Source organism: Lates calcarifer, linkage group LG16_LG22 (genome assembly GCF_001640805.2).
Source record: "Lates calcarifer isolate ASB-BC8 linkage group LG16_LG22, TLL_Latcal_v3, whole genome shotgun sequence".
Classification (NCBI taxonomy): Eukaryota; Metazoa; Chordata; class Actinopteri; family Centropomidae; genus Lates; species Lates calcarifer.
In genome coordinates, this window is record NC_066848.1 from 1153320 (window position 1) to 1214267 (window position 60948).

Sequence of the window (60948 nt, forward strand, 5' to 3'; positions counted from 1 at the left end):
TAGACGATAAACGTACAGATCTCTGATACAATGGAATATTTCCATTAACTGAACTATATCAGTCTGTGAGTAGCTCTGGAACTGGCCTACATGTCTGTCACAGTGAACCGTCCTGTATTCAGCGGCGGATGTGGCTGTGAATCACTTTATGCAGAGGTCTCTCAGGCTGAGATGCCAGGTAACTGATACTCAGACTTGGTGGCGCCGGAGAATCTCAGCCAGCCATGAACGTGAGAAAAACCACAAGCCTGCCTCTATTAACCTCAATTACAACCACCATCAAGTTTCTATCGTTCCGCTGACAAGCCTTTGCATATGCAAATAAAGAAGTGTGCCCCTATAAAGCGGCCCAGAGTCAGCCAAAGGGACAGCGACCCCGACCTGCACACACCTGGAGATCACTGCTCGGCTGCAACATGGCAAACTTCTCTGTAGAGTGGCTTTCCAGAAGTTATTATGAGGAGCCGCCTCTGCAGGTTCATTCAGAAGTCCATAGAGAAACTGAGGAATTTACAAAGGAACCAAGAAGGGAATTCTCTCCGACTTCACCAAACAGTAAGTTCACTGCTGAGCTTTGTCTCAGGAGCTGAGGTCGACAGGATCTTTGTGTGTGTGTGTGTGTGTGTGTGAGGATTTTTGACCAAATGAATGAAACGCTCTGCTCTTCCTCCCAGACAGCTGCGGCTACACCTCAGGGTCTGAGAGCGAGGTGGGCGATGACAGCGAGGGAGAAGCCACCCAGCAAAGAAGGATGAGAACCAAGTTCACCTCGGAGCAGATCAGCACACTGGAGAACACCTTCAGCAGGCACAAATACCTGGGTGCCACACAGAGGAAGAAGTTCGCCGAGAAGCTGAACCTCTCTGAAACTCAGGTAGGTGTTTGCCACTGGTTTGAAAAGTCAGTAAAACCATTTAATTCTTAACTCTGCATGAGAGCATGAGCTGATGTCTGTTTCCGTCTTTCCCAGGTGAAAACGTGGTTCCAGAACAGGAGGATGAAGTTGAAACGGGAGGTTCAGGACCTGCGCCCTGCCTTCCTGTCTGTCCCCGCGGCTCTGCTCCCGCCTCAGCTGTTTCAGCACCCCGGCCTGAGCGGACAGCTCCCCGCCCGCAGCGGCTTCTACCCGCAGCTGCAGCCGCTCCACAGGCCGGGCCTCCCCGCTGCCCTGCACCCCGCCATCCTGCCTCCACACTTCTACTGATCCTGACCCACAGCCACCCACCGAAGTCCTGTCTAGAATCTAGATACTTTATCATTGCTCTCTGTCAAAGAGGGGTTGTGAATATAACAGATTTTAATATGTCTGAAGCACTACAGTATATATGGATGTATGTATTATTAAAGAATGTAAATGTATTTGCTGTTTTATGTCACAAATAAAACAGAGTGAAAGACGATAAACTGCCTCTCTGCTCCTTTGTCCTTCAGTCAGAACTGATTTCACTGAGATCTTCCACTGGTAGCCTGTTAAACAACCACAACATCTGTAAAATAACTCATGCACACTTTAAATCATTTCATATCCTTCCACAATAATCTGAAAATACACGAGTAACAGTGAACACTGGGGAATAACGAGGCCACAGAATCAAACCAGTGTCGCCATCTGTTGCAGTACTGATGTTAACTGTAACAAAAGGAACAAATGGTCCAGTCTATGTCCTGTTATCACCATATTGTGAGCATGTTTTATCCTCTGCCCCTCCCTTCCTCTCTGTCTTCATGGGTTCCACAGAGACCCACAGACAGGGATGAGACCGGCTCTCATCTCTCGGTTCTGACCACTTCCTCTCTCGGTTAAAGAGATGCTGTCTCCGGCTGCTGCAGCCAAATATTTTCATTTGGCGTCCGGTGCCATGGCTCCGAGCTGTGATGGTGCTCCGCTCGGTGTAGTTCTCCATCTTCAAAGGGACATCAAAGCGGAGCTAACTGTCAGATCATTGAGATCCATTGAGCTCTATTGTCTCCTGATTGAACAATTCGCACTTGGTTGAAAGCCGCGGAGGGACGGCGCCCTGCAGTCTGCCTGAGGTGTATATTGCCTCACGTCGGAGTCATTAGGTGGCACCGGCTAAATAGGTGACTGATTGAGTCACTCTGTCATAAAGTGGCTACGCCTTGTTCACTTATGATTTGTAATTGGGATTCAGAATAGGAAGTAGCTGCTGGAGGAGTGATTACATTCACTGCAGGCTATCAGACACTGACAGACGCTCTGAGAGTCTCTCAGATCTGGATCTTTCAGCTGGTTCCATGTAGACCTGATCCACACAGCCTGCATGTACCGGGACATTTAGAAGGAAAATAAATACTGACACCTCCCACCAGGAGGCACAATTATCAAAGGAGATGATTAGAATCCCACGCATCAGTAACTGCTATAATGAGAGGAACATTATTCATTTAAAGGTTTACTGGACCATATATCCATTTCTACAGCTCGTCTATACAAAGCAGCAGATAGAGCGAGGCCTCAGTCTGCAGCATTAACCAGGATGGTTCCTGCCACTAATGGCAACATGAGCATCAATAAATGATCCATTGTGAGAGGGCAAAGAGTCGGTGAGATGAATGACAATGAGGGTTTCACTGATCCTTTAGAATCAGGTGAGTGGGAAGGTGAAGAGGTGCTAACAGCAGCTGGACTGGCAGCAGACAGAGCGGAGCCGAGGCTGGATGACGGGGAGAGGCCAAAGGTCGCTGACATGTTCAGTGAGAGAGCTACTAATGAGATCGACAACATCATCTGATGATTATAGTGATGGAATCAAAGCTACAGTATGTGGCTGTCAGAGGAATGACTTCCACACTTTTAAATGTACAATTAACCTTTAAAAAACCCACAGCTCATATATTTCAGTCTAATAAGTTGCCTTTTGTCAGGGTTGGAAAGTACGTTTATTCAAATACTGTACTGTGCTCAAGTCATTTATTAGACAGCTTAAACTCTTTACATTTAAAGAAAAAGAGAGAGGACTAGTTTATCAAATATAGAGCACTGCCAAAGATGAAATCATTCGAGCCGAAACAGTGAAGCAGTGTCTGTTTGTGGCCTGTTGTCGAGTCTCAGATATCTGACTTCATCTTTAAATTTCTTTGATGGTTTGAATTAAATAAAGTATAAAGAAATAGTTTAGGATTGTTGGTGTTTTTACTAAAGTTAGGGGTGTGAATACTTCTTTCCCCTCTGCCTTTTCTTGTGATGTTTTCAGTATATGCACAGTCTCAGTTTTAAGCTTGATAAAAATAAAAACAGAAACACCATGAGTTGTTTGGTGGTGACAGACTGGACAGTTGTGGCGAAGTGAAACAACAGTTCTAGTGGCAAAGAGCTGGTTTTATGGGATTAAAGCAGCAATACTGAGGCAGTTTCTTGGGCACTGTTGCCCATAAGAGTTACCCAAAAAACTGCCTAGTGCATCACCACCTTTAAGTCATTTGTGACCCCACACAGTTTAAAAAGTCAGAATGCATCATCCAGTGTTTAATGCCAAGATGTCTTTATTCAAAAACTGCAGCCAACAAAACACGCAGAGGCAAACAGATGTTTTACAAGAACAGTAATTCAGTTAAAAAGCAGCGCTGCCTCACCACACACTCACACAGAGTCATCATGAGTGAATATGATGAAATCTGAGTTATGATGTTACATAAGAACGAATCACAGAGACTGAAAAATCACCTGTGGTCAGTGTGTCAGAGTCTACGCTCTGCTGTCTTCCTCTAGAAGACCACGGCAGCCTGGATCCTGGGGTGTGAGAGTGAGTGTGCTTTGAGGTCAGCTGTCATGTGGAGAGGATGATGAAAACAGCTGTCTGCCTGGTGGAATACCTCTGCAGCCCCATTTTCCCATGCCCTATGCCTCTTTAAAGTTACATCTCAAAGAGGTATATGCATAGGAAAAAGGAACAACGAGTGCAAATGATCCCGCTGCCCTGTCGCTGCACACTGGAGCCTGGAGGGCAGGGATGTGAGAACAGACAGTTACAGTTACATCAACAGCAGAAGCTATAACTCACATATTCTCCTCCTGTCTGACCGGGTGACACTGCTCTGCTTGTTGAACATAGAAATCAACTGAAATGTATTTTCAATCTTTAAAAAACAACACAGAGGGAAATGTATGGATGTCACTTTCTAGTTTCTAATAATTTAAAATGAAAAGAATAGGTTTCTAGAATAAATGAGGCGTGAAGAGGACTTACCCCGTACAGCACCAGATGAGTGTCTCCTGGGAAAGCACCTCCTGTTGGCCATTTATCCCTCCACAGGGACCTTGAAGATGTTTGAGAAAGACAGAGTAGCTGTTGTCTGTGCTCACTCAGCACTTATCCTCCCTCCTTGCTTCCAAGCCATGGCGACACACCTGTGGAGACAGAAAGCCCCGGCACGAAGAAAAAAAACAAAAAACTGCTCGCTACGCTACAGTGATACACACAGCTCTGACGCCTGTGTAAAGTTCATTGTCTGTTATGCCCAAAACACTCTGGTTAACAGTGAAGTTGTTACTGTTATTATCTGTTAGGATTATCACACACATGCTGCAGACGTCAAGCAGAGCGTGGAGGAAGAGAAAGGCTGAGGACGGCTCGTTCCTGCTGCTGGAAAAGTTTCTTATCTGTCCAGGTTTTTTTTTTTTTTTTTTTTTTTTTTTTTGCTCCCTTTCTCTCTCCCAGAAGAGAGGCCCCCATGATTTTTAACACTCAAGGTCTCTAGACAAGGACTCTCAGGGTGTGCTGAAGTGAGACACACACACACACACACACACACACACACACAGACTGCAGTGTGTAGTGTAGGGAGTATTATGGCATGTCAAGGCTAGTGCAACCAGCCGAGGATGAAACTCTTTGCTCTGGACCTCTGAGTTTGCAGCGTTAAGAGCAGCAGTCATATATCACAGGCTTCAGTAAAGGAGGATCTGTCTTAGATGAGTGTTTTGGCCCAGTTGAGGTCATCTCACATCACACTGGAGCAGAAAAACACCTTCAGGCTAAAGATGCTAAAGATGAGCATCTCTAAAAGCCTTCTCTGTATCAGGGTTGAGTTTTGAAAATCAGATGAATTATCATTTCGTCTGAACAATACGTGTGTTTCCTCAGCTCAGTCTCTGATGGGCTCTGTGTTAAAATCTTTAAAACCACATTTAAAGACGTGTCTACATATTAAACAGAGGTATGGCTCTGAATCTCTTGTCTCAGGGCTGGTCTAGAGACAGTTGAGTAGAGAGAAGTGGTTTTCTTTTATATCGTACAAACTATGAAGAGTTTCTATGAAACAGTGCAGCATGACCCTGAAACATTCTGCTGTACAGATGACTCTGATCTGAACTGGTTGAATTTTGAGGCAGTTCAGTTTACCAGCTGTGTCTGTGTTAGCATATATGTGTTTGTAGTGATTTAAGCTTTATGCTTTAGACACGAAGGTCTGAAAGTATTTAGGATCTTTATTTTTGGACTCAGTAATTACATTTATTTGTGCTGTCCTTTGGTCCCATGTTGTCTGTATGATACAGTAATGAAGTCACAGTAAACTGAGTGGATCATTCCTATCTTAGCTGTGTTTACAGTACGAAGATTTCCCTTTCAGAACACACAGACAGTGGGTGGACATGAAGTAAACACACTCACGGATCATGTAGCAGTAACATGTTACTGAGCTCCTGACTCATCCTCCACACCACCACTCGGTGGCAGCAGCTTCAAACCCTGACTGAGGTCAAACACTATTTGTATACTGTGTTGTAGTAAATGTTTGTTGTAATGTGCTCAGAATAACATTTAGGTAAATGTTGCGGTGTATGCTGCTGCAGTGACAGCAGGGAAGTCAAATAACCACACTGACACTATCTGAGCTCCGGCCTTTTGTAAGACAAACACAGAACTATTGGATCAAGGTCTGATGAGCAGAGGAGGATCGGAGCTCGGACTGTGGAGAGCCTGTGTTTACATCGCTCCTCTGTTATTAATAAGTTCTGTACTCATACAGATACAGTATCCTCTCCTCTGTCTTCCTCTTTGGACAAATGGCTAAAAAAAAAACAAGTGTACTCTACTGCAGCACTCCCCACTACATCAAAATGACGGACTCATTTCCTCCATGTCTCACGAGGGCCTGCTTTTAATTGGGTACACTTTAACATGCAGCTTTTAAAATCCACTCTTGTTTTTTTGCAGAGTGTTTCATCTGAGCGGAGCAAATGTGCAGAGTTAAGCAGAAATGTCTCACTCCGCGGGAAAAAAGGCAACAAAAGCTGCTTGTTCATCTAAACACATCTGCCAGGGAGCAGGTTCACTCAGCACAGCATTTCAGAGGCAAAATGTGGAATAAGAATTTGACACTTTGACAGGATGGGGGTATGATATTTCCTGAATCGCAACACAACAAACACCTGTAGTTGTCTTTGGGCTTGAATTGGCAATTTGGGGAATCTGTCACGCTCATTAGCAACAAACAGAGGTTCAGTGTGACTCAAAAGAACCTGCTGTGCAGATCTGAATATTTACAGAGAGAATGAGGAGCAGATTACTCTCTAAATTTAGTTTTTGCATTTCAGTGTGTGAAGATATTATTAGCCTCAACAGCAGCTTCACTCTTATCAGTCAGTTTGGTTGCTCCACCATTACAAAACATCTCTGCTCATGGTGATTATTGGACGGACTGCCATGAAATGTACAAACATTCATGGTTTCCAGAGGATACAGTCTCCTCTGGTAATCCTCTAATTAAAACACTATGTGAGCACAGAGAGAAGTGAAGAGATAAAGGCCTGAAAATACGCCACAGACCAGCAGCATACTGGCTTCTGACCTCGTCTTGTTTGGATTGCCATGATGCTGTGAAATTTGCTACACATATCAGTGGATGGATCCTGCAGATTTTGGTGATCCTCTGAGTTTTCAGCTAGCCCCACAATCAGGCCAAATCTGGTGAAATATCTCTAATCTACGCGATGGATTTGCAGCCATGTCAAACCACTGGTTCACTCCAGCAGGAAGTGTTTGGGAATCTGGAGAAATGCAACAGTTTCAGAGATATTTCACCGGGAAAATTCAGCAAAGAGCCTGACAATACAAAAAAAAACACATTGGTAAATAGGTCAGTGCAGGCGAGCAGCAGAGCTGAGCTGCTGTGGCTTCTTAATGTGGCAGGTCTCAGTACTTCTGCTAACGTGTCAGTCAGGCTTAGGACACTTTCTTTGGATAAATGGAAGCGACAGGCGTCGTCCTGACTGCTGTATGTTGGTAACAGATTACTGAGCTGTCTGAAAACCATTTCCCTCCTCCTTACTCACACCACAACATTATGAGTCATGTTTTCCCTTTTTTTTTTTTTTTTTTGTCATTTGGTGCCACTGGTCAGCAGGTGTCACTGAATGTTACCATGGAAACGTGGGTCTTAGTTCAGAGTTAGCTTGGGGAGGATGATGACCTAATATAACACTACAGACCAGTTTAAAATATCTTTGTCAAACTCTGGTCAAGACTAATGACTGTACTTTGTGTTTAGAGCTACTCTGCATTGAATTTAATGGAATGATAATTATAAGTATGAGTAGAACTTAAGTATATAAAGTATGAAAAGCCTGGATTTTAAGAGTCTCATTCGAGTGCAGGAGCAAACAACCTGAACAATGTCTGCGAGCATTATGTGGAAATTCTATATGTTCAACTGGAAAACCTCTGTACACCAACAGATAAAAATCTGAAATAATCTTTGGACCTCGACTTGAAGTTATCTACCAGTTTCCTGCTCCCTGACATGGCTGTTAACAGTGAGTCTTGTTTTTGGTTAAAGCTTGGAACCATAGTTTCAAATGTTACAGTTTGAAATATTGATTTTTTTCTGTTAACTTCAGGAAAACAAGTGTTGCATTCACCACAGTGTAACCTACTGAACAATGACAAATAGCTGTCTTTATCTCTTGAATGACCCACACTGCTCCAAGGTCACTGAGATACAAAGAATGTCTTCAATAGCTGAGCCCATGCCAGCTCTCTCTATTATTACATTCTTTCCAGTGTGAAAATGTTGCTCTGTTACACACCTCTGGGAGGCTGTGAGTCTGGATTCCTGTGTCTCCCTCTTCCTCTCCTTCTCCCAGCAGTTAGTGATTTTTAACTTCCCCTCCCTCCATTTCCCTTGTTGTGTTGTGCTTTTGTGCAGGATGCTGGAGATGCAGTTAAACAGATGGAGCCTCCCAGGGCCCCTCATGTAGGGGCCAATCTGAATCAGGCAGGGGGGCTGACAGAATAAGGCCACGGGGGCGGTGAGACAAGCACTTCAACCAGGTCCTCTGGGGAGTCAGGCCACCATGCTGCCACCTGGCTCCCAACAGGAGGCTCGTGAGTTCAAGCATCGGGGGCTAAAAGTTCTCCTCACCCGTGAGCGATTCAGGCTCTTTTCATCTGTTCTGTGCAGGTGTGTCTGTGAGAGAGGAGGATGAGCAGAGGAGGAAGAGAATGACAGAGCACGATGAAGGCCGTGAACCCCAACATCAGGCTCTGCTCCTGCTACGCAAAACTCAACACCTGCAAACCAATAACAGCCAATATTGCCTCACCACTTTTGTGTAGTGTGAACATTTTGAGTGCATAACCTCATTTTACATTTAAATGAATGTCTCTGGCTTAATTTTACCACTCCTGTGTTTGTAAATTGTCTTTCTCTGCTCTCTGCAACAGGCAGGAATCTATTTGTAGTTCACAGTCAGCTGTAATGGAAACCAGGCAGTGTTTGACCTCAAGCTTTCTCATGACTCTAATTCATGCGCTCATATCATTCAAGGCTGCAGACCACACTGCCTGCAATCATCTCCTTTTCTCTTGCTCTCCTCTGTTACTCCGGGCATCAGCTGTGGTCTGACAATGAGAGCAACAGCAGCAGGAGTCTGGTTGCTGAGAGTATATACATGCACATACACTGACATTGATCATCTTGTTGTTCTGCTGGGAAACCTTCATTCATCTGGATGTTACTTTGACACGTACCATCCACCTAAACACAGGACACTGCTCAGAAACGTCTTGAAGAACACGACAAAGAGCCCGAGCTGTTGACCTGGCCTCCTATAAAGGGTTAATTCATAAAGACTCAGTGGAGAGCTGATAAAGGTTGGTGTCACCACGGTGGCTCCTCTGGGCTCGCCGTTGTCTGGATTCCAGTGAAATCTCTTTCTGTGCTTGTGACTCTCACTTTGTCTGTGTCTCATTCTCATTCTCCCTGTCTCCCGCTCTCTCTCTCTGTCCCTGAAGGTAGCTCAATCAGACGACAACGGTGGCTGTCTGTCGTTGTCAAAAGACATTTCAATTTGGCAACTCTCCCTTGGGTCCGGGCAAATTACCACTTCAAAAGGCTACGAGTCCCCAGGTCGCTCCCAGTGGGGTCGGCCCAGTGCGCTCTCCTCTCTCTTGCTGCCTGCTCAGCAATGCTGATGAGGGCCCGGGTCCCCCTGAGCATGCTTGTCCCTTCATACAAAACAAAACTCTCTGCAGCAGAACAGGGAGCATGCCTCATTATTCTGCATGAAGACTATAATGTCTTTATTTCTTGTGAGGTGAAATGTGGTCGTAGCTTTTTAATGAGTAAATGGAAACATGTTACTGTTGTTAAGTTTTGACTGAAGACACGTTCACTTTTAGGGTTAATGTAGAGTTTCTGTGTAAATCTAAATTTCTGTGTAGCTAGTGCATAGTTAGCTTAGCACAAAGACTGGAGGAAGGGGAAATGACAGGCCTGATCTATTTTATTAATCTGTGTACAGGTTAATAAACAGGATGGAAGCTGTGCAGCTGCTGGTTGTTTTTTTGTTTTTTTTACATTAAGCCAGGCTGTTCCCACTCTTCATGCTAAGCTAAGCTAACCACCTCCTGGCTCTAGCTTTGTAATTAGTATTAATCTTCTCATTTAATTCTAAGCAGAAGAAAATAAAGCATCATTTTTCCCAGGTTATCCAACTACAGAGGCAAACAAACCAATCCCTCAGGAGTGAAGGAATCACAACAGTAAAAACAACTGAATTAGGCTGAAAGTCAAACCTAACCAAACAACACTAATTCTTATTATTGTCACCATGAAGATGAAGCTGCTGCTCTCTGACTGTGGACAGACACAGACATCACTGTTTGGATAAGAGGACCTGTTGATCATATTCTTTAACTAACGTCTCTTCCTGTTTGAAAAATCACAGAGCAAACTGCTGTTTGTCAAAAGCTATTAACTGGCATTCAATCTAACAACACCCACAGTGGGTCAGGTTCATGCTCACAGTTGTTATTTGTCATGTACAGATATCCATTTACACTGTGGAGTGAAAGCCTTTTTCCATCAAGTGTTGTTGACACACAACAAACAGGGTCACTTATATAAACTTCTTGTTTTAGTTTTTTAAAGAGAGAGAGAGAGATCGGAGTTGAAAGTGCAACAGAGGTCAGTTTGAGTGTATACTACTTTCTGTCCACACCATCGCAGTCTTCAGGCTGCGTGTGTGAAAGAAGTATAAGACACTGAAGGCAACCTGACATTAGCTGGGACTCTACAATATGACCTAAAATATAAACGAGGTATTAACTGCAGAACAAAGACTTGAAGTGAGGAAGTGGTTTCGTTAATGCAGCGAGACCATCGGTTTGTGTTGACAGAGATTTGTGTAATGCTTTGGTTGTTCCACGCTGTAAGTTTTTGTTTTGTTGGGTAAATGAGTGATGACAATCCCGCGCAGCTTCTCTTGTATTACAGCAGGGACTGTAATAAGCTTCGCAGTGAGTACAGCAGACATTACAGAACTTGGCAAGGAGCTGATGGAGAGTGAAGGCTGACTATTGTCTGAGCTGACTGACGCTCCCAGAGTCGCCATGCATCACCAGCGCTTCAATGTGGCGTGCAGCTGCTGAACAGCTCGGTCTGGTTCGATCAGGGCTAATGGTGCACTAATATGGCGATTAAAGATCAAATGGTGTTTAATGAAATATTTAGTGTTCGCACATCGTTCAGCTCTGCCTCTCTGGGTCGCGTCTCTGGGCCCTCGGCTGCTGCTCAGAGGTTTACAGGTCTACCCCTGTCAAATCAGAGCTTCACTGTGTCTGCGTTCCTGGAGGAGGAGGGAGCAAGGTATAAGATAACAGCCGGATGAAACATCACAGAGATGTTGATTAATGTCAGGTTGTTGAGAATGAACACTGTGAGGAAAAGCTGGGAAGCCCGGGACACAACTGAGCTGTTATTTATCCAACCTACATACAGCCAATATTTCTACACTACATGTACATCAGTTAGTTAGAGAGTTTGAGAATAGAAATTTAATTTAAGAGTCAACGTAACATAAACTGGAATATTTCAATTAGATTATAACAGAGGAACCGTGCGTACGTTTTTAGCTTTGCTTGTATCACCACAAACTTTTGTGGTTATTCAAAGTAACACAATCAGACTGTCGAACTAAGCAGGCGCCCACTTTGCCCAATCTGTCATTTAATTACAATCCAGGTAGTAGTCTGATCCTCACACAGTCTGATTCAGTCTTGGTATATCGGTGCTAAAGGACAGTTTTAGTAAAAGAAAAGAGCGAAAAGCAAGAACTATATTTACAAGGAATGTAAATATACATAATTAAAATATAAAGTGTAAAGTGCAAATGTTTGAATCATATCATATGTTCGACATTAGTCACAACCAGACGTCAAGTTAAACTCTCAACTACAGGATCCAGGACTCTCCCCACCCAGCTCCAATCACACCCTGTTCCAAGTCTTGCTGACGCACACTGCATGCACACACACACACACACACACACACACACACACACACACAGTATTCCTTCTAGTGCTGCGCAATGAACAGCATCAGACTGTGTTCTCCTTAGGTGTGTGCAAAGGCACGAGATACAATAGTAGCACATCAGAGCTGCTGATGGAAATGGAAATGTGGAGCTCTGGCTCAGCTTTTCTGTGTCATGTGGTGCCCGTGCTGTGCTGGGGATGCAGAGGGGAGATGTGAGGGTCGTCAGCTTGTTTCTAGTTTTTGACATTTCCCCTGTTTCGTCTCCCTCTTCCTCTCTCACCCCGAGTGAGGTGAGATCTCTCTCCCTCTGTACGCCGTGCCCTGGCAGGACTGATGATCAGACATGGGCATGGGAAAGCGAGGCTGTGGCCTTGCACAGCAGGGGCTCTCACCTCCTGCCTCCCCCCTTATCCCCCTCCCACCTCCTTCTCTCCCTTCTAGTCGAGTGATAAGAGCCGTATGAAAGACCTTCCTTTCCGCTGGTGGTGGGAACTCTGAGATAAGGTGGGTGATGGGGTGGATGTTTTCCCTCTCCAGGGAACAGGGAGTTCTCAGACTCCTCTGATACTCCTGTGCACGGGGGATGAAGGTTGCAGGGTGTGTGTTTGCATATGTGTGGTAGATATTTGTGAGTTTGTCTTAGCTTGTGCCCCTGAATGCATGTGTCAGTTTTCTCATGCAACACTGTCACAGCCTGTCAAAAAAAAAAAACAACCTTCACTCTCAGGTTTTCATCAAACAAATGAGAACTCCCAAAATACATATATATGTCTGCCACATCCCTGAGAGTCTGACAGAACAACATCTAACATCTGATGGAGGTTAACCCAAACACAGGTCAGGCTGACCGTGACTGAAGCAAAGCAGGGTCAAGCCAGGCCTCAGCCTTGATGTGTTGAGGAAGAGAAGAACTACTACTTCACATACATTCTTCTCAAGTTTAAGGAACAGTCAAAGTAATTACTCAAGTCAGAGCAGGTGATAAATCATCAAGATTTAAAACAAAAATCCTCTCTCAAAGATTTGCCCTTGAATAACTGAGTGGCTGTTAGAAGCTAAAAAATTGGCAGTGATCCCTTTTATGGTCTTATTAACGAAAATACAGAAACTGTCACGGGAGGATACTCATTAATCTTATCTCTCATCTCATGAAAATTAAAGTTACAGAACATAAAAGCCGGAACAATCACCTGAGAAGTGAAAACATTCAGACAGTTTCCACCTCTGTGCCCATGTCCCTCCTCGTCTCAGCCCAGCTTGAATACAAAACTCAACATGATTCCACCAGCTTTACCTCTATTTTCCAAGGTTGTTGTCTGTGTTAAGGGGAGGGTAATGAGCTGTCAATCAAATGACCAGGGTTTGATTCATGAGCAGCTTCCAGGGATGGCAGAGTTATTGCTCCAGTGAAACCTGAGCTGCGATGACAGCTGATGCTTGCAGAAAAAGAAACAAACAGGCACATTTGCATCGCTCTAGTTTTTTCTTTTTTTTCCCTGAGCAGCCATCACCTATTCAGTTTGACAGAAAATGTGATTATCTCTCTCGCCCTCATGTGGTTTAGGGAAGGAAGAGGGAGAGAGGATGTGTGTGTGCGGTGAGATGGAGGCTCGAGGAGGGAGTCTGTGGTCGTCTCTGCTGCGTGCACCTTGTGTGTCCCTGACACTTTCTCTCATTATTAGATACACTGCTTCCTGCTGGGGAGGCCAGGTGTTGCTGAGGCTGTCACACATACACCCCACATCAAGATGCCTCACACACTCACATAAACCCTCACACACATAAAGGCGGTTCAGGAGAGGACAGATGTGATATATTTATCAGCTCATCACCAGTACACAGAGGAGGTGTTAGATTGTGGTCTGGAGAGGTGGAACCCAAACTTCAGGACCCACTTTTCAGCTAACAGCCGTCCAGTCTGTGTGAAACCTCAAGATGATGAGGACAGGTGTACGAGGGAGGCAGGTGTAAAAGGAGCCTCGCAACACAGAGAAAATCCTCATTTATGAACCTGCAGAACGCACCAACACTTATTACAACCATGGTCCCAAGATGCTGCATCGAACTGAACCGCAGAATCTTAAAACCCAAAGGACATCAGCTCAGACTGCACAAAATCATACAGAAATAAATATCCACATCAGAACACAGAGGTACAACAACAACAGATTAACAGCTCCAGTTAATAACCTGTCACCTTCCTCCATAAATAAGCTCTGACCTGACCTCTACACGTCCCTCTCATTCTTGTCGACTTCTTATTTAACAGCAGCCGGCTCCACAGTACAACACCAGTATAAAACACAGCTTCTGGCTATTTACCAACAGTATTTACATGAAGGTCTGTGAGTGCAGAGTTACCAGTCAACACAAAACACGCCTATTGATTACTACTGTGATGCAGTATGTGTACAGGCTGCAGGCTGAGACTCCTCATCACTGCCAACACGAGTTTGAGGTGATGTATTCAGTAAACGGTCTTGCTGTGAGGAGACACTGCTGAGTAATATTTACTGTACAGTACAGTGCTGTGTAGTAAGAACATTAGTTCATGATAATTCTGTTTCATTTCCGACAGAAGGACGATCATCAACAGATGAAACAGAATGTTGTTGATCCAACCTCCTGCTTCAACTTCAGCTTCATGTAACTAAGGCTCTGCATGCACAGGCGACGTGGTGTTGTTTTTCAGCAGGAGTAATGTTATATGTGTTGTGTAACGCTGACCCTCTTCACTGTGGAGACACTGTGGATGAATTTCTATGATTTATCAGTAGCGTAACAGCACTGGAGAGGATCTGATCGTAATAACCAGGCTGCTAAAGTGGAGGCTCATCTGCCATTTATTCCAAACCCCTTCACAGGAGGATGGCTTCATACATCTCCAGTGGTCCCAGTGGGGAGTAAACAGCTTCCACTAGGAGAGGCAGAGACACACTCTTCCCACTGAAGGAGCTCTCTGTGTCATTATCAGTATTTCGATTAAAATGTGTATTCTCATCGCAGCACTGATACAGATCTAGAAATCTGTTTCTTGCCTTTTTTTCACCCCTCTTCATTAACTTTCTTTTCAAGTCATTTGCCACCAAGGTTAGGGTTAATTCTTAATCTATTCAATTAATTCAAATTGTGGGCCCAAATCTGAGCTTGTAATTATAGGGCATTAATTATCTCTTATTCGTTAATAGATTGAACACAGCTTCCTGCCAAAAAGCCTTTTTAATATTGAAATTTTGAAGTAAATCCACTTCACAGCCTCCTTCTAATTAAAAAAGTAATAATATTGTCGGTTAAGGTGCTGTTTGGAGGGGACATTCAATTTCAAATTTCTAAAAAGTGGCTGCTTGCAGCAGCAGTGATAGAAGCTCATATGAAGCAGAACACGCAGCCTTATTAAAGGCACTGATTTTTATAACTAACCAAGTACTTGCAAACACCTGAGTGAGAAAACAGACGACGTCATCTTTTCCACAGTACGACCACCGGGGGACTGAGCAGGATTACTGTGTCGTCTGGTCGTTGTTGTGGAGAAACCGTCATTACAGGATTTTACAGCTCTTTTTACTCTGCAGTTATCCACATCACTGTATGAACTACACTGATGAGACAGGTGCCAGATGGTAATATTAAAATCATACACAAAGGGAATCCTAATGGTTTAGACCCACACCTGAGTTTGACTCCCTGTCAGAGGAACTGTGTTGCATGTTTTCTGAATGTCAAATACACAAGAAAAAAAATCATATAAAGAGCGACCTAAGCAAACAGCAGCTGGAAACCTTCAAACATCTGGTTGGTGTAGGATTACCACCAAATCTCCTGCACTCCTTCATGGTAAATTAGTAAATGTTAGCATGTTAAACACACACAGCCCTTTTATCCAGCTTGTCCTGCATACAATCACACATGAGAGTGCAGCAGGATCTCTATACATGGTGATGCTGGCAAAGAAAAGCAAAGCACTGCTGTGCTAATCGAACAGAGCCACTAGCCTGACTGCACACTTGTTAAGAGACTACAAACAAAGTCTAACAGGAGAAAAGGAGCACAGTAAACGTGTCACAGGTATTAAATGCTTTGTTTGGAGCTTTAAAATCACTGGAGAGCATCTTACACACCTGCTATAAAACAGTGTTACACCTCAATGCTACAAACAGACACATTTATGTATCATTCAAAGGCTAAAGAAGCCGAGACAGAAGAGAACGGCTTTTCAATAACTCCTCCTGAAATGTTAGGCAGGAGGAAGGATAACAAGGCTGTGGGTTAGAGAGGAGGTGACGGAGGAGTTCAGTCCCAGCAGGATCAATTAGACTGTTTCAGCCAGGATAAATGGGTGAAGAAAGAAACAGCCTTAAACTCCACTTAACTCCAGCTGCTCAGTGGCCGACAGGTCAGACTGTGGTGGTGCTGGGCCAGGTACCAAGGCTCAGGGTGTCCTCCTTACCTCCTTTCTTGTTGTAAAAAAGTTCAGATCAACAAATAAACTTGGCTCTAAAAGTTCCACTGCATCTTGACCAGTCATTGTTTACAGTCTGCTAAATTAGAAGTGGGTCAGCAGCCTCAGTGTGTCCCATCTAATCAAACAGAGCAGAGTAAGTTAGAGGCTGTCACTGAGGACAGGCCGCTGAGAGAGGAGGAGAGGGCTCCCTGACCACATCCACTGCCCAGTCTGACTGTTAGCTGCTTCTGTCGACACGTCAGAGCTGAGCTCTGAGAGGACTGAAGGGAACAGCAGCAGAATTAGGATGAATTCACTTTGTTTCACTCGCACAGGACGTGGATTTCTGCACATTTCCAAACAGATCTGGGGAAATAAAGGACAGTCCAGTTTAGGGACATAGGACTGATTGTTAGAAATGTATGTTTGCAGATGAGGGTAAAAACACTGGACGGATTTATAGTCTGTTCCCTCTCTGCCTCTCTCTGGATGCCTGTGGCTGATTGAATTTAAAGTGCAGTGCACACAGCTTCAGCCACTAAAGTGTATGTTTGCTTGGATTACCTCTGCAGCCATTTTAAAAACCTGCCACAGTTTAGTCATTTTGAGACACTTAGAAACTCTCTCCTCATGAGGACTGGAGAAGACTGGAGAGCCAGTGTGTAATTGTAAATTGTGACAACTGGGTTTGATGTTGAATTCCACAGAAAAGAAAGTCATAATCTTGGACTCAGACTTGTTTCCCCTCAGAGAGCCGGGCTTTGCCTATAAATAATCCTCGCACTCATTCGCCGAGGCTGCTCGCTGCCTTGCAAGTGAAAACAGCTGCGAGGAGAAACAACCCCCCCTCACACACACCCCCACCCCAATTTTCCTTCTTTGTTTCTCTTTAATTGACTTTTTAACAAGGCTGTGTTCAAGTTGACCAGCTACACCCCTTCACTCCCAACCACCACTCACACACACACACACACACACACACTCCTCTGACTGACTGAGGTGGGAAACTCATTAAAACTGTGTGTGTATGTGTGTGTGCAAAAAATGCTTCCAATTTCTGAATCAATGAGCTATGTGCAGAGGAGCATAAATGAACAACATGTTTATATGCATGATAATGTCGACCCCTGGGTTTCTGTCAGGGGGAGGTCAAACTAAATCACGTATTCTGACTGAGATGAAAACGCCCTCTTGGGTGGATTTGGAGCAAATTATTTCAAGCCATTGTCATAAACTCATCTCATAGACTCATCTCTCAGACACTGGTACAGTCCATGTAAACACTGTCAGAGCGGATCACAGCTTCATCCTGGAACAGTCCTGCTCTGGTTAGGTTCAGAAAAACATCCTGGTCTGGGCTTTTCTCAACATCTGAGGAGCTTGACTGGTTTCACTGAACAGTGGCCTCCTCCTGCTACATCACCTGATCTCCTCCTTTGCTCCTGTTATTACCCACACTGAGGGCTGCACAGCAAAAACCTCCCTGATGTCAGCTCATTTTATTTCCAGTGAATATGTTTTAACCTTTAAACACTACAATGTTATAAAGCTGGAATCTGCAATTTACACATTAGCAGCTCCAAATGAGACCAACACGTAAAGGCAGGAAACTGTTTGAAGTTCAGTGCACAACCTGGCTGGTCTGAGACACCTTATTATAGCAAAGGGACTGAGAGGCAGAAAGGTCCAGCACTGCTGACTGCTGCTTTCTGCAGATGGATCATTGGCTCGCTGCTGTTTAGGAGACAGTTTGTGTTTCGCTGTGAAGCTTTAACACTTCCTTTCCAGCAGGCAGAGGAGATTTTCACACCAGTCACCACGCCTGACACCAGAATTTAATTTAACCAAATACCAGTCAAATGTTCACCAACCACAGAGGGATGATGGGAGTATCTTCTCTGTTGCAGTTCCACTTTGTGGTGCAGTCTGATAAGACAGGCCTGAGTATCTCGCCTCATGCAGGTATCATTAAGTGGCAGGTTCAACGTACTATATTCAAATAACTGGCAGCTAAACATGCAAGTCAGTTCAGTAACAGGTTCTGTTTATAACCTCTCCTTTCATACAACACTCTGGGCACTTAAACATTTTCTCCTCCTGCATTTCAGGTATTTGACACATTAATGTAAAACCTTCAGACCACCTGCATCTCTCTGCTCCTTAAACACAATTTTCATACGTCCACACTCACACTAGCTATTCTGAGTCCATAAGTGCACTCACACTGAATATAAATGCAGCACACTATAAGAACCAGGGTGGAGAAGATTAAAAAGTTGAGCGTGGAACAATGGACACATCTCAAACATGTGAAAATGGCGGCTGAGGAAGAAGGTCACGTCAAATACGTTTAATACACGAGAATAAAATCATCTTTTTTGAGTCTGGAATAAAAGCCAGGGTTCAGAATAAAATTATTTTGGGAATCATTTTCAAGAAGTGATGCTGAGAGCTTGATTATTTCCTCTCCGCTTTGCTTCCTCTCTTTCCGTTTGGCTTATATACCTGTTTGAGCTGCCACAGGGCTGGTGGATTAGCAAGCAGCCCAAGGGGTAGGTTGTTCACTTTACAGAGGACTTCAGGGGGACTGAGGTGATGTTATCATTTCCTCTGAAGTCTGTGCCATCCCTTTGAACACGCCTTATCTTCACATCTCTGTACTCGCCTGCAAATGGAGCAACACACAGGGGGTGCTTTGAAATGAATTAGCAATAGGAAGGTGCCTGAGTCACTTGTGAAGCATACTTAATTTGTATAACATAAATTAATGCTCTAAAAATAAGAACCTCATCCAGCCTTGGAGTGGGCTCACGGAGGGCTGGGAACAATGAAATCCAGACAGCGACATTGAAAAATAAGTAGAGTCAAAATGTCACCTCCTCCCCTGAAGAGCTGCAGCCAAGCAACCATGAAAAAAAGTACAGAAAAGGAAGATGAATGAACGAAAGAGGCACCGAGCATCCAGCACTGGGATCCCAGCTGACGGAGAAGGCGAGGCAGACTGACAGACTTCAAGCGAGCTCAGAGAGACCTTCTTGCTTTTGTCTGGTCCCTCTTGCCCCTTTCTGCTACGGCTGGAAAATGCAATTGTGTGACACTTGGCTCCCGCGGGCCCAGGCTGCTATAAGCCAGCAGTGAAATGCAATGCGTTCTGCCACGGCTGCGCTCTCAGACTGATGTTGTTGTTTGGCTGTGGAGGAATCAGAGCGGGGACTCAGGGCTCTACTGTACACTCAAAGGAGAGTAGATTTCATATTCCAGAGTGAAATGCCTTCTGGCACTGTTCTGCCAGCCCTTGATTTGAATAGACAAGAGCTGCTGGGGAGGATTGAGGGATAAAAGAGGCTGAGGGAGAGAAGTGACTGGAGCCTCAAGAACAGACACAGAGTCTATATGCTGTATCAGCATTCAGACATATGGAGAAGCAGAGCTGAGTGTGAAGTGACACTAAAAAAGATGCCTGATGTTTGTCTTGTTAGGTCTCGCTAGAAACCACCACGCACATAATGCTGGTGCAGTTTGTTTCCACCTCGATGGAGGAATACAGCAGCTTCTGACGTCCTCGCTGTCGTTTAACGTAGTAACATGGGACTCTCCTGATGAATGCAGGCTTATGCTCTGCCCACCAATGTTAATCATCTGAATATGTTTCTGAGAACCCCTGGTTTTGACAGTTTAGTTTGACGGGCAGCTCTAAATATTACAACACTCATGAGCCTCAGCTTCTGTTGCCATGGAGAGGAAGTCACTCGTTGGTGGGACCGAACTGTAGCTGAGAACAAAACACAGATTTATTGATTTCATCTGAAACTAATCCAGAATGTGACAGAGTCCTAAGCGAGGTGACTGGATGTTAAGATGCACCTTGGGAGTTGTAGTGAACTTGTGTTTTCGTGGCACAGTCTTGTACATTTCCACAGTCATTAACCTTCTGTACTGATCATTTAACCACAGAGTTTCTGTCACTGAACATCGTCTAAAATCAAGGGCATCTAAAAAAGCTTCTTCCACTTTACAACCAAGCTCTATCTACTGAACTCAGGTAGGATTTTTCTCGATGCATCCTGACCTACAGTGATATGAAGTCCAGTTATGTTCAATGTTTGAATGAGCTTTTAATTGGTTGTAGGAGGTGGTTGTGGAGAGGAGCTCTGAAACTGCACCAGTGACTTTCTATTGACATTCTGTCTCCTGCAGAGCAGTGAGAGGTCGACTATCAGAGCGCTGGAGGGAGCATCAGTATGTGGACGTTGTGCTGCATTTTGCCACCACTCACACATGCCTGCACAGACAGTTTTTACAATGAGCTCTGCATCCATAGCCCTGATCTCACCTTAGGTTTTTATATCCTTTTCTTTTCCTCGCCTCAAAGGATTAATCAGAAGCTTTTAGAATGCAGCTGCAAATAAGCAGACATGACTCTCTCTCCTCCCTTTGACCTGAATGCAGCAGCAGCCTTCCTCCCTCTTTAGTAAAGACAGCCATGGGAGCACATCAAACACATGCCCTCTGCACCTGAGGCAATGAAAAATAAATCAACAAACAAATGAATAAGTAATCACAAAGGGAAAATAAAAACACGAGGAGTCTTTAAAATATGAGCAAAAAACACATTTATCTGCTCAGCTCTGACGTTCAGGAGCCTTTTGTGTCTCTGATAATCCAACGTGTATTTTGGGAAGCACGTCGGTTTCCGGGTCCCTGATCTCATTAGATTTATGTTCATTGTTCTTTTTCTGATCAGGCAAGATGATGGGTTGGGTTTGTGCACGCCGTCATTAGCTCTATAGCATGCATCACTCTCCACAGGCTTCTTGCATTTGAACCATCAATATAAAAGTAAAAAACACCCCACTGCTGCTGGCTGATATCCTGGCTGGAAGAGCTGAATTATAGTGTTTTTTTATTCTGCCAAGGAGCCACGCTGCTATTTTAGAAACAGCTTCACAGCGATGAGAGCTAGGAGGCATCGTCCAGATGGTCACACCTGTGTGCACAGCTATCTGTGTTTTTAATAGAGATATAAACACAGATATTCAGTCATCAGGTTATCTCTGAAAGCCTCTAAGAGAACTGTATCAGGATTAAAACAGCAACGCTCTCAGTGTGTAATTAATTTCTTGTAGAGACACTGCAGGTGCTGCGATGTTCATGGATTAAAAAAAACAAAAAACAAACAAGAAATTGCCGCCGACATCCAACTGAACGTAGCACATTGCAGTGACCCATGCTGTTTCCAGCTTATACCTGCTGAGCCATGTCAGGCGACTCTGAATGTGCACGTTCTAATGTTGACACAAAGGTCATTAATTCACTTCAAGGACACCTCTGTAATAGACTTGTATTACGCAAATACAGTGGCTGTTAGTTTGCAAACAGCTTAGCAAGCAGCGAGCGTTCCTCGTGCTTTGATTCGATGCTAAGTGCTTCATCAATCACAATCCCAGACAGATCATTAGAGGCTTCTAGGATGACAAGACCAGCCAAAACATCTACAGCAGATTGCTCCAGACCACCCCTCAAACCTTTAATTACGCCCGAGGTTGGCACTTATCAAAGACATGTAGTGATAAGTGACTCACTCAATAGTGGCCATTAGTTAAAGCAACTTGTTAGTGTCAAGGGTTTTAAATGACTTACTTACCTTGCATTATAGTAAATCAGACCCAAAGCAACATTTTCTGCACAACTGAAAAGTCACACTGAGAACAGCCTGGTAAGCAAATGACTTCCTGCACAACACATGTCAGTTTTTACATACACTGCTGTTTGTTCTCTTCTGATTTAAAGGTGGAAGACTCTGTAACCACATAGTTGTTGGGTTGAATCCCCTGTCAACATGCTCCTAAGTAAGATCAGAGTTTAGTTCCCCTCCCTCACAGAACAGCAGCCGTCACTCTTTCAGTCTGAGACACTTTGGTCCAGGATGGATGGACTGCCATGAAATTTTGACATTTACAGTTTGCAGAGGACAGAAGACAACTGACTTTAGCAATTAGCTCTGCACCACTGTGCTTTCAGTACAGCCTCAAAGAGCAGCTAGGAGCTAGCATGGCTGTAGACCGACTGTTTGAGGACAGCACGAAAAAGACCAGGATTTCCACAGTGGTCTTGACATGTAAACAGTAGGAATAACACATGGATACATTTGGCTCGGCAGCATTATTTTATCATTTTTATTATTATCAACAAATCTCATGAGTAAACTGGATTATCTTACAAAAACCCCAGTGTAGTCACAGCTTGACACGATGTATAAACGCCTACAGAACCCATAAAAGATCCTATCGTTGCAGTGATATGTACTTCAGGGGATTTGCTGATAAAAATATCCTTATCCTTAAACAACCCTTGCCTGATTGCAGCTCCTCACAGTCCAACATTACACAGCTACAGATGCACTATACAGCTCCCAGTGTTTCTGCAAACAGCGAGCACAGTCAGTCAACTTTGCCTCAAATAAATAACAGCTATAAATGGGAATTTGTTCAGTGTGTGCTCTCATATTGTAAGCAAAACATGCCCTTTTGTCCTTCCTGCCCACCTGCTTAATAGAAACACTGTGCTGCGCCAATGTAACACCTTGGGAATGATTGGTGATGTGTGTTTGTTGTGGAGGTGGAGCGAGGAGGCTTGTGCCCGAGGACAGTTCGTTCTCTTCCAGATGAGCGGCTGGGTGATACGTACCAGAGCAGACAGGCGTCGGCCAGGGTCACGAGTTAACTGTCACACCCTTCACCCTTCACCTGTGTGTGCACCTACAGTGGGAATCCTAGAAAGAGCACGTCTAGACACACTTCCTCACCTCGTGAGTTACTCTGGGGTCCAAGTGCCCCCTGGTGAACAGGAAGGAGAAAAGTCCCTGAGCAACATGAGCTGTGGGTGATTTCATTTAGTGCTGACTTCCTCATTAAACACAGCTAGTGTATACATATACACAGGATATACATATACATATACATAATGATCCAGCCTGACGTATAATTTAAAACCCCAGATCACCCAGGAAATATCGCTACTCATACAAATATTCAGCATATTTCTGTATAGCCCACAGCTATTTTAGCCCCTCCCCTGTTCTTGCTCTGGATGTGGATCCAATGTAGCATCAATGACTACTTGCCTCAGGAGAGTTATAGTGCTTATTCCAGCAGACAGAGCGGGGAGATCACATGAATATCAGTTCCCAGCGGAGCTGTAGCTTTGGCTGCTGTATAAAGCCTAATCAATGAAAGAAACATGACCCGTGTCTATCTGTTGTGAATAGGGCCACAAAATGTTTCTGGGAAAACTGCACGCTACGTATGATTCAGAGGGGAGATAATAACGTAGAAAAAACATCTACACAGGTACAGTAAATGATTTACAGCACTGTTAGGCATACAATTTAATGACTACATTTAACACCTGAGCAAATTGTTGAGCAGAGCAGAGGCAAAATGCAACAGAAGCTCTGTGGATTTGAGCTTGCTGACTGTGGAGATTTGACTGATTTAGCTGCAGGCACCGGCTACCTTCAATGTCCAAAGCCATTAGTGATTCCTGTACTACTAAAGCTCTGCTCCAGGGTACCCATTTCCTTGCATTAATGTCTAACTTCCACCACAGCAAATCAAAGGCTTATTCTAATGCCTCTGCCTACCTTAGTGTACTCCCTAAATAATACAGGTTAGAGAGCTCAGGGGTTTCTGATGGCCAGAGTGAAATGGAGAGAGATAGAAAACATGCCACTTTTCTACTACATTTGAAAGCAGAACAGTTTATTATCAAGAACATGAATATCAAACAAGAGAGAGGAAAAAAAGTTCATCACTTTCATAAACTTGTTTTCGCTGCAATTTGATCACTTAAACGCTTCCAGCACAGAGAGAATGACTGATTAAGCTTGGAGATGCTTCCATTTAATTTTACGCCTGCAGTTACAGTTTTTCATATTTTCTTGCCTTATCGTGTAAATATAACTGCTCTGCAGAAACCAGAGATCACGACAGTAGTTATAAAGAAGAGGGAGGGGGGTTAAATGTCAGTTCTGTAAAGTGCTTTACGCCCCCTTTTCGTCCTCATCACAGACAAGGTAGTGGCTCCTTTGAGTCCGATTTGTAATCGGGGTTTCTTATTGCCAGTCGAAGGTGCGCTTCACCAGCCTGAAGAAGGTTCGGTTGTGTTCCTGTAGGTAGGAGCGGAGCTGCTGGAGGACGGTGCTGTTGACGGCCGGGTGAGGACGTCCCTTAGACTCGTGCAGGCAGCGCTCTCGACCGTCACTGCGGATACAGTAGAACCCCTTGGTCTGGTTGAAGTAGAAGTTGGAGGACACTATCCTGGGAGGCAAGTTGAGGAAGCGCTCCACCTTCTGAAGCTCTGGCAGAGGGTCACGGATCAGAGCATCTCCATCTACGATGTGTATCTGCTCCAGGGGGAAGTGACGCAGCCAGTTACGCATGTGGATGTCGTAGAGGCTCCTCTGAATGGCCTTGTACCGGATATTTAGGGCTCCGTTGCGCACCAGCAGGTTCTCGATGGCTTGCACCGGCTTGTGGTTCTCCAGCCGGTTGAAGTACACCTGGGTGTAGTCAGAGATGACCCGCTCGGCCGGGTCTCGCAAAATCAACAGCAGCTTTATGGAGGAGTTCATGGCGCAGATGCGTTCTGGTGCCAGGGCTGACGTAAAGTAACCTGGAGTTTTCTCCACTGTGATCTGGTGTGGATAAGAGTAGGGCATCAACTCACGGTACCACTCAAAGCCCTTGGCATAGTTCTCATCCCAGTCAAAGAAGTGCACCTCGGTGGCAGCAGCAGCAACCTCAGGGTGTATGTCCAGCATCTCCAACAGCGCTCTCGTGCCCCCTTTGCGTACCCCAATAATAATACTATGTGGGGCCCTTTTACTAGTTCCTGGGGGTGGGGATGAGGTCACATCTCCAGAGACATTGGCTGGTAGTCCAGAATCAAGGTCCATGGAGCCCAGTGTTACGCCAAATCCTGGCTGGATGAGCTCAGGGTGGAGCAGCGTATGTCTGGAGAACCAGGAGAAAGGCTGATGCCAGAAAACAAGCCATGACGATGGACTGAAGAGTGGAGACTGACAGAGACAGAGGCAAGAAAAGTAGACAGTGGTTTAAGTGTGGACCAGAGCTGTCTTTTTGAGCTCAGGGGTAACAAGAGCAGTGGGAAGTGCAGTCTTTGTCTGCCATTGAATTTGAACTGGAGGAGGAGGAGAAATCATCGGCAGTCCACAGCACATCTGAAGAGAAGAACAAAGACAAAAAAAGAAGAAAAGGCTTTCAGATTTCAGGCATATAAAAACAGGATGAATGTCTGTATTATACTGAAATGGCACTTTCCTCATTCCCCTGAAAAAGCAATCCAGCCATAAATACAATCCATGTCTGTTATAAGTGTATCATCTCAAAAGGATAATCTCAATTCATCTTTCTTTGAGTCTCTTTTCATCTTCCCTCTTCCCATCTGCTTTCTCCTCTCACTCTATAAAGTCACTTCCAATTGATACTGTAATTTCTCTGGCTGAAAAACATTTAGCCAGACGGCTCGTTAGGAAATGTGTCTGAGATATGCAAGTGTGGCTGAAGGCCAGGAGACAAGGCCAGAGTGCTTTGTCTTCCTTTACCCGGTCAAAATCCACCACAATCAATACACTTAACATACACCCCGGGCATCGAAATCGAGGCATTCGCTGATGTATCAAGAGAAATTTACAGCAGGAAATCAGACGAGTTCTCACTTCTAGGTGACTTTGATTTCCCATACATGCTAGGAAAGATCAATACCAAGGCAACACAAGGAGAAGGATTTACAGCATTAAATCAGATTTATAATATTGCTGAAGAGCCCTTCAAAACCATGGGAAAATTCTAATCGGTCTCATCTTCTTAACTTTTTATCTTGTTTTTTATTTGGGCTGTTAAATACTTTAATGTTTGCCTTGTTTTCTTGCCTCCAATAAGCAGCTGTCGAATGTTACCTTCACTTAACCAATAAAAAGCACAGTGTTAAAAATGTTCCTGTGCTCTGCAGAAAGCAGCCACGAGGTAAACTTTTTTTTTTTTAAATGTCATGGAATTAATTTTAAAAAACAAAAGTCTTGAGATACTTTCAGGAGGAAAACAAGCTGAGAGAGCTGCTGCTTGCACTGTGCTAGTCAAAACAACCAGGCTGGGCTATGCAAACATCCAGCTTCAACAGCAAAGGTCACGGTAAGGTAATCTAAACAAACGAAGATATTCCCTGCCTGGGAACAGACTGCCAGACACACACAGGAGCACAGCACCACTGTAGCTTACATCATTTAAATACACTTTCAAAACTGCTCTGCTTCTATGGACGGTTCTTCAGTAGAGTTCATCCCTGACAGTAAGAGACTGTGTCACCACTGTACATTACATCTTCTGGAGTGGGAGTAGGAGAGGAGTTAATTATTAAACACATTTCACATCCAGTAGCTAACGCTCAGTGAATCTGCACAGTAAAATACCAAGTTAACACATAGAGAAATGGAGAAAATTAAATAAAAACGAAAACTTTAAAATTCTACAATTAGAAATAAAATAACTACATAAGAGCCAGTTTGTGAGAAAAGTCAGAAAATATGCTTGAAATTGATTTTTATGAGGCATAAAAATAACTTTGCTGGAGTCTGTGTACTTGAGTTGTTTTTGGTGCCAAACTTTTACCAGTAATTATGTCTCTGCTGGTGGAAATACTCTACCTCAAGTTCAGTTTAATCACAGAGGTTGTGTCTCTAATGAGGAATATAACAACCTTCTGGTGTCACCAGTGGCCTTTCTCTCACCTTACAGAGTCTTCCAACCACATAAAGGCTGTGACACATGCCCCTGCTTCACACTCCGATCTGTGGCTCGAGTGTGGGACTGGTCCTGTGAGCTGAACGCAGGAGAGCCGACCTGCCCTACAGGGCCCGGGGTTGTGCAAGGAGGCACTTATGTGCTGTGACAGGCGCGCCTGCCTGTCAGCGTTTCTCTGGCAGAGAGCTGCCAAGTCCAATGCTAACAGCCAGGCAGCCAGACGAGCTTTCTGTCTCATCCAATTCCCCCCACTCCTCTCACAGCACACCACCACCTGGAAGGAGCCATTGTTTCACATTCCACTGGGTCTTATTGCTTTATTCAGCACTTGATGCATATCTTTCCAGCTTTTCATTTGGCACATGGCAGCCATGCTATCTGGCAGAGCACTTAACCAAGACTATTTCCTCTGAACACTGTGGGGCCAGCTGAAGGTTACACAGCACAGGTTAGCAGGGAAGATCTAAGGCCACAGTGAGACCTGGGATAAGTACATATCACCTGTGAGTGGTGGCTTAGCGCTGCACTCACAGCAACAGAGCCTGGATTCAAATCTCCGTTCCGGTCACACTGCGTAGGGGAGTTTGCATGTTTCCTCCAGGATATCTGGACGGCCACCATCTTAATCGTCCACAGGTGTGAGCACGAAGGTGTGGTCTGACCAGAAGATGGAATTTCACTGTGGTAAAATGTAAGTCAAGGGATAGACCAGTCCGACACCCTGAATCAGTACTGCCACTGACCTCAAAGAGGAGTCAGCTGTCGGCCATGATGTGACTGATCCAGTTTCTTTGTCAGTGTCACATCGAACCACCAGCTCAGTTTTTAATACATAAAAAAAAAACCAAGGTGAGGTTTACAGAACTTACATTTTGGGGAAAGGAGAGCACTAGTGTGGGATACTAAATACTGAATATCCCGTCCTCTCTTCTAAAACGTCCAGACACTGGTAACTTAGTCATATTAGCAGTAGAAGTTCAGTCAGAGAGGGAGGGGGATGGAGGGCAGTTTGGAGCAGGAAGCAAAGGGGACTTGACCTTGTCCTTAATTAAATGAAGGAGAGTTTTAGGGCACTCACATTGATTTAGTTTTATGTGTAACAGCTCTGTGATTGGCCACTGACATGTTCGAGATGTGTCCTGCCTTGCACGCTGTGATATCCCCCAGCCCCTCTTTGACCCTGATTATGAATAAGTGGGTAGAGGAATTGAACTCAGCGCAGCCACAGCTTCACTCGCTGATGACAAAAATCAGACCTATGCTGCATTTCCACTTGAACTCGTGACACAGAGCCTCCACACTTCACGAGAGCTGCTGCCCTCGCCGACCGTTCTCCGGGCTTTAAAAGTTGCGTGGCAGCAGAGCAGAACCTGCTGCCGGCTGCTGAGCAGACAGCACAGCCAACACATCCACACTACTCATTATATCCCACCAGGCTAGGAGGAGGGCTCCACAGGTTCTCAGCACCACAGGAAACCAGGTTCCCACTAATTAACCCAAACAGCCGCCTCTATACATCTACAGAACAAACCCTCATTCATATTCAGCAGGGCCCCCCGCCATTAACCGTGGCGGGCAGCAGGTATTGTACAGGCCAGCTTTGTTTTTTTAATGGGTGCTCATTAGAGACATTAGTACAAAATAATTATTACTGCAATAAAGCTTGATTACAAAGGGTGGCTTTAGTGCTATTAAATGGATTGATTTCAAGTGAGCAACTTAAAATTATCAATCATAGTTACCATTCTCTTTTTTTATTTTATAAGAATCTGCACATGTAAACACACACACACACACACACACACACACACAGCTCTGAGAGCGTTTTGTTTTCAAAGACAAAAAATCTAATCTGGAGCAGAAGTGAGTGCAGAGACAAATCTCCTTATCTCCTGGTTGTTTCTTTGCCTTTTTCCCATCTCTGTATCTGTTTCACTGGCTCACAGCGTTAGATGATCTCTTGTAAGATACACTGCCCCCCCCCCACCGAAAACTATCACTTGGGACGTGAAAACACATTCACCTTCATTCTATTTTCTCCTGCTCTTTCCCCTTTGCTCCTGCTTCTCTTCCTCAGCTGCTCTCTCCAACAGGCCAGAACAATGCATCTCCCACCCACACACCTCCAACTGTAAGTCTGAAACTGTACTCCCACATGCAGGATGTGTTTTAAATTATGAATGCATTGTGGTTCGCAGTGGGACTCCTGGCTCAACTGATTAATTTCTGTTACAACAACTTAAGGCTATAGTGACTCACAGAGGATCGAGGTGTATGAGCTGCTCTTCCCTCTTTGACCTTTTCCTTCCATACAGTGATATGCCTCAAACTCTCTTTCTCAGAGGCTAACGCAGTTAAAGAAAAAGACTCCTTGTATTAATTTCTGAGGTAAAAGAGAGACTCCTTAATTCCCCACCATGTGTTAAGTATCCAAAACACTAAAGATCCACTGCATCAGCATGCGAGGGATTTTAAAGGGACACCTTGAGCACTGCTGAGCATTTCAATCGGCTCACAAAGCTAAAAGCCTGATAACGTTAAGAAATAATGAGCGAGTGGTCTCCATCCGTTTAGATTACTGGTATATTACAGCCACTTACTGGGGAGAATACAGGCTGGAGGCTGTGGTAGCTTGAGATCAGAGAGGTGCCACAGGAAAATGTGACTGGGGAATGAGCAATGCTCTCCGTTTTCTGGAAACGACAGCAGAGGTGCTCTTGACTGAGGTGCCCAGAAGCAAGGCATTTACCCTCCAGCTGCCTTATGGAGCCATTCAGTGGTGAACAGTAAATGGATGGAAGCTCCCAAGTCCATGAGAGCACTGCTCCTGAGTAAAGGCTCAGAGGTAGCTTTACCCAAATGGTTACAACTACAGAATATACTGAGCAACTACTGAAGAGGAAACACACAGCTTATGTCCAGCCAGGTAAAATCATCAGTCCTTCAATGAAGCCTGCTGTTGATGATGCAGAGGTGTGTAAATACCTGAAGGTATAGCAAATCAACAGCAGCACAAACTGCAGCCTCCAAAATGAGCATGAAGTTGAATCTTCTCGCTTTAGCTAGGTGTTCCTAATAAACTGACAGGTGCCACTGGAGCCTGTATCACAGTAACACTCTCCTCTGGAGCCACCTGGTGGATAAACATCTTAAATCTCATTTAACGTGAGCTCTTCCTGTGTTCAAAGGTTAGCAGATCATCAACAGCTCTGACGTAACTGAAGTGAGGCAGGCACCTGTCTTTCCTTACTGTAACACGCCCTGGCCCATCACTGATCTACATCTGCCAAATCAATTGCAGCAATAGAACTATACTCTGTTCTCCGAGGTCTGATGGGAAACTTTGTCGTGCACTGGATAGAAGATGGAGTCTGAGAGTCTGAGAAAAGATCCATGGCATAATTAGGACAGGTGTCATCTGATATTGATACAGACGGTTCTATCTGACGCTTCAGCAGCGTCTCCCACAGTAACACTGAGGATGGAAAGACAACATTTCCTTGTTTTGAGCAATATTTGGCTATTTCAGGAGCGAATGAGTAAGACAATGACCTAATCCACACCCACATGTCAGAGCAGGCATTCATTATGGACTTGAAGAGGGTGTAATCTGTCATTTGCTAGTACGCCCAGGCACATGTGGCCCCAGGCACTAATTACAGTGTTTTAACTGTGCTCTTCTATACATTGAGTTAAACCCTCACAGTATGGCAGTCTATTCAGCTCTTTTTTCCCCAGCAGAGTGGTTCAGTGTGCTACACAATTACCAATCCTTCTGCCCACTGCCATCTGTGCCGAAGTAGAACATGAGCCACCCAACTTGATGCAGGCCTGTGCCTCATAAACAAATGTATGTTTATGCTACATTGGCAAATTTGCATAAAGATCTATATAAACAAACAGCATCTCAGACCACTTCACAATCATTCAGAGAAGAACCAACACTGCTTTTCCTGGAAACTACAGGGGTCAGACAAAGAGCCACACACTGTCACTCCACCACAGCAATCCCCCTCCAGCTACCCAGCCGTAACACACCACAGTTCAACTGACACAGTGGCGCTTTAGCAGCCTCTGTTACCTCGCTGAATTCCCAGGCCCAGTCTTCCTCTAGTTTGGCTTTGACATTTGTCAATGCTCCGAGATTTATTTCAGGCATCAACTGACATTGTCTGGATTCCCAGGAGGCATTTTCGCAGATAAAATAGGCTGACTCGCTCATCACCCTTGGATGAGTGGAGGCAACCAATCCCAGGGCCGCTGACTCACCCAGGGAAGTGTCCCGCGGTCGGTCAGAAACAACAACAGACTATGAGAAGGAATTCAATCAGAGAGTGGCCTGATGATCCTCATTCAGTCTGCCACTTCTGATAAAGCACCTGTGCTTTCCACAGCATCAAGATCCTCCCACTGCAACAGCCTCTTCACCAGCACCAAGATAAAGCTAATTCTGCTCAGCCAATTTGATGTTAATGTAATTCTTATCATGCTTTTCCCATCAAACCTTTCCTACTTCCCACAATGAGTTTGATCTTCTCTGTGTAAAGTAATTGCTCTACGGTTCATCACAAAGGGAGCTCTCTGAAATGCCGACTTAATCAAAACAAACGCACCATCTTTGTTCTCTCTTCTTGGGCCTAAGCCTTTGGAAAGCCGATGCTGTTCTCCAGTCTCGCAGGCAAACTGCAAACTGCAATATACACATACATTATGGATGAATTACTTCATCAAATAAATAGCAGGGCATCTTGTAATGAACTGTGAGGATACTCTTAATCTTTGATGAGGCCAATCTGATGAATAGTTTAATGAGAAAAATACTATGGGAAGGCCCGTCGGGTGCTGACTAAAGATATCCGAGCTCTGACGAGCAAAGTGCAGAAAAACGCACAATGTTTGGAGAATTTTACGATCTTGTTGTGTTTATTAAACAACATCAATCTTACAGCTCATAAACAGCATTAAGTAACACATCGCGAATACTCCCACCTTAGCAAAGTCCTGAATTATGAACTGTGCGAGCTGTGCTCCAGGGCACAGCATGCAGTACATATTAACTAAGGTATATGTACACTAGGGGCATGGTATTTTCTTCGAGGAGGCCAACGTAGATATCTCATGGTTATTTCCCCAAACTACAGCTGGTGTGTGCAATTCTACATGACTTGGAAAACCTTTCTCGCTCTGGCACAACAGCATCCTATTGGAAGGCGCTTGCTGCAGATCTGCCAGTGTCTTCCCGCCATTACAAATATGTATTCAGCACTGCAGAACCTGCAGTTTAGTATTTGGACCTTCTGTGATGTGCTGTCGGCTGCCAAACACTGAAGTGATTCAACACCAGGCTGCAGTTAGTGAGCTGATAGTAATGCATTCAACTACAAACCGTTTCCCACAGGAGTGTCCTGTGTTTGCTCGCATCTGAGGTCGGAGCATTATATAGTTGGACGTGTCAGTTCTGGTTACGCTGCTCCCTGCTGCACACACCGACGTACATACAGTAAGTAAACAAGAGGAGGAAACTACACACAGTGAGCAGAGGCCGAACATGCTGAGGTGGAGGCACTGTCCAGCAACCTGCAGCAAAACAATACAGCACCTATAGCTTCTTACTGACAAGAGGAAAAACCAGATCTAGTTGGAAAGAGTCAGGGAGCAGCATCAGCTGACCTCCAGTGTGAATGACTCACATTAATGCACAGCGCGGATCAGCTTCATTTGTTTGTGCCGTACGTGGGAATGACAGTAACCGTTCAGATCAGACACCGACACACACACACATTTCTGGGATGTCGTTCAGCCTCAGCCAGCGACCTTGAACTTGAACTTTCCCAGTATCAAGCTACCTCATCTGCATAAGTAATTCAAGTTGTCGCTTCACATGCTGGTCATTGATTGTAACTTAATCACAGGGATCGGACTGGGTGGGTGGAGGCGGCTTAGTCATCTATCAGTGGAGGACTTTGAAACTTGCCAAGTCATTCTTTTAATGAATTGTATCTATAGGAAAGGTTCCCAGAAGTCTTCAAGTCTGTCCTAAAACTAAAAACAACACTCAGGTGCTCATTCGTAAACTGAAACAGGTTTCGCTTGCATTAAGAGATCCCTCAGTAATCTGCTCTCAGTGTCTGAGTTAGACTCATCTTCCATAGTTACAGCCTCCAGTTAATATTTTCTTCTTTGTGTTTCCCTCTTGAGCTTTAATGGAAGCACAGCAACAACAACAGGGAATTTTCTGCTGAAGAGACTGTAACATAAACCACAGTATATCTACAAAAAATATAACGATTCAGGTTAACTTTTGTTTTTCATTTTTAGAACTGAACCTTACAAGCATAGAGGGCTGCAAATAACACTTTTAATCTGTCAAATATTTAAGAACATGTATAAAATGCCATCACAAATCCTCAGATGTCTTGTCTGATCGACAGTCCCAAACCTAAAGATAAAACTCCACATTTGAGCTGTTTGCTTAATTAAACAAACTGAAAATTATCTAAATTATTTTCTCTCAATCAGCTAATCAAGTATTCATGTTTCAGCTCTACAATTATATAAATGTATGTATCATCAAAATGCATCATTTGCTGAGCACAGCTGGTGACTGTGCACACTGGCACCTTGGAGGCAAATACAATCAGTAGCCTCTGTGTTCAACTTTGAGCAACATCCTTGTAATTTCCTACTTTCAGGGCAAACTAGATTATAAGGGAAGTGTTTATCTATAATAACAATCTCCAGCTCCATTTCCTCGTGCAGAGTCTCTGCATCTCTGGCAGGGAGTTCTTCAGAGGTCTGGCTGGGCAGAGATGGGGGAGGGTGTAAACCATCATAGCTCCACGCGGCTCTTGTACACTCTATCATTACATTGTTTACAGCATTTGCCTTTGCACGGCTCCACACCGCTGCTTACGCAGCACCGGGCTGCTGCTCGGCTTTACCTCGGTGCAAAAACTTCACTCTGCCTGACAGGAGATGAAAACTCTGGTGCCAGCTGAGCTTTACGTCTGTTTTTAAGCTGAGTCTCCACTACCAGCATGGCTCTGTTTACAGACATTTTCAAGGAAGGCTAACCACAAGTATCGGCAGTCTCTGTTACTTTGTACTTTCTCCTCTTGTTCTTTCTGGCGAACATAACACTAGCAGTGGTTTGAATGCAATCCTGCCACACACTTCTCATGCTCAGCCTGCATAGCGAGGTGGGATTTGCCATCAGTTTAAATCACCAGAGCATGCACAAACTGAGATGAGGTGTGTGTTTGAAAAAAAAAAAAAACACTCCTGGTTTTAACGGAAGTTAATACACAAGAAAAGGAGCAGTTAAGTGAGGTACATGTGAAGAATTCAAGCTCATTTTAAACAGCTGAAAAGACCTGCCTGCGACTTAATGACAATATCCGTGCATGTGCAGCTCTGGGTGTGTGACAGAATCAGGTTAAGAAGATAGAAGGAATAAAACATCATGTCGTTTCAGCAGGGTGACTTTCATAGCAGAGCAGAGCTTTGTCTCTGCTGGTGTGATGGTAAACCCACAAGCTAATGTTACAGCCCTTGTAAAGCTAATGAATATGTAATATATTTTTTATTTCTCCCCCCCCCTCTCTCTCTCTCTCTCTGTAGTTTATCCCTCTAAAAATCACCATGCCACATTCAGAAATGAAGCCCGGGCCAAAGATTAATCAACTTCAAGTATGAGACAACTTATAGCATGAGGACTTCTCACTGTCAATTTCATCTGAGTCTTCTTGTTGCACCGTTCTTCATGAATAAGTCATCAGTCCCTGCACTATTTCCCCTTTGGCTTATTGCTCGTTCCGCCGCCTCCATGGCCGTGTAAAACCTACTGAAGTGTTTATGGGAGATAAGAGGCAAAGGAGGTCGCAGGCCCAATAACTCCTTTTATCGCCCCACATTCTGCAGCGAGGGCCATTTTATAGGGGCATTTGCTGAAGACGAATTCTTAATTAGAGAAGTTTGTGGACCCACCATCAGAGGCCTAATGGGGGAATAAAAACAGAAAGGGAAAGGGCATCTGCTTTGCTTGTTGGCCTGTTTTGCTGCTGTGTCTTGTTGCAAATATGAGAAAACAGTCTTGTGTTCTCAAAGCAATATCAGTGAAGAAGGCCTTTAAAAATGGGCTTGTGAGGTTTGTTTGCTTAGGTGTGAATGCCGTGTTTGTCTAGACAGGTCTAAGTCCTTTCAAAATTAGTTCAGGTTATTGATTTTCTTGGGGGCTTATCTTTATTAAAGGAGTCTACCTTGTCAATGGAATTACTGCCTCAGCCATTAAGGTGAGCTGATTCTATTTCCCATTATTGTAAATTCCTGCCCACGAGACTTAAATGGCTTAGGTTAATAGGAAAAGCAATGTTTTGTCCCGGGCTTATCTTATTAGTCAAAAAGTTTGACAAAAAATAACATAAAACTTTTATCTCTGCACTTTTAAAACCAATAGCTCAGAAGGACAAAATGTTAGAGAATGCCTGAGAAAATCTGCAATGAATATTTTACTCCATTTAAATTTTACTATTTGAATTTTCTCTACAGAAACTTTGCCTATTAAATCTGGTCTGTTAAATTATGTATAGTCTTGTTATGCTGTGCTTCTCTAATCCAGGAACATATATCTTTACAACTCATTTAAAAATTATCACAATATTTTTTGGACTATTTTTGTGATTCTTTCTGGCTCCAATAATCAATCAGTCCGGTGTTCACACACAGCATACCATGCTCTTTGTCTAATAAAACTTTTTCCTGAAGCTGTGATCGACTCTGTTCTTCTCCTTTTTTTACTGCAGATACCTGCAGGATATTTTTTTAGCATTAATATCTTGTGACATTTTGTTCTGATATCATGGAGTGCCACCTTTGACAAATATGAACAGGGTGGGAACGATAGCTCAAATTTTAATTAGCCAACTTGGCAGACATGTTTCACCAGACCAGACCAGATAATGACTAGAATCCTGTGTTCCCAGTCGCCTGCATATTAACTGAGAAAAAAGGAGAAAATTAATTACACTTTTTTCCCAGACTGGGGGAGAAGGATCTTGTCCTTGATTGCATAATTTTAAAACTCCATAGTTATCTCAACTCCATAGCAACACTGAAGCAATGGTAGATACAGAGTACATCTCCAGACCTCACAGCTGAAGCAGGCCTGGACTTTATACTGCATGTGCTCAACCTAATTCTGCTTAAGAGCATGGCAAGAAGTGGTTCACTCTCTGAGGTTAGCCCGACACAATCGACAACTAAATTTAGCAAACAGTGAAACAATGGAACATTAGTCGAGAAGTGTGATGCAATCCTCCGCCTTCCTCGCTCATCAACCCCTGCTGGAAAGCCGAGATTAACCATCTTTCACTTCATTTAGACAGAGGATTGTTTTGGGGTTTGCCTGATTATATCTGTCTCGAGCACACACCATGCTTCTATTGGTATTTAACAAAGATTAGCTTTAAATTGATGATTAACCTTTGTAATCCTGCGTGCATATTGAAAATGGCTTGCTTGTCTTTACCACAGCCACACAAAAGAGAAGCTGCATTATCGTTCAGGGAAAATTGAGGCTCTGAAAGCAAATGAGGCAGTGTTATCTGCCTGGTGCTTGGCTGGATAATGAAGACGAATCCTCAGACTAGAGAGCCATCTTATAATGAATCCGAACAGATGAATCCTTTAGCGTTCTTAGTGCGCATCTTTTAATAAAACTTCACTTTGACCCTGACAAGCAACCGCCACCCTTATCTTGCAAAGGAGCAAAATGTACTTGTGGGAATGAGTGGCTGCCATTGTTTAGATGGCTGTATTAGGGAGTAATCAGACATTAAATGAGTCATTTCTCCATATTTAACTGCAACTGGGGAGGTAATGGTTTAATTTGCTGGGCAATGAGTTTTCCCATGTGGAGTGCTCCTTGCATTAAATCACAGGCTGATGCAGGATCTGTTGCTCTGGAAATCCTCAATGCACAGATACAACTGCACAAACCACTCTGAGCAGAATTCAGAGAGCTTCTCTAGTGACTTCACCCACTTCAAGACAAAAAACAAACAAACCTTACAGCATACCAGCGGTTCAGAGAGCAAGTAGGAACAACAGTTTCTAACACTCGACACAAACAAAGCTATACGTTTCCAGTTCCTATGCTGCTGCAGACTGAACCTGAGAAACAGGAAGTGAGGTCGGCGGAGCAACAGAGCTAGCTTTTAATGCTATAGTATGGCATTATTTAATACTGAATGAAGCCAAACTTAAAGTACCTGCTTTGTCCCATCAGTCCAAAATCCAAAGATCGTCACAGAAAAAAAAGAAAACAGCTGAAAATGGCTGAAACCACCTTCTCTGTACTTTTACATACAGTGATGAAATGAGGATGGTATATTATTCTTTGAAAGCTTGGAAGCTGACATCAAATGCCATACCTAATCCCTACTGTGCTCCGGAGCTCTGGAGCAGATCACGGCCCACAACTTGTAATCCTATTGCAGTTTTATTGAGGGGATATGATGTAAAAAGGAAACCGTGTGATGAAAACTCGTTCTGAAGGTGAGGGACAAATTCCCTCCGATTTTTATTGGGCTGAGTTAGCCCCGAGTTATCCTGTTAACTGGGACAGGTTTTTTTTTATCACACAGTCACTCTTCATACCAGCTAAAAAATACACCTAACACATTTTCAAACCAGTGTAAAAACCTGGTATGGTGAGTGTGCTGAGACTAATTTGGACCAATCTGTTATCAGGAATATTTACCAACAGCAAAGGGTTAATTTTTAGTAACACATGAATACTGAATCCTCTCTTACTCTAATGTACTGAATAAGACAAAAATAATTTGGAAATCATTTCAGTCTGTTTATTATTTACTATCATTTTGCTTGAATCTCATTTAGAAGATAATGTCACTATTTCTTTTTGCCTACACGATAAAAACTGAGCAAAAATGAAAATAATCATCATTATCCTCTTAAATCCAAATTATCGCTGCTCATACTTATTAACGGATCAAACAATAAACACTTCATGATAAACATGCTGAACATCTGCTACACACATACTGTAGATTTGTGGAAACAACAATGATGTAATTAGAAGATTAGAATCAGTATACAAATATGGTATGAACTGAAATGGAAAATAAACAAATCTGAGAAAGGATGTGGATAAATTAAGAAGTTAATCTCAGTATTTCTAACATCTAAATAAGCTTTAAAGCTATTCAGCTATTCAGTGCCATGGTAGCACCAAAAGATTTGCACTGATCTTTATATCTCCAGACATGATACTAGACGCTGTCACAAACTCTTTAATCTCTGTGGAGTTTTATTTCAGCGTGAAGTCACAGATCAGAGTTGGGACAAGCTGTGGCTACAGGCATCAATACACAACAGACTACACTTTAAAGGTACAACTGAATGAAGGAACTCTGCTCTTTACTGCCTTTTTTTGATTGATGTCTTATTCAAGCATCTTTCTAGGAACATTAACTGAAAATAAAAATATAGATTGCATTAAAAAAAGCAGGTGTCTGCAGGTGTTCCCCTAACAGCCTCCACCCATGAGTTAGAGCAGCCTGTATGTACCTGAGAGGCAAAACCCAGGGGAAAAAATCTGCAAAGCACCAGCAGCTCCACACTCTCCTGCTTGTTAAGCTCAGTGCAGCATATGGAAATGATTGAAAATATCGACATCATCTGCGCTGTGGGGGCTGAGGAAGAACAGGACAATGCTTCAAGAGATTTTAGTAAGAAAGCGGGGGAGGGAGGGGGACAGGGAAAGGATTTTGAAAAGTGAGTGGGACATGTCCCATCCATCCCCGGTGGGAATGATGTCCCTGCTTTTAACCCTGTAGTTAGTGGCACTGTAATATAGCAGGGCTGCAACTAACAATTAGTTTACAAACTACTGATTATTTTCCCAAATAATCATTTCTTCATTTAGTCTATGCAATGTCAGATAATAGTGAAAAACTCCTGTCACATCTTCAAACTGCCTCTTGTCCAACCAACGGTCCAAACCTCCCAAATCTTCAATTTACTAGTCATTAATAAAGTTATTAATTATCAGAGCAGCTGCTGTTTATTTTCAGTCAGTCATCTAATCCTGGGATGAGGACGATACATGTTTCTTGAGCACAGCTCTGACACAGCGTCACGTTTGCAAAGGTAGAAAGATTTTAGTTTTGCATTGCACAGTATTGTGGAGCTGAAATGACTGTTCATCATTACCTGATCTGATGCATAAAATAAACTGGATATAGTGAAAAATAAAAAAACATTTGCCCAGCCAATGGTCCAAACCATCGTTATTATTGACAAAGAAAAGCCAAAAGATTGATTGATGATCAAAGAACATGTACTATTCTGTTTCAAATATCTCGCTCCTCCACATATATAAATAATGTAGAAAAAGATTTTCTACATTCTAATAAGTGCATGGTAACTCAAGCCATGACAATGAGCACAGACTTCAGTTAGCACCTCTCTCACATGGTGTTAGTTTTCACAAATGGAGGATGGTGTTTATGACAGGATTTTAGTTTAAATTGCTTTACACTGTGCTGTGCTCCTGTTCACGCTCTGTGTGTAACTCTGCTGAAATCTGCTGAATCACTTTATGAAAAGTAAAACTGCTTTGTAGCATAAAACAGGACAAGGGGGCCACTGTTCTTTCAAGTTCAGAGTTTCTGGAAATGGCAGAGGGTGGAAAGATTCACCACTTTTATTCTGTGGCAGTAAGGTGACACCAGGGTGCAGGGAAGGAGCCATAAGTGCAATATCCTCTTTATAACAGGAAGCAACCGCATTTAGAGTGTGACATGTGGTCACTTATAATGTTACCTAGATGGACTGCTACCAATCACATGACATAATTATCTATTTTTAAATACATAATCAATGCGTGCCAATAAATCCTTGCCTTTGACGCCTGTGTCAGCTCTCTGCCTTAAAGACCAAAAAAAAATAAGAATGAAAATATCATATATCAGAGTTCAATTTCAAGTTTCAGATGAGCGGTATTCCCCTTTGAGGTGGGAAAAAGAGAGGAGCTCATCTGGGCACTCTCCCTTCCGAAAACCAAGACGAACTGTCTCATTCAGCACCGCGGACAGCTCCCTGCACAGCCCCCAGAGCACACAGCCTGCGAAAGCCTTCGTCAGCAAGCACGAGCGAGACATCATTAACGCCGGTCAGATAGCTTCCTCTGCAGACTAACATGAGTCTTTGTTAAATAATTACTTACTGTACACAGTATACGTGCCGGTAAAAGACCTGTTGGACTCTTGGTAATCAGTCTTCTACAATAGCTTAGTCCTGTTGAAAGCTTAACGAAGGACTGTGTGTTTAATTTGCAAATCAAAGCACAGATTGTCTGCACTGCCTTTGTTAGGTGTCTGACCTTCCCACAATAAACCTAAATCAATGTCTCTAAAGATCAAATTTCATATTTAGACAAACCAAGATCTTCGCCTTCAGAACAAATGTCAAATGTTGCTTCTGGTGGTGGCAAGGGCGTGAGCCAGGAGTACCGACCGGCGCTTGACATTTTGTTCTCATGAGTATTCATCCGCTCCTGTTAAATTACTACCGGTGATATGTTAAGAAAAAGGAACAGCAGAAAAAGAGGAAACTGGTTTAGCTATCTCACAAAGTAAAGCTGCATTAACTCTATCTGTGGTTTTTTAGTGGGGATCCAACAATTGATCTGACTCTTCAGCTCCGCTGATCATCCTAAAATAAGTAATGGTGACGGCCTTGTTGCAGAGAAATCATTCCATTAAAGTCTTCCTCTAATATTCAGGCCAACAGACAGATGAGGAACATATTTCACCAACAGAGATCTCACACATCACTATATCTGTTACTTTCCCTTCCTCAGCCTCACAAAAAGCCACACACACCCACACAAAATAAATTGATACATATGGCGGAGCAGAGGCATCTGAGGCAAAACAAATCTCACTCCACATGACGGGGTCATGATCTCTCTGAGGCGGCAGATACGATTTATCTGACAAATATGACAAGACATGAGTGTGATATAAAGAAAAAGGATGTCTGACACACAATCACCGATAATGAGGGATGTGGCTGGCGTGTGCCTACTCATGTGAGGCAGGCAGAGAACAAAGGTAATGAATAAATAACTTAGCCCATCATCAAGTGGAATGATAAATCTACTTCATAACACTCAGCAATTATGGCAGCGTCAGGCTTTCTTGAACCTCTTGATGAAAAAGTGGCCTGTGAAACGCGCTCACTAGAAGGTGTCACCGCCCTCCGCTCGCTCCTTCTTCACCCGCTCGCACCCTGTCCCATTATTTCAGAATGGCAGTAAATTAAGCAGGAAAAAGCCTGTTGTCTGATTCTGTCATCAGATTCTACATGCCTTTAATAAGGCTTTCCCAAAGGCTGAGTTCAGACTCCGAGGCTTTTGATGATGAAGACGCCGCTCCCAGGAGCCTGGCAATGACAGTTTCGATGCTGCTTTTTAATGCTATGCTGTTGGCACACATGGTAGGTAGCAACCCCTGAGATACGGCGCACAGCATATGGACCAAGGTGGCTCTTTGCACCAAGGACCGCTGCCTGCTGCACACTCATGAATTATGGAATTCGGCACAAATATGCAAATCTGGGCATTAGCCTAGTTATGCCCCTGTACTGTAAGTTACAGTGACTTATCTATTATGTATGAACCAAGGATTGGAGTGAAGAGGTCCTGGCAGCAGCTTCATCGGCCCTCAGTTGCTCACTTTCTCATCATGAAAGGGTCTGAATAGCAGGGGAGGTAGCTACCTCTCTGCAGCTCCGCACCTCCACAGACTTGGAGAATTAGAGTTTTCCTACACGCTCAATTGCCAAGCTACTTAAAATAACAATAGCTTCCACAGGATTTGGAAGCCTGGAAGATACGTAGGGAATAAGCATGAAGTTGTTGCTAATCCTCTAATTTCCCCCCACAAGGCTGATATGAAATGCTAGTATCAGTAATCAGTCCATGGGGGAGGCAGACAGGGGATCCAGCCAACTCTACAGGCACACACACACACACACACACAAAAGTCTGCCTCTGTGTGACATTATCATCACAACACTGGATGAGTGATTGTGCTCGGCTGGCCTAATCATAGTGGTGTAAATATCCAGCTAGGTCAAACGGCCCCGCTCTGAAATCATGCACATATTCTGCTCAGGCCGAGAGCGTAATGAACAAGTCCCGCGTCTCCGAGATGAACAGAGCGATCATTAGCTCGGATCAAAGTCAGTCATCAGGCACATGACAGCTGACAACTTCTGTTTAACTGGGTGAACGGGAAATAATGATACCTGGTCCTCGTGAGCCCAGTCGCTATGGAAACAAGAGGAAGCCACTCCTTCACGCTGTCCCACAGCCACCAGCCCTGCATGGCTCTAATAAAAGAAGAAGTTGAACTGAAGTCTGAGTTCTCCTCCTGCATCAGAAATTTCTACTATAATCACGCTGCAGCTGTTCTGCCTGAGCTATGATTTTTTTTTTTATTAAATTGGACATTTTTTGTGCAGGCAGAGTCTAAAGCTTCAGGCCGCTGAGTGGGTTTTATCATGGTGACTGACGCCATTATTGAAGGAGAGGCGCTATTAACTGACGAATGCCGTAGCTTTGTAAAACCAGCGTTAACACAAGATGCTTTATCAAAAAGCCTGCAAATCTCACAGTGATAAGGAGTCATGTGACCTGAGCAACAGCTAACAGCAACACTGAAGATTTAGCCCCCTCTACAAAACTGGAGAGCTCTGACCTCCAAGTTTGTAGTAGACGGAGGGGGGGCGGGGCCCGCCCCAAACTGTTTCCAGCTAACTCCAACATTCCCCAACCAGCTCGCTGTGCATGTGGAACTGAAGTTATGTTACAGACTATTTTTACAGAGAGTCTGCACATCACATTACAGCACTAACAGTGTCAGCTGGAACCAAATATTCCCACCACCTGAAGAACCAAGGATGTATATTCTTTTTCTTTTTTTAACCTTAGCAAAACTGAATTTTAATTTTGGTTGGACTAAAGAAATGAAGGCCTTGGCTCTTTCATGAAAACTCTTTTATCTCCTAATATGGCAGAATCAGTCAAATCCCCCAGTTACAGAAGAGAAAAAAAAAGTCAAGAATTCATTTGCATTTTTAACAAATATTCCCCAACGCCACTGCTAGTAGTTTTCATGCTTTAATTCAACCAACATAACTTCATTAAATATTAATTCCATTCTTGTTATTTTCTATTGCTCTTGATTAAGGAAAAGTTGAGGAGAAGAAATGCACTTTGTTTTGTTCTTCTTCTCCTCCGCCTCCCTTCTTTGCTCAAGTGGAGCCAACTGGATAAACGCCATCAAACAAAACATAATAACACAAGAAACAGTTTCTCTCCCTACCTCCTCCTCCTCGTCTTTCTATCCATCCCCCGTGAAACTCCCCACACATTATGGTGTAACATCCACCGAGCCTGTATATTTGTCCAGTCATACATCACTGAGACACCCTGAGTTTTCTTTGGGGATCTAGAAATCCATAACACCTCCTCCTCATCGTCTTTACAGCCACACTCACAAACTCTTCCTGTCTCTAACCTCCACCTTTACGTACGCGTTCAGTTCAAACACAAGTGGAAGCAAAAGAAAAATATCTGTCCCAGTTTAGCTGCAGATAAACAGAAGCCCCATTCATGTTGATTAGTCGGGTATGAAAATAACGAGGGCTGACCCCTCTTTCAAATCCACCTTTTAGCCCTTCGTTGTCAGGCTGTATCCCACTTTTCTGACCCATTGAATTTCTTTCACTTTTGATTTTTTTGTATTCATTGTGTTGCATGTGCTATTTTTATTTCTTTTAACACATCCACCCTTTGATTATAAGTGTATTAGGATCTTTGCTCACATTTAATTCTTCAAATCTTCTGAATTTGAAATGAATTGAAGAAATTCACTCTGATAAATTTACAGTACGATCCTGAAGCCTGCTGGGTGCTGGTTAAAAAAAGCTTGTGCATCCTCCAGTTTACAGTAACTGTACAGTATCTGTCAGTGCAGTGAGCAGTCGACACACACAGAGTGACTGTGCACACATTAACCCCCTCACCTCACTTTGAGAAACATGGCTGCTAAGTGCTGAGACTAAACACTGCAGAAGAATGAACGTTTTCTTTTTAATACTCACCAATTAAAGTGTGTGTGTGTGTGTGTGTGTGGGGGGGGGGGGCTGCCAGAAAAACACTGTGTTTCATTTGAATTTCATCAGAGAACTTACTCCAAACACCTGGCTTATGCCTTTGAGAAATCCTGCAGCTAGAAGCACCAGCTCACAGAGGCCAACACCCACATGCTCATAATTACAGGTGAATTGCACAGCCTGTGGCAATTTGCATCCTGTGACGTTCATCCGCTGCTGCTTCTCACTTGGCAGTTCTGATAGCAGATATAGGTCTGATGCAGAGGGGAAAACAATGCTACACCAAGGCTGCATTTAACCAACAACACAGTGGCAATTAGCTGCACTTGTCTGATTACTTCAGCATCTTCTCTCAGTTTTCCTCCACCAGCATTAAAAACAGAACTTCAGTGAATGCCTGTTTCAGCTCCTGTGTTTGAATCTATTTTAAACTGACAAAAAAAAATCAGCCAAAACTTTTATTGCCTTTAAATGTTAATGTGAAGTTGGTTTTATGTGCCACAACCCATAGGATGTACAAAGAACTGCTCTCTGAGGAGCTTATAAAGCTAATTTATTGGTTGTAGCGTTTTAATTAGTTTGATCAATACTCTATTACAGAGGATTTAAATGTGAACTGCAGGGAAAAGACAAGGCTCTCATTTCACATGAATGAATGATCAGGTTTCAAAATGCCAGAGATTCAGCTTGCTGCAAGGCCATGCTGGATTTATTCTTGCTTAATAATTGATAAATTAATCGCCCGTGAATTCAGAAGCATAAAACATCCCTTTGTCAAGACGCTGGAGATTCAAGTGTTGCGTGGAAGCATGTGTGTGAGCGGCTGTGTCGCTCAGGAGTGGGCTATTTCACACAGACAAAGTGGAGGAAATCTTAGATAGAAAAAGAAATGTGGTTACCTCGCACGGGGGGGTTCGATGAAGATCTCAGAGCGCCTCCTGGGTTTGGGTTGATCTCAGGAGCGGAGGAGGAGGATGATGATGCTGAAGCATGGAGCGCACTTCTGCGCACCGCCGGTCCACACACAACAAGAGCAGCGTCGGATCTCTCCTCTTGTCCACTCTCATCACTGATTCATCTGAAAGCAGACACCAGCGGGGGAAACGGAGTCCTTGATTATTCAAAGTGGATAACTCGGCTCCGTCTCCGGCTCACGCAGACGAGCCCGTGGACTGAAACGCGGGTAGAGTTGTGCCCAAGCCGTCGCTGTGCGTAGCTAGACTGGAGGGAGCGGGGAGGAGCCGTCTGCCGTCAGATGATCAGGGCAAGGTGCTCTCTTCACTGATACTCTGCAATCCCCAGCCTGAGCAGCGCTGCAGCTCACACTTTAACACACTAATCCCTATCTTATCATCTACTTTCAGCGGGAAATGCTACTTACACTGTCACTTATACTTGCATGGGCAGATTATGCTTGTTTTTCTGCCTGCGCACAGAACACATCAGAGGTCAGGTGATTTTTTTATTTCTTTGTGGACTATACTATTATATCCACACACCTAATGATTCAAAATCTGAAACTTTGCCTGTGTTGTGTATCATGTCTGAATATCAACACCATGAAGAGAATCAGGCAAACAGTAAGCTGCAGAGACATACTGTACTGCCTGCAGAAAAACCCAAGGACATCAAGAATCATTATACACGAGTTCTAATGGAAAAACACACTGACACCAATCTGAGATTAAAGGCACATCCTACACATTTTACTCACACAGTTCAGGTTTGCTCCTCGGGGCTGCTTCAGTTCAGGCTTGAACTTAAAAGGAAAACAGGTGTTTTTGAATCTATTTTTTAGGTGTAAAAGTCTTTGGAATCAGTGCAGTAACCGCACCACACAGCTCGGTCAGATTGTCAGTTTTAGAAAGACACGGTCTGAGGGTGGCTCTGAAAGACGAGCAGCTCTGAAGGAGCATACTGGCCTCCTAAATGCCATCAGTATGCTGCAGCCACATGGTCAAACCTGAGCTGACAAAGTAGGCAAGGTTTAAACTTTTCTCTCAAACTCCCTGCGTTCTTAACACAGCGATTTCTGCCACGTTTTGTGTGTACAGTCAGGTACAACACTATAAATGCCCTCCAGGAACAAACACCTCAAAGTATGCGCTGCTATATTTAAGATTACCACATCTTGCCCCACCGTGTGTGAGGCCAAGCTGGAAACACTTTTTTCTTCTAATCAACTTAGTTGGGAACTCGAGCCATATTACAGAAACTTCCTTAATCTGAAGTCTTAAGAGGAGGAGTATAAGAATTTAGTATTTCAGAAGCAAATCCTGACTAGCTTCAGCCGAAACTGATCGTACTTCATCCTGTCTAATCTCAGGTTAGGAAATCCTACAAACTCATGAGTTATCAGCTGTAACGTCTGTTACCTAACAGCCTACGCTCCTTTTCTCATCTCAACTCACTCAGCTTTTTTCATAACCCATTAGAAAAATGGAACAAACACAAAAACACGTGCTTACCCTCAAGACAGGTGAGTTAGAGGCGTTGGTAGCATCCGTTGAAAAATCCAAAGATGTTCTTCTTGAAAATTTGACTCAGGAGATAAAATGAGTTTCTGCTGTGTCTTCCATCAGGAGAACAGGGAGAGCGTCACGTGGCCCGGGTCGGCCTCTGCAAAGCTGCTCGTAGCTGCTCAGGCTAACTGCAAGACCACAACCCAGAGTAGCCTGTATCTACTAAAGAGCGTTTTGTCATCAAACAGCAACACATCATTAGGATCTGACATTTTATTGGCTGTGTAAAAGAAATAAAAGAGCAGCTATGTGGATTAAACAAGTCAGCTAAGTGGTGGAAAAGTGGAAGTTAGGTTCAGGTTATGCTGAAGTTAGAAGAGCTTATTTAAGCTTTGTAGAACATTTTTCCCATCTCAAGTTAGGAGAGGAACATTGACTTAAGAATGTCATTTAATGGTAAATCAGATAACTAAGAAAGTCAAGAAAAATAAATGATTAAAAAGAAAGCTGCAGAGAGTTGGTGGAGACGTCAGGACACTGAACACTGGACATTCAGGGGATAGAAACATGACTCCAAGACAACACTAATGTTGCTCTGTATCAGCTGAATTTTTTGCTAACATGTTCACTATATGAACTTTAGAAGGGGATGATACACCTGCTGCCCCCAGATGACCAAAATTATATATGCTGGTTTAAAGTGAAGATGCAGTCACATGCAAAAAGGAGAGAAACGAGGGGAAGAACAGAAACAGCTGAGGATTATAAAACAATTAATAAAAAAAAAAAAAGCATATGTATATCACCATCCTCTGTAGTGATTTGATTTCTTCTTCTTTTAATTTCCGGTAGACTACACATGGGAGGTGCACTGCTGCCTCCTGCTGGTTACAAACAACAGCGCATTTGGGCTTTGCAAACAGAAATAATGCACATGTTCATTCTATTTCGAGTGGTGAAACAAGACGTCGCTCGTGGAGACACATTGTGCTGCCAGGTGTGAACTAACGTACGTAGAGCTGTCCACCTGTTGATCGGATCATCTGAGTCTAACCCACACTCATTAACCAAACAGTCGTCATTCTCTTACCCTCTGTTAACATCTGCTCAAAACTGCCCGTCTAAAAACAGACTCGACACCTCACAGGTGGGACATGTCTGAAAAAGACAAAGCTCTTTTACAAGGAAACGGTCAGATATGCCTCGGAGCGACGTGTGAATCCAAAATCCCCATTCATAATGGAAGTGTACAGTATGTGTGTGTCTAACATCCCCATTGACTACGCTGGCTACTTCCTGAGGAGACGGCCTCAGAATCCTGGCTGCTGTAGCCGGATGCCTAAAATGAGAGCCAAAGAGAGGACAAGCAAAGGGCACATTTATATTTCAACAGCTCAGTCCACCTTTAGAGGGAGGAAGGACAGACACAGATCATATTTGATTGCTTAAAAATGTATGGTGTTTGTAGGACTGCAGATTGCAGCTGTATGTAGATCTTAATGCTGAGAAATGGGGACACGGAGCGAGTCGCAGCCTAGTCAGCACCAGTGAAGCTGACATGGGAATCTAAATCTGAAAAAAAATGTCAGTTTTAGCTTTAATTGAGCTCAAAAGAGCACTTTCAAGTGATGGGGTAACAGTTTGGGGAGTGGAAACTAAAATTCTGTCCTTCTTAATAAAATATGGTGCTGTGCCAGATAAAAAACGTCGGGATATGGGAAATCTAGGACCCCAAGGGTTTCTGACCCTACTATGAGGAGTACTGGTGTGTAAGAGATGTGAATAGTTGCAGGCTGTACTTTGCAGATGTATTTGATAATTTATCAGGCGCCTGTTCTCCAAGAAGCAGCGTTAACCTGCAGCCGACAGCCTGCAGGTTAACCCTCAGTACCACGAGGCATCGTGCTCAAAATGAACTTTTCATGCTGACTCAGTGATATTTTGATAGATATTTCAAAATCTTAACTTTTCAACATTAATCTGCAAATGCTGTTATTTTTAATTTTCATATTCATTTTACCGCACGTATTAAATCTCCTCTACAACTGTCTTTTCGTGTAAGGTGAGCGCGCTGTGTGTGTCGCTGCTGTACGTTGTGTAATCTGCTTCCACAACACAACCAGAGAGCTGCACCGATGCTGTTCAGACTTGTCCCATCCCGGCCTGGAAAAGACTCCCTCTGATGAAATTTTCATTGAGCAGATGAAGCTGAACGTAGTTTCATAATTCCCGGACGGGTTGCATCAGCTTGTACTGATATCGTTCTATCAAGCCCCACTAAGAGAGGATTTGATGTCTTGATAGCTGAGGGATCCTGTTCAGTTTGAGGGTGATCCTCCCTGTCTCACTCACGCACACATGCACCGTGATGAATGTTTTGAAATGTGGCACTTTTCCTTTAGCGCATTTCATCGTCCTTTAACCGTCAATACAATAATGTTTTCTAGCTGAAGTGACAAGAGGAGGACCAGCTTTTGAGGAAATGCCCGACAGGGATTCAGCTGCTGTAATGTCTTATGTGAAGTAGAGAGAGCAGGTAGTTTAACAGCAATGATTTATCTGAAGGATTGTAACAGTGAGATCCATCTATAACTGTTACTGCAGGGATTCAAGCTGCTTCCTGATGTACAGTGGTTCCCTGCAGAAATGTGTGGTTAAAAATTGAGAGCTGATTCAGACATGTAAAGATGCCTGAGATTCCTATTTGGCTCGAGGAAGAAGATGATGATTTGTTCAGTAATGCATCATCACTTGCCAATAAAGCGATTTCCCTACTTCTTTTTCTGAAACGTTAGAACATCTTACATCGCATAAAACATACATAAAAACAATGAAATGTTCCTAATGCTTTTGGAACAGTGTGTCTTGCCAAAGAGTTGCAACTGTGGCATATGCTTCATGTTTATTTAAACACTGGGAAGTCAGAGGAGGCTCTCAGTTAACATCGGGCCAATCAGATATTTTATTGTACATTGTTTTTAAAAATATATCCACACTGGCAAAGATGCTGCAGGAGTTTTTAGCCTCATGGCAAAGACCAGTTTTTACGTGTTGCGTGTAAATGATCATTACTTAAACTGATGTATCTCAATTCACTGATCTGATTTGTACCAATAAAACAAAGCAAATTCATACTTGTGTTTCCCAGTCCTGTGCTTATTCACCTTAAACAGTCATGTATCTAACTGTGAAGTTAGGGTTCACAGAAAACAGCGGCTGAAAACATTAATGAGAGTGCAGTTGGGGGCAAGAGAACCAAAACAATGAGTTAAAAGTTGCACTCAGTAGAGCAATTAGGAACCTGATGTTTGTGAAAATACTCAATATGATTAAGCACAGCTTAATTGTTATAATTCACAATAAACATCCATTAGTGCAGCTTTGATTCATGCTGTCTTGAAGGAGTTTAAAGCCCACTGCCACCCACTGTAATAGTTATTTCATGTTCAGTCTGAAACTTTAAAGTGTTTTTCAGTCTGGAAAAATTGACTTTTACGAAACGGAAAAGCCAACTCTCCAGGTCATTTACTGTGATTGCTCTCTGCTGCTTGCTCAATGTGAAGAGAACAACTCTGTAAGTAGGAGCCACCACTGACTGCGAGGTCACTCAATCACCATGGTCACAGGAGAGGCCTCCCCATCAATTCCTTGCATGACGATGAAATGCTTTCCTCTCCCAGAGGACGGGTTCAAGAGCTGTGACCTCCCACTCTACTGCTCATTGACCTACTGCTGATGATTCAAAATGCAGAGCGCTCTGATTATCCTGTGAACAAAGCCAAATCACAGAGGAGTGTCAAGTGTTTACCTATGAGGTATGTTTGAGGCCTGTGCTACACTGTCTCACCGGAGGAGCTGAGGGAGCATGACAACAGATGAACAAGCTGTGAATCCAACTTCAAATTAATTGGATATTAGCTTTGAAGTGTTCGGTACATCTTTGAACAATAGTTTGACATTTTGGGAAAAACACATTTTTCTTGCCGAGAGGCAGATAAGAAGTTTAACATCTCTCTCATGACTGGAAGCTAAATATGAAGCTACAGACACGAGAGGCTAGTTTAGCCTAGCATAAAGACACCTGATAAAACCACCTTTTGTTTAATTTCAAAAAATCCAATACTGAACTGTGAGCTTTGGAGATGCTGTAAGGCAGATTTTGTTGCCGTTGGACAGAGCCTGACTAGCTGTTTCCCCATTTCCAGTATTTATGCTAAGCTAAACTAAGCTAAGCTAAGCCGCAGACAGCCTGGCTGTAGCTTCATATTTAACATGCAGACGTCAGAGTGGCACCAGTCTTTCTATCTAACTCTCGGCAAGAAAGAATAAAAGCATATTTCCTAACATGTTGAAACAAATGCAGATACCTGGGGATCTTGTTCAGTTTGGTGGTTTGTCATCTCATCATTTCATCAGTGGAAAAAGAAGAAATTTCTGTTTACTTTGTGTGTGTGACAGGACGTATTTCCAAGCTGTCATCTCCTCTCTGTGTCCAGCACTGAGACTGAATCCGAGGATCAGCCGAGCTAATTTGGAGCAGGTGATGTGGGAGAGTTATAATTGTGCTTTTGTTCACACATTCACAGCTGACAATGTACCACCTGCCACGGTGTGAATCGCGCGCTGATAATATGCTGCCTGTACGTGCCATGTGGTTTCCACACATTATTTGTGTTACACATTACATCTACTTCCATAATAATTCAGAGATTCTTTGCAAATAAGATCATTAGAGATTCAGACCATAATCTTCCAGATTAGTCCAGTAGAATCAGCACATTTATGCACTAATACATTGCAATACTGTCAATTCAAGGAGGGTATCTGACATCTGAAATTGGAGGTTTTACTGTGCAGGAGTGTATCATTTCATTGTAATGTGAAATGTGGCCTGGCTGCTGGAGTTCATTATCCTGCTCTTGGCCTGCTGCCAGTTACAGAGCAAACCTCTGAGCAGGTTTCAGACCTCACTCAGATGAGTGTGAACTTCCCTCACAGTGGCTGCCTGTGCAATCAGGTGACCACACATCTCTTCTCGTCTAACTAGCTCATTCAGTCTTATTTGCCTATGAAGCCGCTCCGCACGAGCTGCGATGAGTATTTTTAGACATGCTATTTAGAAGTGACTGAGGTGCATGGCTTCCCTGTCAAATCTCTGAAACTTTTCCTTTAACTATGAAATGCCTGCCTTGATTGAAACTGATCAGGCCCTCTACCTGAATGAAACAATGCTGCACAGGTTCCTGAACTCACCACTTATGTAGTTACTTGACAAAAGCAGTGTTGTCGAAAGATATTTTGTTTCCCTTCTTTAAAACATACATCCTGCAGGCTATTTCTGTTTGACACAACCTCAACTCCCCCATACAGCCTCACCACCCCGCAAAAAAAAAGAGACTTCATCAACAATAAAGAGGCTGACAGGAGTGTGATGTAGGCCCACGGTGAGCAAATCCGACAGGGCTACACCAAACGTCTCCTTGCTGACTTATTAGCATCCTGAAAAGTAGGTCAATCAAGGGAGGAGAGGAGAGACATGTTTAAAATGTTCAAAATATTAGTGTTGGGAATAGCACAGCTGAAATAATTCCAAATTTTAAAAATACATCCATTTATATTGTAGTAGAACTTCACTCACCATTAAACTGAAAGTGATATAAATAAAATATGTATAGAGGAGTAATGTTGTGTAGAATTAAAGTGTACAGTTTGATACAAAAACAAGTTGCTGGGGCATTTCAGAGCCATCTTTAAATAAGTAATCGTTGCTCATTAGCACTATATCTCCGCTTTCAACCCACCACGGCTTTTTAAAACCTAATTGCCAATTAATTCATGTAAGAGCCTTTCATTCCCTACAGTCAGGGAATGAATCTCAGTTTTCCATTGTTGTTGCCAAGCGCTCAGTAGGGCAGGATACATCCATCTTCAAGTCAATCAGGTCTTATTGCTCCAAATCTGTATCACAGCATGATGACATTCAAACAACTATCACTGCAATCAGGAAAAAGTCCAGTTCCTCTCAGAAATGACTGTAAGTTTACACAGGAATTAAATGAATACGAAATGAATCAAACCTGAAATAGGTGATATGTTTACAGTATAAGACAAGCAGCAGGAATCAGATATGATTTTTAAAAGGCAAGATCAACATTAAAGGGAGCTGCTAGTGTACATTGTCACACTGTGATAATGATGACAGTTGTGTAGTTTTCCTTTTGATTTGCAGCTAGTTTGAAGTTTGAGGCCCATGTAACCTCGCTGCATTAATAATGATGATGATGATGATGATGACGGCAGCTTCTGCAGATGAGAAAGGCAGGTAGGAGGAAGCAGTGAGCCCGATATACACGTAGAAAAAACTGAATTCATTTAACGCACAGAACAGAAAATGAGTGTGAATGTGCATGTATGCAGTATGTGTGTGTGGGTGTCCATTGTTTACATAGTCTATAACTATTTTATGCAGAGCATCTAAATATTTAATGGCATGTAAAGGCTTTTTCTGGATGTGCTGTGTTTGCATATTTATTTGCTTTTAAGGCTCAGCAAACAACTGTGTTGATGGCTCACAGTGGATTCAATAAAGTTGTGATTATGGGAGAGTATGGGCTTTTGCAAATGCACTCCTTGTACATTTATCACTCATTTCACCAGGCCTATAATTCACTCTCTGGCCCATAATTTAAAAACACAATGCACAGCACATAATGCAAACGCTCACATACAGAGCAGAGGCCTTTGATGGATTTGTGTTATAATATGCATGCAACATCCTAATTATTCTGGCTGCTGGAAGGCTGGGACTGACAGGAGAGATGCAAAGCCAAAGTGCCTCTGTATTGGTAGTACAGTTGTAGACAGCCTCAGGTAAACTTCTTCTTTTCTTTTGCACTCAAATTGTTATCATGTTGGTGCTGGAAGCTGTCCACACTAACTTTGATCACTTCTATAATCATGACCGTAGAGGAATCACCAAACATGATAGCTTTGTCCCGCGTTCAGCTCTGCCCTCATCCCTGGAAATAAAAGAAGACGAAAAGGAGAAAGGGTGGTACTTTTAGGGGAAAATGGGGTTTTTTTCTCCATCTTTGCCTTTTCTCTGACAGATCTTTGAAGTTATTTGTATCCTCAGGCAAAGCAAAAGTTCTGCTTCTCATTCGCTGTTACATTGGGTTTTTGTTTTGTTTCTTTTCTCGACTTTTTTTTATGCAGTGTAGCATATTTTAGACACACTGATGGCGGCTGAGCCTAAGGGAGTTACAGCTCGTCTGCGTGAAGAGTGCACTTGTTAGGGTCTCTAGGTTCTAGCAGTGGAGATCAAAATAACACTGTACGAACAGAAAGACAGTGAAGTGCTGTAGGAATATGAGAAATCTTCATGACTGTCTTGGCGACAAATTTATTTGTTTATAGGCCTGTTTGCCCTCAACAGTCTCAACCTTCAACTTATGGCCATAACAAGCTGTAATAATGAAAAATATTACAACATTATGCAACAAAATATTACAAATATAGTATTTCTGTGGAGGTGTTCGGTTTGACATGTAGCATAACTAAAAGGAAATGACATTCAAGTTTAAAAAGAGAAGATTTAAAACAGTTATGTTAGCCATACTTTGACACAGCAGTAAATGTTAAAAAGCTCATCTTTTCATTAGTCTGGGTTAGTCCACTTTAGCTGCACCGTGCCAAGTGGTGATGATGTGCATTTTCACTACAGACTCACAGCAGGGGATAGCCACGCTAAGGGGGGTGGTCGGACAGCCATTAGCTCTGCAGGCATTTAGTCAAAAAACTGAAATGTCAACGTTTGGTGCTAGAGGAAAAGTCACAACAATCATTTGCATTCATCATCTGGGAACAATTACTGTCTGTACCAAAGACTGAGCCAGTCCATCCATACAGAGAGAGATGGTGAGATATTTCTTGGTATAAGTGAAAACTCGTGGTGCTAGATGAAAGCCCAGGAAATCAACAGGATTCATCATCTGGGCACCATGGATCTGCACCACATTAACATTTCATACCATTTGATCCAGTAGCTGACAAACGATTTTACTAAAAACCAAAAATATCAGATGAAAAGTCAGAGGAAGAGTCTCCTCCTGACTCCTCCTCTGTGGACCATGAATGTCCACATACAAAATATTCTGTTGTATTACAATTACAATAACGTGCACCATTACTGCATGATGACATTCCTCTATGAAGGGTCTTTTAATGATGCATGCAGATGTCAGTGTTATATTGTTTTTAAAGGGCTGATGAGTTTCTCAATCATTTTGCATTTGTAGATCCAGTGGGAACCTGATGTGGAGACAAACTGGCAGCACATCAGAGGTGATTTTCAACAGCCCTCTCATCTACTGTATTTGTCAGTTGTGATCTGTCCAATGGGTCATTTTGGCTGAGCAGTGAGTATAATTCAGGCAGATGAACAAATCTAGTTTCAGTCAGTTTAACACTGGCTGTGAAAAATGAATGATCTGCACTCTCTGTCATAACTGACCTCATCCCCAGCGATCCATGCCTTCATAACACCCAACCTGCGCAGTCTGAGTTCAATCAGCTGTTCTTCCAGTCTTAAAAAAGCACTGCACCACACAGCTTCCTCTAAAGAACACTGAGACTGTGTATTCCAAGGTCAATGGCATTTTCTCACCTATTCAGTGGATGAAGTTTTTTTTAATGTTCTTGATGTGAGTTCTCTTTTAATCAAGAGTGGGAGTAGGTCTGATTGGCCCTGAGTGTGAGTATGGAGGGGATGATTCTGTGTGATTCCTTGAAACATCTGCTTGATGAAGCCTGTAACTTACACAATTAGCTCGCCCTTCTTCAAATAACAAAGCAAACTGAGGCTACAGTAACATTTCAATAACATACAGCGACTTTATTGAAGACAATATTAAGATAAAATGAATACAAAGAGATGCAAAACTACTAGAGAAATGCAAAATGACTTCAAGAAGATGCACAGCCACTACAGCAAGACACAGAACTACTACAAGGTGACATAAAACTGCTGCAAAAAGATGCTTAACTACTGTAAAGATGCAAAGCGTTTATCAAGAGATGTAAACCTACTAAAAAGGGGACACAAAACAACTACAAAAAACTGCAAAACTACTGGAGAGATGCAGAGAAGAGTGATGAAGAGATGCTGCAAAGAGACAGAAACAGGATTCAAATAAACACAAACTCAAACATCCAGACCAAAGAGACTGTGGGTGTGTTGCTCATATGTAGGAAGGGTTTCCTAGGGTTTCTCATTAATCCATCCATGAAACCGAGGTTTCTGAGTAGCTATCACTGGATAAAGCAATATTTGCTTCACATTCTAATATATTTGCATACTGTAATTGAAGCACAAACTCCCAGGGTGACAGACGCCATATTCAGTGCATCTTTTTCTGTTTATTTATTCTTCATATTTGTGTTCAAAAGCATGCACATAAAAGTTGTCTGCTCACCTCACAATATAATTAAGAGTTGCCAAGGTCTGAAGCATCTAGTCTGTTCACTGTGCATGAACTTGATGAAAGCCATCTATAACTGTGCAGCTTGTATTTAGCTCATACAGCTTCTATTTCATTTCAATTGGTTCTCCTATGGAGCCATACAGCTTCACACACCTGTGTTTTTCAATCACAGTTGTATAACACGCCTGTAGGGCCTGATGAACCTGCCAGGGCCACAGCTTTGTCACCACTCGTCAGGTGTGCTGATTTTCAAGGCTGCTGGCTGGATTGTATGGAGCAAAACATTCACAGAGCTTGTTTTGCATGCCAACAAACAAACTGATGGGAACATTCATCTTAATAAATTAAGCACTGCAGCTCATTTGAATCAATTCATTTGTAAAGTTAGATTCCATATTTTCACTGGCAAATGCATACATGGGCTGTGGTAAATCACGCTGACAGGGTGACTAGAGTTGTGCGGCTGATTTGTGCCTGCTGAGAGACTGATTGTCATGTAGATCTCATTTCCCATGAAAGCGACTCCCACAGATTATAATCCACTTGATTAGAGAGTGATTGTTCTCTCGACTACAAAACAAATCAAAACAATCTGAAGTGCCACTCTGTTGTACAACTACAAGTGCTGTTGACTCAACTAAATCAACCATGTGCTCGTTACCAAAATTAGACTGAAAAAAGCTTCATCAGTCACCTGCGATTGTAACCACTAAAATGTAATGAAGCATGTAATCTCTCTTTAGGAAATCCATGTCACTGATTTGACATTCAGTATCTTCGTTTGGGATTCTCTAAAACATGTTGAGAGGCTGGTTTGGTTATAGGTTCTCTTGGTTTGGTAAAGGAGGTGGGATGAGGAAAAACACACACGACCGCCAACTTATGAATATAGTGAGAAAAGATACATTTGCAAAGGGTTTTGTTAATATTTCTTAAATCTATTTGCATAAAAACACTTCCTCTAAACCAAATTCACGACTTATTACAACCAAAGACCATAAGGATTTACCAAAACCACGTACATATCCACACAAAGACATTCAAAAAGGTCTCACAGTTTTGGATTCAGTTTAGTGTTATTCCTGGGTTCATAAACCTAAAATAAATAAAGTACTAATAAGATATAACACAGCTAAATTAAACTCCGTGTGATTTGCATCCTACCGTCTCTTGGACCAGTCAACATGCAGTCATCAGCATCCAGAGGAAACAGAGGCATCGATCCACTGGCAGTGGTGATGATCTCCACAGCAGAAGATGAGGTCAAAGGAAGTTTTACTTCATACTGGAACAATGAATGACATTAACTACAATGAACATTTATCAATTGATTTTTCAATTCCCAAATAATACCCCACACATTATACATCCACATTTCATTAGCTTACATATCAGTTTCAGCTATACAAATACACAGACTACAGCTTAGTTTAACTTAGCTTAGCTTAGCTTAGCTAGTTTAGCTTAACTTAGTTTAGCTTAGCTTCTAAATCAACTGCAGTATATTAGCTTTCAGTATCCTGACTGGTCTTGCTCCATGACTTTCCCCTGAGTAAAATAATACACTCTTCAACTCTTTTGAGACGAAGTTTTGAAGCTAATCACCTAGCTAACAGCTAGCTAACTCACCGGGATAATCCATGTTAATTAGAAGGGAAACGCCCGACGGAGCTCCTCCCACAGGTGACTTCAGTTCAGTAGTTTCCTCCGCTCTGTCAGCGCCGCCAGCTTCAGAAAATGTTACACTACAAATTCTATTTAATTCTCTTCAGGCGTAGCAGAGATTTTCTCACACACCTGTCTCAGCCGCGTCCTCTGCGGTCGCCATGTGAAGGCTGCAGGTAGCTAGCTAGCTAGCGTGTAGGCGATGCATTCAAGGAACTTCTGTAACTGTGTAAACTGTAGAAAATAATCTAGTTTTACACAGTTTTTCACACATGCAGCAGTTTGTTCAACTAAATTTAACTTTAAAATCCATTATATACTCCATTATACTTCGCTGAGTCACTGAGTTCCATAAAAATCTTGATGAGTGCAAAAAAATTCAGTTCAATATAATTTCCCCGGGCTTATCAACTTATTAATTAATGGGAAACTTAACAAAGTAGAGGAGTGATAAAGTTACAAAAAACAATTAGTGCCTGCTTAAGCTTTCATTAATTTATAGCTATTATGATTCTTTGATTAAAAGACTGTGTGGGCTGTCATTCATCCAGCAAAGGAGAAATTAGGCAATTAAATCATTTTTCATGTCAGTTTAACACAGTAACTGTGGACATTATGGCTCAAATAGAGTAAAATATAGGGCCAGGTGAAACAAAGACAAAGACAAGAAACAAATGAAAATGAATAAATAATAAAGCATGTGCAGGACATGAAAGAGGATGTAGCAATACATGCAGGTGACGAGATCAAAAATCCATTTGGCTTCTGCCTGAAGCAGAACATGATTATAGCCTCCACTCCTGGCGGGGGGGGGTTCAATGTATGGAGCATAATTTAACCCTGTGTCCACAAGTCCATGATCTTGGAAGTGGTTCACAAGAGGGGGAAGAGGCGTCTGTATTACTGCTGCTTTAATGTTCAACAGTGCATGTTCTCAGGGTCCACTGAGTTTTAGCCATGTTATAATTCAGGGGTAAAACTCCTCCTCTCCTCTTGCTACCATGGTGGACTACAGCAAAACCCTTTGATAAAATACTAAAGGCATCACATGTTAGTTGATTAATGTTGTAATCCTTCTGATTTCAGTCTTAGTAATAGCATTAACAGTGGTAACAGTAATATATATGTATATATTTCAAATTCTGCTTCTGAAAAACCACAAGACGTCTCTTATTCTACACTATAAGAGCTCATGTTTCAGGACATGAAATACCACAACTTTATTTCTGAAAGAAAAGTAACAGGAGGAAAATACTGAACTTTGCTTCCTTGGAACCTTGAGGTGCTCTTAAACAAAATGCTAATCCAAACACTGACTCAAAAGCCTGCGCACACTGACCACAAACAACTCGATGCCCGTCATGCAAACACCCACACAGTCACATTCAAATGAACAGGTGCCAGCATCTCCTCAGGCTGTCTGCGGGGCTTATCTGCAGAGTCCACCTGAGCAGAGCAGCTAGGTCGTGAACTCTCCGTGACACCAACGTGTGAATGTACCTCAGCATCCATCCCTGAATAATTTGTGGGCTGCCAGCTGAACCGGGTTAAATGGTCTCCTTCAGAGATGCACTCTGCTCTGCAATCTCGACTGGTCCACATTTCATGCATCCTGCTTTTCTACTATGAAGAGAAAAACAAGGTCATGAAGTGGAGGTTGCATAACAGATTTCTCAAATATGTATGTACCACTCGATGGATGTTTTCTAAACCATTCAGTTTGACTGACGTTTGACGCACACTGCTCTACAGATTTAAACAGTAGCTCTTGTGAGTGTTGCAGGTATAATGGACACCTGCCAGCAGACATATAATTTCCTCTTGATACGTATGAGGAGTACTATGAATTATATAGACTGGGCTCTGGCTCTGGTAAACAACATCCCTCTGACCCTCGTACTTGAGTCAAGAATTATGAAGCTATATACCAGTCAGTTAATGATATGTCATTTACTGTCTTTGCCCAGTGAAGTGAGAGAACTCTATGAGGAACATGATGAGCAACAGAGAAATCAAACAAAGCTGCTGGCCAGCTTGGCGTGGTCGTTGAAGTCAGGATGGTAGCTGGTCGTTCCCTTCAAAGCTAAAATATCTGAATTTTAAACAGTTCACAGTCTGAACCGACGTCTGTGCTGCTTCCTCCAAATCCTGTTCAAATCTTATTCCATGTTGTTTAATTACTTAAAGCAGCTTTAATAGATTTTTTTGTTTTACTATCATTATTTTCATTCTTTATTTTTCAGCACCAGTGCAACCAACACAGATTCCAGCACATGTAAAATACTCAGCCAGTGAATGATTTAAGATTAAGATTATTTATGTTAGTGAGAGAATCACAGAGCAATAACAGCAGAGAACTGTGGACTGAATTAATAAATAAACAAATAAAAGAGAGAGATTACAGATGCATAGGAAGAGAATGTAACTCTATAGGAGGCTGTGATCACAGTCAGTTTCACCTCCGCTCAGTATACATCACAAAGACGTAAAGTGCCGGTGCTTTTATTCTTTGTGAACACGGACCACCTGGACCATCTGCAGGCTGAAGCGCTCTCACACATAGATCTTCCACTGAGCCAGAGCTTAGGGGAGCGTGTTGGATTCACACCCCATTTAGCCCAATATTAACATAAATCATTGTGGAATAAACACGTCTATGAGCTAAAGCTACGTCGGAGCTCAGCAGTCTATTCTTTCCCCCTTTACTGCGTCCATATGGTTTTCCATTTTCCTTATTAATGATGCTTTTTAAAATGATTGCAAACCTTTTAGGCTCAAAGCTGAAGCAGTCAGTTTTTCCCACAAGGTTTGAGTAGAGTACTTTCAGAGGTGAAATAGGTTTTTATAATCTGAGGTTTAGTTTCATCCAGTCTCATGTCATGTAAGGTAACTTTGAATATCCCCCCCCCACCCCTGGGCCTGTACACACAGTCGTAACTGAAGCTTGAACACCAGTTTAATTGCCCTGAACATTGCAATCATCATTCACTATGAATGCATTTGGCAAAAGTGAAAGGACATTGCTCATCTTTTATTTAGCAAACAGGCATCTCATGCTGACAACATACAGCACAGTGTAGCAGAGGTCC

At 43.0% G+C, this 60948-nt stretch overlaps 1 protein-coding gene across 1 annotated transcript; it reads right to left on the reverse strand.

Annotated features, from left to right (window-relative positions):
* Window positions 1–22375: 22375 nt before the first annotated feature.
* LOC108886305 (heparan sulfate glucosamine 3-O-sulfotransferase 1-like) lies at window positions 22376–45523 on the reverse strand. Its single transcript, XM_051076562.1, is given in 3 exon segments — window positions 22376–25220; window positions 25222–25463; window positions 45150–45523. Coding segments are annotated over 2 exon segments (942 nt in total). The 5' UTR covers window positions 25279–25463; window positions 45150–45523; the 3' UTR covers window positions 22376–24335.
* Window positions 45524–60948: the final 15425 nt, after the last annotated feature.